The 50701-nt window shown below is 40.0% G+C and overlaps 1 long non-coding RNA gene across 1 annotated transcript; it reads right to left on the reverse strand.

Annotated features, from left to right (window-relative positions):
- Positions 1–11017: 11017 nt before the first annotated feature.
- LOC120472169 (uncharacterized) lies at positions 11018–47652 on the reverse strand. Its single transcript, XR_005620925.2, has 3 exons — positions 47504–47652; positions 41610–41709; positions 11018–11289 (listed from the first exon to the last, which is right to left on the reverse strand). It is a non-coding gene; the product is annotated as an uncharacterized LOC120472169 (long non-coding RNA).
- Positions 47653–50701: the final 3049 nt, after the last annotated feature.

The following is a 50701-nucleotide window of genomic DNA, read 5'->3' on the forward strand; positions in this document are numbered from 1 at the left end:
AATCCATGCATCTTCTCAGGGGAATTCTATCTCCCGAAAGTGGATTCATAGGTGTCGTGAGTATTTGTCTTGCTTAGATTAGGAAATGTTATGCAAAAAGTGGAGGGACTGAATCAATGCGAGTAAGTAAATCACAAGTTAACAGGTTTGTATAATCTAGGAGGTTTTATGCTGCATCACTGCTGTCATCATCTTTGGACTCTAAGAACTACTTAAATCACAATCATATTTGAATGAAATTTCACAAATGAGATCTCTTTCATATATAGACAATAGTTAGATTAGACTCCTGGTTCTTTGTAAGAAAAATATTCCAAAAATCTAGTAGTGCACATCTCTTCTGGCATTGCAGAAGGTTTTTTTTTTTAAAGTTTTGCTCAAACTTGCCAAGATACCAGAGTGAGAGTCTGCATTCAAATGTCATTAAAATATTCAATTTTCATCATTCATAATTAGCTAACTTAATATAAATGTATCATTTCACAAGGATAAATCCTTTAGATATTTTATCCAAATACACTGCACATGTCACCGCTCTATACTCTACTATGTGACAACAACACTGCCTAATTTGTAAAGAATTTAGGGGAAAAAATCTGTTGGCTTTCGAAATGAAGCAACCTCTGAGCAATAACATTTTTCTCTGGGATTGTACAATTAATGACTATATAGAGTAAAAAATACACTTGAATGCAAATTTGTTCTGAAAACCAAGATCACTATTTTCCTCTTTGAAAATGGTGTTTACCATTTCTTAGCATAGTCATTACTGCTCCAGAACAAGCTTCACAAATCAACATTGATGTCAGACAACACTGACATCAAGTTTCTGCTGTTTTAGACACCGAAAAGTCTCAAGGTTAAGAGGCCGAGAGTAGAGGCAGCCCTGCCAAGCCCCTGGGCCACTTTTGTCACAGTACCCCAGAAGGATGGACTCACAGGAACAGAAGACAATGTCATCGTCTAGAGGGTTGGCCATGAAAAAGATGCATGGCTCTGACCAATAGAGTGAGTGATTAGATCAATTAAGTCATTTAGAGAGTGCCTCGATGAAGTATGGAGGTGTGTTTCTAAGTGAGTGAGAGAGAGCGAAAAAGAGAGATTCTGGATCCTGTGGGACAAGGCCAATCAAAACCACCTCATTAGGCTACTGGACCCAGACCAAGTGCACATCCCAAAGACAAGAGGTATGTTCGACTTCATGCAGCACAGCACAGACTGATCCGCATAACATTTGAAGCAGTGAATGCCTGTTAGAATTGTTGTCTGCCTTGAGACGGAGTTGATACCACTGTGACATACACCATCAAAATAACACAAGAGCGATTCGAGAGTAGTCGGCCAAGCTTGTTCGGCACAGTTTGTCCAAAGCGGCTGCACAAGCTCTGATGACGACAAATGTTTTACGATTGGCCCGATTCACCAATGAAAACTTGTATATTCTGACGCATTTAGCTCAGCTAATGCTCGGAAATAAGTGGTTTAATCTCTTTCTCTTAGTGTTATTTTGTGTTATGGTTATCAAAATAACTGCTAAAAATAGACCATACTTTATTGGTATTTCATAGGCTTCCTGTATGTTGAACTTTATTATTGTACTGTACAAAAAGTGTTTATGTTGCTATACGGTTGAAGAGTCTGTGTATTTGACAAATATTTTATCTAATCTGCTTCTGTGATTAAGTATTTAAACATTCAGAATCACTACGGGGAAAATGTCCAACATATACCTTGATATATAAGTAAATCTGATAATAAGGTAGTTGGGTGCCAACTGGATCATGCTTACACCTGTCTGTAATTTTCAAGCACCCAAAGACCTTCAGTACTTCAGGTGTTTGGTTAGAGTTGGAAACATGCATCCCTACACGAATCCGAGGTCCTGTTGACAATAATAGTTTTATAAGCAGTCTCGGCACAAAAAAAGCCTCTATAATCTTTTAATCTGCAGCACACAGCAAGGCTACGTTTGTCACGTGACTTCTGGAGGGGGTGAGGTATTGTAAACATTGAGGGGTAAATGCGAGGACAATGAAAACAGTTCCCCAAGGCTAAAAATAATGTAGCCTAATCCGATAAATGTTAAATTGTGAACTACAATTACACTTGATTACTGGTTGGATCAGGTTCAGTAGAGAATGTCGATATTGTGTTGACTGTCAGAGATGCACACTGCAGAACACACAGCGCTTGTCAGAAAACACGTTACTAGAGGGAATCTGGGTTCTGCAGAACTTAAGACATTACACTATTTCACAAGCAACATTTTAATAGCGCCTGTATTTATGTGTGTTTGTTTGTTTATTTCTTATCTATTTATTTATTTTTACAATTACAGCTATCAAAATTCATGAAATGAAGCATTCTCAATGTTTTTTGATACCCTTAGGTGAAATGTTCTCATCAGCCAGAAAACAATGGCTTTGGCGAATAAATAAAACAGTTAGTCTATGTGTCTTCATAATTGCGTGTTTCTGCAAAAGTGGAATATTCCTTTCATTAAGCCAACAAACTGGGAATAAAGAACATAATAACTACTATGGATATTTATATTTTTGTGACAGTTGCAATTTTTACAGTTAGGAAAAAAAGTTTTTTTTTTTTTTTTTTTTTTTTGCAATATACAGTTAATAACTATTTTGACAATCCACCAATTGTGGTAGGTTTGAGGGACGATAAAGACTAAACATTCATCACTGGTCCTTAACTTTTAGTCAGAAATAAACCAGGAAAAAAATAGCTAAAAATCACACGTAAAAGGAATCAAATAACAATTCTAAAAAAAGTTAATTTTATAATAATTCAAAAAGTTAATTTTGGACACCGATTTACTGTGCTCCCTCTGAAATTCCAACAATTATTAGCTGTCAACTAATTAACATTTGAAGCGTTTTCCCAGTCCAACAAATTTGAAATGTTTTGAAAGGCCCTGTTTCCGACCAAACCGAATTCCACCTCTTAATACTTTTATTAACACCCTCTCATCAGTTGGACAGGTACACAACACTCCTGGAAGGCAGCATTGTCCCATAATAGCTAGTGTGGTTTCCTCTAAGTATTATTTGCCTGCCAACACTTGTCTTAGCGCGTGGTGACTAGAAAAGCTTCTACGATGCTGCAGAGGAAATGAGGCCTCTGGCTTATACTGATCCCACCGCTGCCACCAGAGCACCCGTCTCCAGCAGCTCTGCCACATGCCAGACTACACCGTTGATTCCCAGTTCTGACGCGAGTACATTAGATTGTGTGTTTGTGCCCGCAGGACTGACTGTGCGCCTGTGTTTAGGCCTCTCTGTCAGATGAGTCAGGCTCTGTGATTTATGGTCTCTGAAAAGGTTGCGTTACCAGCGTGCACGGCTGGCCTCGCATGGTAAATGGGGAAATTCAGAATTTATTAACATACAATGAATGATGATTAATGGATCAGCGTGGATCTCGCAGTCTCTTTCGAATGTCTCAACACACTTGATGTATGCTGCAATAAAAAGATATGTGCTAACCTCTGTAAAGGCTTTTTCCTTACAGTCTAGCCGCTAGCTTACATATAGAGAGGTGTATGATGACGGTTGGGGGAGAAAGCCGTCTCGAGTTAGTCTATGAGGACGCGTGGAGTGGACAGGTGGAGTCTTACATGCATTATTTACCATACATTACCAAGAATGTCATTTGCTTCACCAAGAACTTGATGAGAAAATGAATAGATTAAGATGGCAAAACGAGCCAAGAAATTTAGGGCAAAATCAGGATGCATTTGCCTGTCCATTCATCAAATTTTACCACAACATTTTTGTTCTGTAACCTATCTTTGACTGTTCTGTGGTGTGCCCATTTATCGCTTGGAAAAATCTTCAGTGCGCCATTTGAAGGATAACGTTCACCTCAAGCCCATTACTGGTCTGAACTCTGTGGGTAGTGTCGGTTTGCTTTTCGCAAGCACGTTTCAGGATTGTTTCCCATCTAGGCGTCCCACAAAGCCTTCAAAGTTCATGTTGGTTTGATGCTTGACAAAACAAGAAAACAAATCCAGATGCAGGATCACGTCAAACGTGGCTGTCACTTTCACTCTGATTGAGTTCATTTGTCATAGGATACTGCACCTCAATGTACTGCATTTGAACACTACACGCTAATGGATGTAAACTATGAGAACATGAGGGAACTTTTATGTGACTAAGGCCCAGTTTCATAGACAGAGCTTGATTAATCCAGGACTAGGCCTTAATTAGGACATTTAAAGGAGAACTCCGGTCAATTTTAACATTGAGCTAATTCTTTTTTTTTTTTTTTTTTTTTGTACATTTGGAGTGCTGTTAGTACAGAGAAAAATGACAAAAATCGGTGTTTCCTACACCGTGTTGTCATCTTTTTAAAATTCGCACCCTGTTGACTTCAATGGGGCAAGTTCTAAACCTTCTTCTTAGCCTCTTAACATCCTTGAATTTATCATTACGAGTGCACAGCCATGTGAGTCTTGTTATTAAGAGTGACCACAGTCAATCTGACTGCAGTAGATGTGAAAGATATGAATAAAATTGATTCAGCCAGCTCACATACCTCTATTTGCTTCCTGTTTTCGGTCGAACCCCACAGTAGTCGATTGTCGAGGTCACGCGCGTGAATATCTGTGTGGTGTTCAGAGAATATCAGCTCAAATGGATAGTTCATCCGAATCAGATGTTGAAAACACGGAGGAGGTTTGAGATGATATTCACCAATGATCGCATGCATGAGATCGACAATCGACTACAGTGGGCTTCGACCGAAAACAGGAAATAAATAGAGGTATGTGAGCTGGCTGAATTAACATTATTTTTATTAATATCTTTGTTCTCCTTTAAGTAGCTTTAAACATGCCTTAGGAAAAAAAAACATTGCTGGTTTGCATCTTGAGACAAAACAATGGCACTCACATATTTTATGTCAGTTCATGTTGCTTTCAGTTAAAACAGTTTAAACATGCATTTCGTCTAAATAATGCCTTAATGAAAATGTTAAAATGTTAAAATGTTTATCTGATGATTAGGTTATTTGAGGGATATAAAATATCAAGGGATAGAAAATATCATTCCATCTTGCTAAATATAACAGAAGTCAAAATCAAGTGTAAAAACAAACATGCATGTGTGTATTTAAATGTCCATGCTAGTTTGTGAATAAACAGTGTGTAGTTGTGTGTTCACACAAGCCGACAAATGTCCTACTGGGACAAGATGATGAGGAATGGAAAAAATCAGGAGGACATCACTGGCAATGAGCAAGAGCTACAGGGTCACTACACACACATTCACACAGCAGCCTTTCACTTCATTACCCTCATCCTCCTAATGCGAATCACACTTTGAGAAACAAGCTCACGCCCAGAGAAAAACTCTGAACAAAACAACAAGCGTCCATTAGAAGAATAACCCACAAAGCAAGCTACATCCGTTGTTAACAAAGTCACATACGACTGGTATGTTTTCCATATCTGGGTGCAATTAGCACAGCTATCCTGCCATTTTACATACACTGATGGACCAAAACATCAAAAATGTTGTTTCTTAAACTGACCGAACAGCCAGTGTCAGGGAGTAGGCCTAGACTAAACAACTAAAATGTAGAGACGACTAAATTTTTCTGTGGTGCGACATTTTTGTTTTCATAATAATGTAGCTCTTCCAGTAACAAACCACTACAAGGCCACATTTACTGGTGAATGTTACTAACTGAACATACAATTCCACATCAACCCAAACTGAGGCAATAATCAGACAACAAAACAAAGTATTTTCTCTCATCACAGCGCACAGAATAGGTTACTTCAGAATCGGATGATAAATGAACAGCATCAAAAACGATTCACTGATTCATTTGAGTCTTTTTTTTTAAATAAAAGCTGCTGTTCGTCAAAGCATGATTTTCTCTTCTTCATCTTAACTCAGTAGTTTAAATGATTATATATATTTTTTATGTCATTTCCGATTGTAGGCCTATTATTTTAATAGTGTACTTTGTGCCAGAATGGATTGTCAAATTACATAATTTTATATTTCACTATATAACTAAAGCAAAAATAAAACAAATGTACCTAGTTTATTTAGTATTAAATACCTGCTACTGTTACGTAGAGATGGTTGAAGCAAGGAGGAAGCAGAATCCAAATGCAGCGTACTTTATATAAACAACAGAAAACTAGACAAAACTCAGACTAAGCAGCATGACGAGGAAACAGAACAACCAACCTGGCATTACACTAAAACAAGAACTCACCAGAAAATGGATCCAGCAGCTGCTAGCAACCAGGCCCTAAGGAAATTCCTTTCTGCCCTGTTTAAGGATGGCCAGCCCATCGAGAGATATGTGAGGGACGTTTTGACTTGCTGTCATCTGGGATCATTAGATGACATCCATCTCATGGACCTGTTTTGGAGCGGGTTGGAGGATGACTGATGCTGGAGGATGACTGATGCTAGAGGGCTATACTGACTGGACCCTGGATGGATATGTCGACCTGGCCCTCTCCTTGAGCGGTTTGGCGTTTACTGTGGGCTTGGCTGATGAAAGACCCTGCAAGCTCACAGTACCCCCAGAGCCCTCACTGCTGGTCGCGTTCAGTCCAGAGCCCTCACTGCTGGTCCCGTTCAGTCCAGAGCCCTCACCGCTGGTCCCGTTCAGTCCAGAGCCCTCACTGCTGGTCCCGTTCAGTCCAGAGCCCTCACTGCTGGTCCCGTTCAGTCCAGAGCCCTCACTGCTGGTCCCGTTCAGTCCAGAGCCCTCACTGCTGGTCCCGTTCAGTCCAGAGCCCTCACCGCTGGTCCCGTTCAGTCCAGAGCCCTCACTGCTGGTCCCGTTCAGTCCAGAGCCCTCACTGCTGGTCCCGTTCAGTCCAGAGCCCTCACTGCTGGTCCCGTTCAGTCCAGAGCCCTCACTGCTGGTCCCGTTCAGTCCAGAGCCCTCACTGCTGGTCCCGTTCAGTCCAGAGCCCTCACTGCTGGTCCCGTTCAGTCCAGAGCCCTCACTGCTGGTCCCGTTCAGTCCAGAGCCCTCACCGCTGGTCCCGTTCAGTCCAGAGCCCTCACCGCTGGTCCCGTTCAGTCCAGAGCCCTCACTGCTGGTTCCGTCCAACCCAGGGTCTTCACAGCTTCACGTCTCGTCTGCCCGGCCAGAGACCGTTCACGTCTCGTCTACCCGGCCAGAGACCGTTCACGTCTCGTCTACCCGGCCAGAGGCCGTTCACGTCAAGTTCGCCGAGCCGGTGTCTCTGGACAAGATGGCCGTTGCCTAACCAGTATTTCCTGAGCTGGTGTCTGTTCCTTTTGTTCCTCAGCTCGTCTCTGTTCCTGAACTGGAGTCTGTTCCTGATCTGAAGACGGTTTCTGAGCCGATGTCTGTGCCGGTGTCTGTTCCTGAGCCGGTGTCTGTTCCGGAGCCAGTGCCTGCTCCAGCCTATGACCCCCAGTAGGTCCCTCAAGGGGACCATGGAGGCCGTGTCACCATGGTCTCCTGAACTGCTGGCACCACTGTGGCTGCTTGAAGGGTCTTCTCCGTCATGACCGCCTGAAGGGTCTTCTCTGCCATGACCGCCCGATGGGTCTTCACCGCCATAGCCGCCCAAAGAATCTTCACCACCATGGCCGTCTGAAGGGTCTTCACCGCTGGTCCCGTACAGCCCAGAGCCTGAACTATACCTGCCCACGTTCCATGGCCCAGGCCCACCATTGCAAGGCCCAGGTCTTATTCCCTACGCGGGCCTGGCCCTTCATCCCGGGACCGCCTGTGATGTTAGTCTATGTTCCCATGTCTTTTCATGTTTAGCAGTTCCCTGTTATGTTTATTAGTGAACAAGAGGGAACAGGACTCGGAAGCAGCACAACCAACATCAATTTAACAATGACAAGAACTCACGAGGACTGAACTAAAACACTGGGTTTAAATACAAGGGCAAACAAGCTACACAAGATAACAAGGGGGTGTGGCTAATCTGAAAGACCTGGGGACACTAATAAACATAACAGGGAACTGCTAAACATGAAAAGACAGGGGAACACAGACTGACACCACAACAGCTCCAAGTTAAGATGTATTTGCTAATCATTTATCACAGTGAACATGTATTGTAGGCTACATACAGTAATAGCAACACATTTTGTATGCTAAGTGCTTTAGTAAATAAACATGTTGAAGTCCGTCCTCATGGAGCAGCAGTGGATTGTGTCACAGAAGTGACTGTACGTTTGAGACCACCTCTTTCAAAAACCTGCCATCTAAGGTTTAAAACTCCAGAGGATTGTTGATTTATCTTTGCTCACTCGCTCGCTTTTATCCTAGCACAGAAACCTCTGAAACCTCTCATCCTTCTGCTCCGCTCTGTCTTCGTTTCTCTCTCTCTCTCTCTCTCTCTCTCTCTCTCTCTCTCTCTCTCTCTCTCTCTCTCTCTCTCTCTCTCTCTCTCTCTCTCTCTCTCTCTCTCTCTCTGCATCAAGTGTTTCTTGAATGGGGGAACACCAAAACAAGCCAGACAAGAACAGGACAAGAGGGGAAAGCCAAAGAGACATGATGCAGAAGAGTGAAAGTGAGAGTGTTAAGCCAAGCATAAAATAACTTCAATCTAACATATTCTCCCAGGACGGCAGGAGGCAAATAGCAATAAGGCATTGGGCCGGAGCCGTAGTGGAGGAATCCGCTGGATCTCAGTGACCCATGGAGGAGAGGGGCGGATGGGAGAGGTGATGCTACGCAGCAGAGACAAACTGTCTTCAATTAAAGCCCAGGCAAGCAATGCAGGACTACAGATGAGGTGTCAAGAGGTTCAGCTGTGGATACTCAGGAGCGTGTGCGCCAAAAGTGAATTTGGGAATTCAAGTGAATGTGTTTGTGTAGATAAAAGCAGAACTGAATAAATCTCCAGACTTTTCCCACAATTGGTCATGGACAACTTCAGCCTGTTAACAGAGAACAGATTAATAATACACAACTAAATGGTACCAATTGACAGCCAGTTCCCATAAGTTAATGCAGTAAATAACATTAACTAGCAATTAGCAATACATTTATTACAATATCTGCTAAGTGGATAAAAGTAAAAGCATTTCTTAGCATTTGTTATGGTTAGTTAATGAAGAGGTCCAATAAATTATATGAACTACAAACAGATACAACTTTGGATAATGTATACAGTATTTGATGTATTTTTACATTGTTAGTTCAAGTTAACTATTTAAAAGATTTACATTTAAAATCTGTCCAATAAAACAAATTTCAAAGCTGTACACACAGTAAAATAGGAGGAACAGAATCATTTATTATTAATATAATTTCTAGAGCTGTGAGATGATTCAGCATGTCATTGCTTTTGGACTTGTCTTATAGGTATTTTCAGGACATTTGCAATAAGATATAATTTTGGCCCAAATACGACAATTCAGAAGGAGCTTTTCTCTTTCTTTACGGGCACACAAAGGCAGAAGCTTTCTTACTCTCTCTCTCTCACTCTCTCTCACTCTTCTCTCTCTCAAACACACAGACACAAATGCACTGTCACACACATCCTCCTGTTTGCCTTGTAAAAAAACACAAGCTGGATTTGGCTGGTTTTCTGGTTGATATAGAGCATGTGCCAGGCACTCAATCCTTCCAGCTCAACTGATTCACTCCATGATCAGGAGGAGAACTAGAATAAATTAAATCTCAAATAGTTTACAATCACAAAATCTTAATTCACCATGTGGCCATCGCAGCTATATATGCTATAAGTGTGCATGTGTATTTTTTGAAGCCCCTTTACAATGGAGTTTAAACATTATTTGTTTACCGAAGAACAAATCATTTTATGATTTATGGTTTATGGTTTTATATTTACATTGAATAATTCTAAGTTATCGCCATAGAAGTAAAAAAAAAAATGATTGTAAAAGTTATGTTTATATATTAATATTTTAAGAGTTGCAAATATCATTCTCACGCAACAAATCAGCATGTTGCTGTTTAGTGTGTGAAATGCTTCAGCAATTAATCAACACTGGGAATTTAGAAATGCCCACTTTAAGCTGTTGTTGAACTATCAGTGTTATTTGTTTGAGGTGACTGAAGTAGTTTACTGATCCCTGGTCAGAATTCTCAATAAGCACACAACAGATTGGCTTACATTTATACATTGTAAAACTGAACCTGGAACCAATCAAATAGAACTCAGTTCCTTCATTATAATTACCACTGCTGATTGCTGTTTATAATATAAGTGAACCAAAATATTTATTATTTGTATTATAATTATTATTTATTTTACTGATCTATTTAATTAAAAAAAAGTAAAAAAAGTAAATACTTTTACATTGTTACAAAAGATTTAATTTCAAATAAATGCTTTTCTTTTGAACTTCCTATATATCAAAAAATCTGGCACAACCAACCAACCAGCAAACAAACAAACAAATAAATTACATACATTTAAATTACATAAATTAAATTACAAATAAAATAGATATTTTTAACTAATATTTCACAATAGTATTGTTTTTACTGTAGTTTTGGATAAAAAATGCAGTCTGGTCGATTGAGAATAGTAGAGACTTCTTTCAAAATAATAATAATAATAATAATAATAATAATACTAATAAAAAAAATCGAACAGACCTCAGCCAACATCATAGTAGCATCATCATTGGTAACATCATCATTTAGTATTAATAATAATAGTAAAAGAAAAAAAAAACAGTATTGTGGTTGAAAAACAGACACATCAACTAGAATATATTCTGCTACGAGTGTGATTCACACAAACTTTTAAAACTTGCACACATTCCACATATTCTTTTTTTAAAAGAAAAATCACATATTTACCCTTTTAATCGATTAGTTACATTATAGATTTTTATCTATTAACAGTCTGTTTGATTTGTTATGAACCATACCCATATACGATTCACCAACCCAGGTTTAGGCCCCTTTTTGAGAATAGCTGAGCTAAAAATGTATGCGACTGTAGGTGTGTATGTACTTGGGTCAGATTCATATATATATATATATATATATATATATATATATATATATATACGTTGTACGGACCGCTGTCTTCTCCAATTGTATAATGCTATTAATCTACAAACTCCTTTCTTTCCCCCTCCTTGCCTGACTGGATGCCAGGATGCACTTGTGAACGACAGGACGTCAGTAACCTGCACTAGAACTTCAGCAGAGGCTTATCTGGTCCACACACAGCCACACATCATCTGAAACTTCCCACTCACCCCGTTCCAGAAATGTTTCATTTCACCTCTCCCTCTCCTTCTCCTTCTCTCCAGAGCTTTGCATCTGAAATTGAACAGACACCGAACCAATTTATCATCGGCTGTCACATGTCATGTCCAAGGCCTTTAGCACAAGCACCTACAGTACGCTTTGTATTTATCCCTTTGTTGTAGCTAAGGAGCTAGACAATACAACCTGCTATTAAAAACAGACGAGCGAAGGAATGAGGAAAGGCGAACGAGAATGACAAAGCGTTCTTGCCGAATGTTGTGAATTCGTCGCTCGCCATTACAGAGGTTGTGAACCCCACCATGGCTACAGCAGCATATTTCTGGCAGGCAATCAGATGAGGGAACCTGCCAAGTGCCGGGGCTAAGAAAATGAAAAGAGGTCATGGAGAGCAGCGCTAGATCTTTCACGACATTAACATGCTAACACACTAGCTCACACTCTACGTCAAAGAGCTGCTTGCCTGTTTTAAGCTCTTGAGCATCTTGACAGTTTCCATCCACTGTCATATTGTGCAAAAGAGCAGCTCAGACATTCTTAGGATCATCTCCTTTTATGGTCCACAGAAGAAAGATATGCTTTCATTGTTGAAGATATATATATATATATATATATATATATATATATATATATATATACAGTATACACACTAAAAAATGCTGGGTTGTTTTAACCCAATTTTGGGTAAAATATGGACAAACCCAGCCATTGGGTTACATTTTTAAATTATATTTTTAACCCAATTGGCTGGGTTTGTCCATATTTTACCCAAAATTGGGTTAAAACAACCCAGCATTTTTTAGAGTGTTTACATATATTTTTTTAATTTTTTTTAAGAAGTCTCGTTCATCATGCTGTATTTGATTACAAAACTGTGAAATATCATTACAATTTTAAATCCGTTTTCTATTTTAATATATTTTAAAATGTAATTTATTCCTGTGATGACAAAGCTGCATTTTTCGCCGCATGTGATACATATTTGCCTTTTTTTTTTTTTTTTTTTTTGATAAATGGAAAGTTCAAAATAGTTTATTTATTTATCATTTATTTAGAAATATAAATCTTTACATTAACATTATGCATGTCTTACTTTTGATCAATTGAATGCCTCCTTATTGAATAAAAGCATTATTTAAAACAATATTGATCCTAAACATCCATCAGCATTTATCTACAAAAAATACATAAATAAATAACACATCTCACAGGGATATTTAAGAAGAATTACTGAATGTTTAACCAGTTTCATGTCCAAACTGATTCACTAACATGAACTAACGCAACAAGAGGACAGTTTGACTCCAGAAAGTGTTTGATTATTTCCTCAGCTGGCTCATCTGTTAAGCTGTAAATTTTCGTGATCCTGTAAAAGCTATTACACTATTTTAAAGCTCCAGAGTTACTGTCTCTGAAAACTGTAGTATAATCTCTACTTTTAGTCACTTCCCAACACCGGTTTTACACCTCATCAAGACTAAAACAAATTGAGGCAAAATATTCATTATGACATCTGAACTTTTTTGTTTAACATCCATTCCTTCATTATCAGCACTACTGTAAGAAACCATATACATTGTCATCTTCGCTTTTCAGAAAGAATGATATGGGACATCGACATTCATCGACATCTGGAAAGATTCATACCACTTTGTTCTTTTCCAGCACAGGGAAAAAAGTAGTAGCCTATAGTGTGCTATTTTCTGATATACCGGAGGCATGTTCCATCTAATTTTACAGTCGAATTAAACGCAAACATAGGCGGCTACTAGGAGCAAAATAAGGTCCAGCCAACTGGCAGCAGGCAGAGTTCGTTCTAATGGCATCTCTTTCCTTGAAATAGCAGCTCACACTCCGCTGAACTTCCAAACATCCTGCCAAACAGTGTTTCACAGCTTTGTGAATTCACAACAATCAAGTGAAGTTTTGTTCATGTATCACATGTTCAACGTTTTTCAAAATGCCAAAAATCACAAAGTTTAAAGTGTGTCAAATAAAATAAAATAACAAATGTCAGGAGTGTATTTGTACTATTTGTAAATTAATACATTTATTTATTTGTCAGTAAGATTCTGTGACTAATCTACATCAAGCAAAAGTGCATGTGAAATTCCCATTCACGTGAATTCCTAACAACGGTAAGCGTGATGCCTTCACAACTCTTCAGCCGTCTAATTTCCTTTTAGAGCATGTTATAATTTTACATGAGTGCATATTTAATACATAGCCAATAAAAAAAAATGGTTCAGAGATGGGTTTCAGGTGACACGACTTACTTAAAGGTAATTAGCGTAGCAGCTTAGCTATATAAAAAGTCACTAACAGAGTGCTGACAGCGGCCGAGCGCTGACACCACATCTCTTTAATCAGTGAAACGTAGGCCCATTTTTCCACTCCTGCCTGGTCCGGGGATTGTTCGCTGGTCAAAGCTGCCGGAGGACACAAATGAATGTCGACTGAGGCACGGACAATAGCAGGCGTAAGGTTACAGCATGTAAATGATTGCGCGGAGGCCTTTTCTAAGGAAGCTGCCATGTCCCGCAGTGCGCGTGTCATATTCGGGGGAAGGGGGGCGGAAGGCCCTGCTCCTCACAGAACAATGACACTGAGATATGGTGAGAGGAGAGTGGTTAATAGATCCAGACAAACCGTACGCATCTCCTGACGGACGAATCATCGTCTAGCACCGTTTCAATTCGGCGGGGCTTAATAAGAAGTGACTGACTTTACAATAACGCCATCATTTGCTTTGCCGAGAACCGAATGAGTGACAGACGACCCGAACTCCACCAGCTGCACGACTGTCACCTGGAATACGTTCTGTCATCTCCAGAATATTCTTGATTCAAGGATATACAACAAAACACTCCCGTGAGAATTCACACCTAGTGACATCGATGATATGAGTGAAAAGGACAGGGAGTGAGACTAAGCCGAGCGATTGCATATTTACGTGAGAGTTAATGTGAAAATGAATATTTCACCCAGATTATGAGGTGCGGTTTGGCTCTGGCTGTACCGCTAACAGACACAGGATATTGGCTTTTGCAGACCAGCATTTTGTTGTTTGACATCCCTGGCGAGGTCCGCAGGCTTCGGCAAACCAGAGAAAGCTGGGAGGTGTAAGGGTCATCGCAATGAAACAGTGCTGTCGAGCTTTTGATTCACACAACAGCTGACGCGCACTCACACAGAGTCAAGCTACGCCAGATGCAATGAAAACAGGGTGGAGAGAAAGTTATAATCATCTGCACTGTATCACAGGATTTTCATTGGAAAAATAAGTGTTTTCAAAGAATGAAAAAAAAAAATTAAACTTTATCAGTAAAAGCTTATTAAATTCAATTGAATATGTTATATATATATATATATATATATATATATATATATATATATATATATATATATAAATATTCCCTAATTCTGTACATATTAATATGCCATTTTGAAAAAAAAAACAAAAAACTAAATTCTCATCAATTATTTTAACATGGTCTTCTGACCTAATCAAACCCAGTATACATTAAAGCTTAAGTATGGATAAGATTTAGACTTCTGTTTCATTCTCACTGTAAAAAATATTTTCATGATTTGTAATCACAACATTTTTTCTTTTGTCAAATCAACTTAAATTATTTATCTGGTTCAGATCACATAATATTTTGAGTTTCTGGTGATTAAATCAATATCCTTCATTGTATTAACTCAATTTCTCCATTCCAATGAACTTAAAATTTTAAGCCAACCAGGTAACTTCATTTTTTTTTAAGTTAAACCGACAATATTTTTTACAGTGAGTGTTTCTGTTTTATGTCCATTTGAATCCAGTGGGGAAAAATATATTATAGAAAAAAATAAAATAAATAAATGTCTAGAGTGTATCTACACTATTTGTATTTACTAATGTACTATATCAAGCACAAGTATCATTTCCCATTGAGAATGTTTGCATCATGTTATTAAGTCAAAATTTTGTTTGACTCTATAAAGCTATCATTAGAGAAAAGTCTGAACATTACTTCAATGAGCTCATTGTTTCTGCCTTAAATTAATTCTGAAATACATAACTTGGACAAAGTCACCTTTGATCAAAGATCACTCTAAATTGTAAACATGAATTTTCTGTAAAGCTGAAACAATATGTATTTTAAAAAAGTGCTACACAAATAAATCTGAATTAAACACGGGGGTTAAAGTGCATTAGAGTTTTATATAAATCCCCCCCCCCCCCCCCCCCAAAAAAAAAAATCATCCTTCTGTTTCTTTTTATCCACCATCAAACTGGCCTGAAACAACCAAAAGCTCATTGCAAAATGCATCCCCCAACAAAACTCATCTGACCATGTACTGTCTGTGAACCTTCCAATCCTCGGAATGTGCCTCGCCACGAAAAAATCCAAAATAACGGCTTCCTTTTTTGTTTTAACCCAGACCAGATTGTCATTGTGCAGTTAAGCATTCATCGGCTTTACACTACAAGACCCTTGAGAGACAGAACAACCTTATAAGGCCACCCCTCGTCTTGAGGCTCGTAGACCAAAAACTTGCTTATTCAGTTGACTAATACTGTCTCCCCAACTTCCTATGACCTCCGAGAGGCTCCATTTGAGGGATCAAGAAGAATTATAGAGAAATATCTGTTTTGTTGTTATTTCTAAAGGAAGATGAACCAAAAAGGGCTGCGGATAGCAGGATCTGGCAATGCTAAGATGTGAATGTTCTTAATGGGACTCAGGTGACAATATGCTGACCATGCAGCACCACAGTCCAGAAGTTTTAAGCCAGGGTTAGAGGTGCAAGAGGGGGACAAAAGCAAGGGAGAAAAGAAAGAGGAACAGGGTAGTTACGGGACGTGTGTATGTGTTGGGAAGTACACAGGCCTTGGAAAGAAAGAACTTGGGCCGCTAAGTGATACATAATCCTTAAGTCCTTACATACACACAGAGGGATTTTGACACAAAAGCCTTTAGTCTTCTCCTGTCTGCTTTATGTCATGTCTCATGCCCCATCTGAAACATCACAAAAGACATGACGGACACAAAGCACCTTCAGAATTCAGAGATATCATAACGAAAACAAATACTGTACGTACAAACAGATTTAATTACAAGGTAGGTAAATCAAAACGTACATGTTGGCAAGATAAAACACACATACCTAAAGTTTTCAGCATTATAATTAAATGTTTGTATTTCTCACACATATTATCCCACACAAATTTCTTTTTTGGCATGCATTTTTTATGACTGAAATACACAAGTGTTTTGCTGGTACAAAATATTTTGATTAGTTTATGATTGTCAGGGTTGACATTAAATTGTGGTATTGATGTGAACATGGAAATAAGGGAATTTAAAAATGATCATGTACTGTTTATTTGTATTACCAAATTATTTTACAGATTCGAGTCAATTAAGAATGTCTGGCTAAAAATATTACAGATATTAAGGATTCCTATATTTTTTTTTATTTTTTTATTAACTTTCTTCGAAGAAAGACAGTACGGTCCTGCTTCTTAAATTCACCCATCCTACAAACAAATGCAGTGAGATTGAGTTTGGAAGAACAACGCTGCCCCCTTCTGTTCAAATATATATATATAAAAAAAACCTATTAGTCTTTGTTTAAGTGGTAAAATGACATTAAAATGTAGAAGTACAGGTGTTTCTGACAAAATTTGACCAGATGTTCCACAGGATTGATGGATTGAGGATAAATGAATGAATAAATGTATATGCATGTATACCTCAGTATTACCGAAACACTTGCATTGATGGATAAATGATAAAGAGAAATAATACACTTCAGTGTACAATAAACTTCATAAGTCATAATAAATAAGGACCCCTTTTTAATTTCAAATCACATGGCAGAACACATCCCGCATGGTTTGAGAGTCTCAGAAGAACTCAACCTCTATGTGAACATCAGTCACTGACTATCACACTGACATTTAGACGAGTTTTAAACAATCAATCAAATCAATACATCAAGTCTAGGAGCAATAAAACAGACGAACACCAAACCCAAATGCAAACACACTCACACACAGACTGGAAATAAAGTTTGTCACTGTCGAGACAACCCAATCACAGAGAATGCTGTGAAGCCACAGCTATGCGTGGTCCCCCGAAAACACACCACACCGTAAAACACAGCAATGTTTCAAATGCAAATGACAGAGGAGCATTTTCGAGAGCCACTTTAAAGTATCCAAACCCCCACCCCACCCTCTTTCAAAGCTCTGCAGCAGAATAACTCTAACTTGCTAATTTCTATGGGTCAGCTGGAGAGGGAAAGACTTGTCAATCACTCTCACATGTAGAGTTTGTCTTTATAAAAACAGGGATGGCAGTGTGTTTCCATGGCCACTAATCTCCCCCCAGCAGTTACATGCACACTCACACCCGGCCCGCCACATTCCCTAGGTCAAGCGCCCAATCACAAGCACATGAAATACTCTTTGTGAGTTGGATTTTTTTTTTCATTTTATTAATTAACTTAATTGTATTTTATTTTAATTTTTTTATTTAAATTATTTTTATTTTCCTCTTCGCGATGTGCTTTAGTGGAATTAAATGCATGGCTGAAACTTGAAATTAACTTTTTGTTGTTTCATCATCCACCTTGCTTTTTCTCTAAACTTTTGTTGACTTCTCTGAGACATTTAGATTGTTTTGAACTGAGAAATTTTTTTGACATTAGTATATAATAGATTTTAGTATTGTGCAAAATATTTATAAGACGACACACACACACACACACACACACACACACACACACACACACACACACATATATATATATATATATATATATATATATATATATATATATATATATATATGTAGTGTCTGTGTGTGTCCTATGTGTTGTGTTGCCCTTGTGTTGTTCTTTCCATTAGGGCTGCAACTTACGATTCTTTTGATAATCGATTAATCAGACGTTTTTTTGTTTTGTTTTTTCGATTAATCGGATAAAAAATTATATATATATATATATATTTTTATTATTATAACTAAATAAAACCCTAAATAAGGGTTGTGGCGAGTAGGACGAGGCCTCTGTGATCTGATAATCACTCTTTTGTGTGTTAAACAATCTACTTAATACAGACGGCTTCATTATAAAGAAAAAACAACAAATAAAAAAAATATATACATGACCATAACCTATGACAAAAATGCTATTGTAAAAGATTAGTGGATAACTCGGCAAAACTTTGCCTAGAAAAATCAAAAGTGCACAATAAGTGTACAAAATTTGAACATTTAGTGAAAAAAAAAAAAACATTCCTAAGTGGGGAACAAGTAAGAGACAAGAAGTGTAGCAGTAAATTTGGTAAAACGTTTCACATTGCTCTTTGTATTGTTGTAAAATAACAACATAAAAATTAGATGCACAGCTGTTTTAAATGTATAGCACAGCTGTTTAGTGAGGCAGCAACATATATAGGACAGAACAAGAAAGGCTATTAATAAGCTTTCATTGCGCAAAAGTATTATGACATTTCCATTCAAAAATCCTTAAAGCTAAAATTCTAAATATCCATCACACAATCCATCATCAAACATCAAATTTGATATTTAAAAGCAAAATGTAAAATACTAGACTGCTTCTAATTAAAATCAAGCATTATATAACATTGCCAGAAAGTGTTAACGCCACAGAAAAAGTAAAATAAATTATACATTTATAAATCAATAAACAGTAAAATCTCACAGACTTCTTAGTTCTGTCAGACATGACTATTTTAGATGCAGCACATGAGCATGTTCTATACCTTCTGCTTGGAAATTAAATATTCATGGCTTACCTAGCTGTCTATTGTCTTCAGGCTAGAGGGAGAGCTGTGCACGTCTAGAAATGGCGCCTCATAAATCATATATACACTATATACATATACATTAATGTACAGCGTGTCTGCATCTGTGTAAATATGCACAATAAAACAACTGCTTGGGTGTTTGACTCTATTTACCGCTTAATGTCTAATGTTGCAGACTTTGCTAAGTTGTCATGCACTTTTGATAATAACAGGCTATAAGAGAGAGAAATTGGGAGGGAGAGGGTGAAATAAAAGGGAAAAAAATGGGAATGTGTCTATGTTGCCCTGTTCTGTCATGTGAATCCTTTAACTGTGCCAGAAGTGCACTGCGGCCCCCTTCAATTAAACAGGAAAATTGATGTGTTTCATTAATTATGTCAGTAATATCATAAATCATGAGTGGACTGAGTAATTAATTATTTTCTCCTGATGTAAGGAACATGACAGGGCAGAGAGATAAGTATGAGGGGGGTGGAACAACAGAATGGGGACTCTCTCACTCACTATTTCTCCGGCCTCTGAGACGGGACACAAAGAGCTTTTACAATTTAACGTGTAGCAAGGAACCGTTAAAGACTTTCCCTACTCTCTCACAGATAAACCGGCACACTTTTGACAAAATTATACCTCATATTATATTGTTAGTTAAATTAGAGATAATTAAAGACAAGTGGTGTTTTTAATAAGCTGCAAACTAGTTGTATTGTTGGCTAATTTAGATTGACCTAATTGTATTAATGCAAATGCTAATGGTGATAATAATAATAATAATAATAATAATAGTAACATTTATTATTGCTATTATTATTACTATTAAAACAAGTTAATATCTAACTAAATATATATATATACGTTTTTATAATAGACAACTATTGCAAGTCACATTCAAGTTTTTTGTTACTTGTACTATTTTACTGTAGTAGAAAAAAAATTATAACAAAAAATTTAATTTCTTAATCTGTTGTTAATAATAATAATAATAATAATAGAAACAATTATTATTGTTTTTAATATTACTATTATTATTAAAACAAGTTAATATCAAATTATATATATATATATATATATATATATAATTTGAGTGTGTGTGTGTGTGTGTGTATAATACGTTTTTATCATAGACAACTATTGCAAATCACATTCTAAGTTTATTATATATATATACTTGTTTTATGATTTATATATATATATATATATATATATATATATATATATCATAAAATAAGTTATTATATATATAATAAACTTAGAATGTGATTTGCAATAGTTGTCTATAATAAAAACATATTATACACTATTGTGAGGACCGGTTTGAGGAGTCAGTCCTCATTTTGTGAGACCCATTTAGGCCTCTTTGTAGGTCAAGACATGCTTTTAGGGATAAGGTTATAGGTGAAGGGATATGGGTAAGGGTTAGGGTTAGACAGTACAAAAGTGTGTGTGTATGCGCACTTGTTTATGTGTGTGCACATTCTTATTTGTTTTATATAAAAAAAATATTTATTCAACATTTATTTTAACTTCTATGCAATTGAAGCACACAATAATTAAAATGTAAGTTAATTTAATAAGTTAAATAGATTTTTATTTTTTAAATGGAAAGGAGGAAAAATGAGTTAATACCCAGTAAATAAAGAATGTTTTTGTGATGTATGCAGTATAAACCGAAGCAGACACACAAGTGTTCCTCCAGAGTTCAAGCCTCTCAGAGCGCATCTTAGCTCTGCCTATCGATCCAAACCACAGAGACAGAGATCTATGTGTGTGTGTTAGGGGGAGTCAATGTAAACATTGCTTGGGACGACAAAACACTGTTCCCACTGGGACACTGGTCTGTCTGCCTCCTCACCAGCACACACACACACATACAGAAACACACACAGACACACACAGTCTTAGTGGGGACATGGACAACTAAGCCAGGCTTTAATATCAAGTGAGGACTCTAGTGTTTAATCAGGAGTGTTCCTCTTTTGTTCTCAGGCTCAGGGAGAGACCTGTAGACCAGTGGAGGAAAGGTTAATGCTAAAGGGTCAAGTGATTTCACACCCGAGACGCCAACCGCTTCGACACTGAGCTCCGCCACATCCCACAATGATGACATAGTCACTCTGATTTATGGCCTGGAGGAGGTGGATGTGCTGGGAGGGAATCACACTGTTATCTTATGATAATGATGTCACAAAAAACACAACACAAGAATACCAAATACCAATACAAGCAAATACCAAAAGACAAAAACTTGCATGTGGAAATTCATTAAATTAATAGATCATCCCAGACAATTCTGGCAACATTTATTCACCCTCATGTCGGGCTTACGTGTTACACAAAAGTAGATGTTTATCTTATCCAAGGTGCTCTTTTCCATTTTAAAGAAATGAACGTTTTCATCCAACAAGGATGCATTCAATGGGAGTACAGACATTTATGATGTTACAAAAGTTTTCTCTTTCAAATGAATCTCCTTTTGAACTTTCTATTAAAGGTGCTATATGTAACTTTTCTTCTAAAATGAATCTTTTTTTATTCCCTGTGTGTGAATGGGGTTTAATTACACATTACAATGATCCACTTGTCAGGTTTTGCTATTCCCTCTAAAGGCCAGTATTCCTATTTCTATGTGAAGTCTCCGGGTCGGATTTTCTGTGAAAACCATCAGATGTGGCTCTCCTTTTTATGCAGTCTATGTGACGGCACTGCAGACGACATGGGGTCTGATAACACCAAAAAACGACCTGCCTCCAGCACAACATACACTCCAACACAAACTCCGCATAAATATAAAAAAACAAAACAAAACAAAAATGTATCTGCTGAAGCTCGTCAGGCCAAACCAGCGCAGTCTCACCCCAAAAAGTCATATAACTGACGTTTTGGGACGTCTTTTGACCATACGTCAATATTCGCCTTTTTAGGGCCCCCTTAAACGTCGGTAGATGAGGTTATGGGATCCTAACTCTACCCCAGACCTAAACCTAACCCTAAACCTAACCCGTCACCTAACTGACGTTAAAGGTAAAGCGTCAGTTGTATGACGGCCCGGGATCGCCATCTAGTGACGTTTAAGGGGGCCCTAAAAAGGCGAATATTGACGTATGGTCAAAAGAGAATGTGTTGGCCAAACGTGAATGGGATCGACATAGGGCGAAAACACGGATCAACGTCAGAAGAGCGTTTGAATTATGGAGAGTCCTCCGCCAGTTTTATTGTGATAAATTACGTTTTCTGATATGCTGAAATAAATAAAAGTAAACTGAAATGAAATAGCAAGGTACAACATACATGAGACATGAAATGAATAAAAAAGACTGTTCCAGGATAACAAAAAGTAGATGCTTTAGGATGTAACTTTTATTTTATGTACTAGATCTATTGTCTAACATCACTCATCCCACTATTGTTTATAATACACATTTCCAGACACATTCAGAACAATAATGTTACGACTTCAATCTTACTGTTATACTTGTTCAGTCTAGTTCACTAACCGTTCTCGTTATCATACATTCACCCATGTTGACATCGCTGATTGTGGAAGATACACGAAAAGTTAGTGGAATGCCTTATGCTAGATAACACCCATAGACTGTAAAAAAGGATAACACCACATGTAGGCTAAATGTGGGCTAAATGCAATCAAAGTAACGTTATCATGGTACGAGCATGGAGCATTAGTTCAACATCAAGCTGATAAAAGTAGCCTATTATTGTAACGTTGCAGTGGGAGTTTACATGAGTTTCCAGCATGTTGTGTGATGCTTTCTCCGGTGTGTTGAAAGTCTCAGTGTGACGGTGTGTACCATGAGTGCTCGCTCTTGTGTTCAAGCACGCGTAAGAGCATGAGCGCTCTTGTAAAAATTGTTGTAATCTGAAACTTCATCGCTAGAGGCCGCTAAAAAATACATATAGCACCTTTAATTGAAGAAAACGTGTTAAGAATCACATCAGTTTCAACATTGACAATAATAAGAACTGTTTCCTCAGCACTAAATTATCATGTGACATTGAAGACAAGAGTAATGATGCTGAAAATTAAGCTTTGTCCTTTACAGGAATAAAATACTTTTTAAAATATAACATATAAAAGTGACTTCTTTCAAAAAACATAAAAATAAAAAAATATCTCACCGTTACCAAACTTTTCAATGGTAGAGTATATTTGGGAAAAATGTCATTAAAAAATGTGTCGCAATTTTTTTTTTTCTTGCTCAGCTCTGAAGATTTAATCAGATCAAATTTGTTCTTCATGAGCACAATCTCTATAAATGTGTTTTAAAATCCCAAGCCAACAATCACAAATGACTGGAAAAGTCGAACCATGGACCACAGTCATCGCGGGAAGTGGGACAGATTTAATGTAGAAGAAAATGGGAAAACGTTTGATTTTATTTGTTTCTGGATGCTGAATCATGAGATTTGGGGCCATGCTTAAAGATGCCCATGGAAAAATGAATATGGATTAATATAGTAGAGAAAGAGTCACAGTCATCACCTGCAACTCAACTTAGGTAGAATATGGAGAGCAACACACACTATGTGATTGATTCCCTCCTCACATACTGATAAAACTCCAGTAAAACATTGTAAAAAGCATCTGCCAAGAGAATAAATGTAAATGCAATCTCGGAAAACATTGTTTGTTATAGGCCTTTAAAACTAAGAAGCCGCAGAGAAGACTACTGATCAGAGGCAAAGTTAGAAGAGAGAGAGAGAGAGAGAGAGGGGAGCCTAATGAAAAACAAGATGGATGCGGTCTGAAAGGCTGATTGTGGGATTATTAATTGTTTTCAGTTCCCACCCTGTGATAATGATAGGGAGATTTCCAGTGGAAGTTGAGAGAGTGTATTCTATTGGACTGATTATTTATTGTTTGAGGTATCGATGTGCATGTGTGTTCAGAATAGTGAGGCTGAATGTAATGGCTCATCTGTGATAAGAGCACACATTAATTCCATTGTCTCCGTTTCACCCACACTCACTTTTTTATTTGTTATATTTCACAGGAAGTGCCTATGTGGTTTGTGCCACATTAATAACAAATTAAGCTTCAATTATATTGTTGTCATATTTTATGGCCATTTTATGAATACAAACTTATTTATTCTTCCTGCCCATGGCTGTCAGCTTCCATGACTGTCAAATCCCTAAAGGGCTCTTTTCTATGTTTATATATATATAAAGTTTATGTTGTTTATGTACTATTTCAAAGATGCATTTTTAACATATTGCATGAGAATGAAAGTATAATAATAACGAACAATGGTTCAAGTGTAGTGCAGAATTCATCTTGAGTGTAAAACACAAAGAAAGATGTATTTTATTTACTCAAGCTAAAGCGTACCTGCTTTGTCATTCATATCTATCAAGTCAACGACACAACAATGAATCAGTCTTATGTCAGAATGAATGCTGATGGCTGTTAACTCTTTTAATATTTTCTCTATGGCATATACACACATACTGTAACTCACTATTGTGTTGCATGATATAGGACTTGAATATTATTTACATGTGTGGATCGCCTAATGGGGTCTGAAATTGCCGAAAACTATAGACACTTTCAGTCACAGAGAAATTCACAGAAGGCTATGAATTCTACATTTGCACAATGGCATTGGTAAACAAAAACTACAGACTAAACCCATGATGCCATGATCCATCTTGTAGCAGAACTTCACTTGTGTTAGCATTTCCAGTGACTCCCATTCATTTTGCATGAGACTTCCCATTCATTTCCCGTGACTCCCATTCATTTTGCACTTTGACAGCGAATAACTTTACATCTGAGGCGTTTGAAGACCCCATTTGTCCTTTATTTATTTCAAAAGAAACACGACAATGTATAAAATGCTCCATTATCTTGTAGCTTATGCCACGTAGAAGCAGTTTTTTTTGTAAAAGTAGGCTAATGATTGCGTCATAACCAAGCGACTCTCTGTCGCAGAGTAGAGAGATTACCGTATGGACAGGAGGAGAAGCTCGCGGGCAATCAGGGAAACGTGGAGGCAAAATGACAAAATAATTAATCAGAATACCTAGCAAAAGTTTCTCCTGCTCCTAGCTCATGGACAGCCAACACTATCTCACGACCAATTCGTACGAATTCGACGCATGATTAAAAAGTGGCTAATTCGTACTAATTCGTACGACCTCACTCGTACTAATACGTACGATTTGTCTAAACCCACGTGATGGTTAGGTTTAGGGGCGGGGTAAGGGGTAGGTCATTCGTACGAATTCATACGAATTGGCCAATTCGTAAAATATGTACGATTTAGCAAAATCTTATTAATTCGTACGAGTGAGGTCGTATGAATTGTTACGAATTAGCCACTTTTTAATCATTCGTCGAATTCGTACAACTTGGTCGTGAGATCGGGTTGGGACAGCTCCTACTCACGCTCTCCGCCTCTGCAAGTTTCGGAAGGGAATGATTCAGATTTCTCATGCCACAGCCATTAGAAGTCAGACGGGTTTGCCACGTTACATCTACATCATCAAGCTCTGTTTGAGTCTGCGCATCAGGAACGGAAGTGCTAAAAAATTGCCAAAAACGGGCTTCACTTGTCTCAATGGAGTGCCAATGAGATGGCTCTGTCCACTTCTTATACTGTCTACGGTTAAAACCGACAGGAGGGTGCAGTGAATTATGACATCATTTTAAATTTTTGGATGAACTATCCCTTTAAGACTCAATTTTGACATGACTCTAGACACGAGGCCCATCCTGCCAATTGATCAAAAGAGATTTCCAAGACTGAACCATCCAATAAACACAACTTTTACGAGAAACAAGCACAACACTGTCCGACGTTCAAATCCACAAAACCGGGTTTTACGAGAACACATACATTAAACAGCATTAATAGCCTAGCCAAGTGCTTAATGGATCTATTCTTTTTGTTTGCGTAGAGCCAAGTGGAAGGAGGAGTAGCAGGAGAGGTGGAGCGGGAACGAAAGCGAGAGAGGACATTCTCCAATTATGAGATGTAAAGCGAATGTACGTGACCGTATGTGTGTCCATCATGTGCAAAAATACACATTCTTGTGTGTTCGACACTGACTGCACTTCCTGTAATCCACCCCCACCCCCTTCTGATCTCTGCCTTTAGAAGCAGCTCACTCAGACCTGGCAATGGCTTCTCATTCGCCCCGGCTCCCGCACTATTAAATTAAAGCACCGGAGCCCATTTAATAAGCAATGTAGCGGATCATTTGAATAAGGACAGTATTAGTATTCCAGCGGAGCCGCAGCTAAAAGCTGCTGACCTTTTCCTCCGCACAGGAGATCCTTGAACACATCCCGTCAAATCACAGCGCCTGGTAATAAGCCATCAACGCCAAAGAGCGTTAGCGCATAGGGGATTTTCTTTTTTTTTTTTTTTTCATGCCACCAAACAGAACAGCAAGGCCGGCGTATTGCGATCTATCAGCGGGCCGGGATCTAAGAGGTGGAGGAGGGGGCAGAAAATGGCGAGTACGGGATTTATCACGTCGCCCTGCTCTCGTCTTGTACAGTGGGAGGGCTTTTCTTGATACAGCATTGATTTATGTGCATGTCAAGGGGTGTGGGATTGATCAGCGCGCATCAGAAATCCCCACGAGTGCTCTCATAACAAATCATAGCCTGACCTTTGCTAAGACATATTTAGCCCTTGTTGCACACTTGAGAAAATGCTGTTAGGTGCCACCGGAGCAAGTGCATGTATTTGTTTATTTTGTTGTCATGCTTGACTCAGATAGAAATATTCAAATTACAGAGGACATCATGTGGATGTTAGATTGCACGGCTTGAGAAAACCATTTTACAAAACAAATACGCTTCCAATTTTAGCTTGTGTGATGCATTAGCATGCAGTGATTATGAAATTACAGTTGATTAATCTAGAAATATACCATGAGAAATACATGGATGAGGATGAGGAAATGTCTTTATCTGTTTTTTTTTTTTTTTTTTTTTTTTTGGGGGGGGGGGGTATGTTTCATAATACATTTTCTATTGGCTGGTTGATTTGTAAAATGTAGGCCTTGTTATGTGAGAATGTTAACACAATAAGGACCCGCTTACACGAAGGGAAAATGCAGATATTGAAAATGAAAAGAAAGATTCACAGAAAATGGTTATTTCTAAAAACTCTTTCTGAAAACGCTGGTTCCCTTTCGTAGTCACTTCGAGTTACGTCAGAAGTGACGGAGATTGGGGGTTTCGCATAGAAAGCCAATCCTCTTCGAGTATTTAAACACGAGCCAATGGCATGCAATGCCTTGGGGCTGCGGAAATTTGCATAGCGTACTCCGCCCTACTCCGTGAGTATAAAAGGAGGAAGTGAACGCAACCGCAGTATGTTTTCGCTTCGGAGCCAAGAGAACCTCTTCACTCCTAAAAGCTGATTCAAGACTCTTCGAGAACGAGCGTCCTCTTCAGTGTTGGTGTGACGGCGGTACCCAGCGAGATTTTGCATTGCCTGCGATCTGAGCAGTGGTCTGCCAGACTTTGCACTTCTCCCTGGCAGCTTCAGCGCTGAAAGAGTGAATTTCTCCTTTCTCATAAAAGTGAAAGTGAAAGAGCTGCACGCGGCACGTCTTTTTAAAGATGGTTCGCCCGTGCCCTTCTGGATGTGGTAGATTTCTGTCGTCATCTGATGGTCACGAACGCTGCTTTGTATGCCTGGGCATTCAGCATGCAGCAGCGGCGTTCGTGGATGACTCATGTTCCTTCTGTGGGAGCATGACCATCTCCACACTGAGGTCGAGGCTCAATGATCTCACTAGAGTGAGAGCCCCGGTCCCCCCTACTCGATCGGCTTCCTTCACGGAAGGGGGCCCGTCGACTCGGGGACCCGGCGATCTAACGGTGACGGTGTGGGATAAAGCCCCGACGATTCCTCGGGCCACACCTCCCGCCTCAGTGCGTGAGCCAGCGAGCGCTAGCGCGACTCGGTCGGTTGTCTCTTCGGCGGCACCGGCTGCTTCGAGCAGCGCTCCAGATGATGATGTGATGTCTATCACAGCATCACTAGGCGGGCTTGAGTCCTCGGGAGAGGAAGATGCGGCTGCGTTGCCCCCTTCGGGAGTGCCAGCGTTGCCCGTGTCAGATCCCGAGCTGACGGCCATGCTGTCTCGAGCCGCTGGGAGTATCGGGCTAGAATGGAAACCTCCATCCTGCCCCGATCTCTCGCGGATGGATAACTGGTATCTGGACAAAGCTGCCGCCGCAAGGCCACGGCCAACTCCAATACCTTTTTTCCCCGAGCTGCATGCGGAGTTATCGCGCTCTTGGGGGGCTCCTTTGTCCACTCGAGAGCGCGATCTCTCCCCCGCCTTTCCCCCCCTCGACGGTGGGGCCGCCCGTGGGTACACTGGGATGCCCCCGGTGGAGCGCTCTGTTGCGATGCAGCTGTGTCCACAGGGCGCCTCCACCCGTGGTCCTCCTAAGCACCCATCCAAAGCCTGTGGGTTCTCGTCTGCTATGGCGGCGCGAGCCTATAGAGCGGCGGGACAGGCGGCTTCCGCTTTGCATGCCATGAGCACTTTGCAGGTCTTCCAAGCGAAGATGCTCAGAGACATGCACGAGGGCGGGACTGACTCGACGGCATTTAAAGATCTGCGGTCCGCCACTGACCTTGCTCTCCGGGCAACGAAAGTGGCCGCTCGCGCCGTCGGTCAGGTGATGGCCACTTCGGTGGTTCAGGAGCGCCATCTCTGGCTCAACCTGGCGGACACGCGGAGCGCTGAGCGGACTCGTCTGCTCGACGCTCCGCTCTCCCAGGTTGGCCTTTTCGGCGGTGCGGTCGAGGACTTCGCCCAGCAGTTCTCCACCGCCCAGAAGCAGACGGAGGCCATTAAACACATCCTGCCCCGACGACCAGCTGCTGCCTCCACCCAGTCATCGGCGCAGGTGCCTCCCTCTGCTCGCCGCCGAGGACGCCCCCCTGCGGCTCCCCTCCCTCCCGCCCGGCCCCAGCAGCAGCCTTCACCCGGGCCCCGGCGTCGAGGAGGCCGCAGGCCGGCGTCTCAGCCCCCTCAGGCCGCTCGCCCCGCTAAACGCCAGGCCAAGCGAAGATCCTGACACGGGCCGCTCAGTGACGATCTCGAGTCTTTCTCAGGAGGCGGTAGCAGGCCCCCTCCTTCCCCCGGTGGAGGGCCGGGGGAGAATCTTTTGTTCTCAGCTCCCCGCTGCTCACCCACGGGTGGGCAGCACCCTGAACTGGTTAAAGAAAGACTTGACATCCTCACTGAGCTCACAGACTGGAGTGGGTGCGCTCGATGCCCCCGTGCGTCAGCCCACACACTCCTCTCTGTCTCTGAGGGCGCGGAAGGGTGCGTGTGTCGTCCCCGGGCTACACCAATCCCTTCCCCCTCTGTCGCCAGACCCCCGGCAGAACAGACCCCCGTGGAACGCTCCGCTTTCCCTGGTCCCTTCTGTCGGGGAGCGGGCTTCGACGCATCCGAGCGGGGTAACCCCTGCACGCGTGCCAGTCGACCCGCACCGCTGCCCCTCCGGGGGGACGTCTGTGGTTCGCATGACCCCGTTGGCTCATTTCCTGGAAGCCTGGCTAGCGCTTCCCGGGATATCCCGCTGGGTCATCAGAACGATCAGATTCGGCTACGCGATTCAGTTCGCACGGTCTCCTCCCCGCTTCAGGGGAGTTCGCTCCACGATAGTTGGTGGCAATGCCCCAGTCCTGAGAGCGGAGATTGCGACCCTGCTGGCGAAGGGGGCAATCGAGACGGTCCCTCCAGCCGAGGTGAAGTCCGGGTTTTACAGCCCCTACTTCATTGTCCCCAAGAAGACCGGTGGGTTACGACCGATCCTGGACCTGCGCATTTTGAACCGTTCTCTCCATCGACTACCGTTCAAAATGCTCACGGCCAAACGCATTTTCGAATGTGTTCGGTATCAGGATTGGTTTGCAGCGATCGACCTGAAGGACGCGTACTTCCATGTGTCCATCTTACCTCGACACAGACCGTTTCTTCGGTTTGCCTTCGAGGGCCAGGCATATCAGTACGCCGTTCTCCCATTCGGGTTAGCTCTGTCCCCTCGCGTCTTCACGAAGATCGTCGAGGCAGCCCTTGTTCCCCTTCGCGAACACGGGGTTCGCATCCTGAATTATCTCGACGACTGGCTGATACTAGCACACTCTCGAGCTCAGCTTTGCGAACACAGAGACTTGGTGCTCCGGCACCTAGCCCGTTTGGGCCTTCGGGTCAACCGGGAGAAGAGCAAACTTTGCCCCGTGCAGAGGATCTCTTTTCTCGGCATGGAGATAGACTCGGTCGCCATGTCCGCGCAGCTCACGAACGAGCGCGCGCACTCACTGCTGACTTGTCTTCGACAGTTCGAGGGCAAGAGTGCGGTTCCACTGAAACTATTTCAGAGGCTCCTGGGGCATATGGCATCCGCGGCCGCGGCAACGCCGCTCGGTTTGCTTCATATGAGACCGCTTCAGCTGTGGCTTCGCGATCGAGTCCCGAGGTGGGCATGGCATCGCGGCTCGCTCCGAGTTCCAGTAACTCCAGCGTGCCGCCGAACCTTCTTCCCGTGGTCGAACCTCAGCTTTTTACGGACCGGCGTCCCTATTCAGCGAGTTTCCAGGCATCTCGTTGTCTCCACGGATGCATCTACCACGGGTTGGGGTGCCATGTGCAATGGGCATGCAGCCGCCGGTTCCTGGACAGGAGCCCAGCGCCTCATGCACATCAATTGCCTCGAGCTGTTGGCAGTACGGCTCGCCCTTCGCCGCTTCCGAGCGTTGCTCAAGGGCCAGCATGTGCTTGTCCGCTCAGACAGCACTACGGCAGTAGCGTACATCAACCACCAGGGGGGTCTACGCTCACGCCAGTTGTCGCAGCTCGCCCGTCACCTCTTGATATGGAGTCAGAAGCACCTGAGGTCCCTTCGTGCAGTTTACATTCCTGGAGACCGGAACTGGGCAGCCGACGAGCTGTCCCGGGTCCGCCCCATCTCCGGCGAGTGGCGACTCCATCCCCAGTCGGTCCAGCTGATTTGGGACGAGTTCGGGGAGGCACAGATAGACCTGTTCGCCTCTCGGGACTCGTCCCACTGCGCCCAGTTTTATTCTCTGACCCGCGGCACTCTCGGCTCGGATGCGCTGGCGCACAGCTGGCCACGGGGCCCACGCAAGTATGCGTTTCCCCCAGTGAGCCTCCTTGCACGGGTGTTGTGCAAGATCAAGGAGGACGAGGAGCAGGTCTTGCTGGTAGCCCCCTACTGGCCCACCAAGACGTGGTTCTCCGATCTCATGCTCCTCGCGACAGCACCTCCTTGGCCTATTCCTCTGAGACCAGACCTACTCTCTCAGAGACGGGGCACTCTGTGGCACCCTCGTCCCGATCTTTGGAGGCTGCACGTGTGGCTCCTGGACGGGACGAGGCAGGTTTGAGTTCGCTGCCACCTGCGGTGGCGGCAACCATCACTTCCGCAAGAGCGTCGTCCACGAGACACCTTTATGCGTTGAAGTGGAACCTCTTCGTCAATTGGTGCTCTTCTCGCGGAGAAGACCCCCGGAGATGTTCGATCAGTGTCGTGCTTTCCTTCCTGCAAGAAGGGTTGGAGCGCAGGCTGTCGCCCTCCACCCTTAAGGTTTACGTCGCGGCCATTGCCGCTTCTCATGAAGCAGTGGAAGGTAAGTCCTTAGGGAAGCACGACCTGGTCATCAGGTTCCTGAGGGGAGCGAGGAGGCTGCATCCGCCTCGTCCTCCCCTCGTACCCTCTTGGGACCTCTCGGTAGTTTTAAGTGCTCTGCAGAGGCATCCCTTTGAGCCTTTGCAATCGGTAGAGTTAAAGTTTCTGTCCATGAAGACAGCGCTCCTGGTTGCATTGGCCTCCATCAAGAGGGTGGGGGACCTGCACGCATTCTCCGTTGACGAAGCGTGCCTGGAGTTCGGGCCGGCTTACTCTCACGTGATCCTGAGACCCCGGCCTGGATATGTGCCCAAGGTTCCCACCACTCCCTTCCGGGACCAGGTGGTGAACCTGCAAGCGCTGCCCCCGGAGGAGGCAGACCCAGCCTTGGCACTGCTCTGTCCGGTACGTGCTCTCCGCACCTATGTCGACAGAACGCAGTGTTTCAGGACCTCAGACCAGCTCTTTGTCTGTCATGGAGGGAGCCAGAAGGGAAGAGCTCTCTCAAAGCAACGGCTGTCCCACTGGATTGTGGATGCCATTGCTTTGTCTTACCAGCAGCAAGGCCTTCCGTGCCCCCTTGGTGTGACGGCCCATTCCACTCGGAGTGTGGCCTCCTCTTGGGCTTTAGCGCACGGCGCCTCGCTAACAGACATCTGCAGAGCTGCAGGCTGGGCGACACCCAACACCTTCGCCAGATTCTATAATCTGCGAATTGAGCCGGTATCCTCTCACGTACTCGTTTCGGCCAGTTCTGGATCCGCTCAGGTGTCTTCGCTTGCTCGCCACTCCACTCCCCGGACTGGATAAGTGCGATATTTCCTCAGTTCTTCCATTGAAGCCTTGAGTCCTCCAGCACCGACGATGCGGGCACCACTGCTGTGGCTCTGGATGCTGGCTAGGTGCCTCCATGCGTACGGTTCCCCCTTGGTAACCGTCTCATGTGTATTATCCACTGTAAGCCTCTCTGAGCATGTGTCTTCCCTTGGCAAGCCATCTGCCACCCCTGGAGCTGAAATTAGTAGCCACCTGCGGTTGGTGCTCCAGTGATTCCATATGTGTTCCTATGTGGCCATATGTGTATTCGTAAGTCCTCCCTTCGGTAGGCAGCTGGTAGCATGTCCCCTTCGGGATATGTTTCCCAGTGTACCTTGGTAATCCTGTGTTAAGTCGGATCCCCTAAGGAAAACAGGTAAGGCTCGGGGATTCAGACTTTCGCAGGGCACTGGAAGACAGCCTGAAGTTGGCGTGATGGCACAGACCCCCAATCTCCGTCACTTCTGACGTAACTCGAAGTGACTACGAAAGGGAACGTCTCGGTTACGTATGTAACCCTCGTTCCCTGAGTAGGGAACGGAGACGTTACGTCTCCCTGCCACTTCTGCTGTATCGCTGGGTAGATGCCGAGTTCAGTCTTGGCTCCTCAGCGAAGACATACTGCGGTTGCGTTCACTTCCTCCTTTTATACTCACGGAGTAGGGCGGAGTACGCTATGCAAATTTCCGCAGCCCCAAGGCATTGCATGCCATTGGCTCGTGTTTAAATACTCGAAGAGGATTGGCTTTCTATGCGAAACCCCCAATCTCCGTCACTTCTGACGTAACGTCTCCGTTCCCTACTCAGGGAACGAGGGTTACATACGTAACCGAGACGTTATGTGTTGTCGTGTCAACTGGGAGAAACAGGGTTTTAGGGTCTCTCTTGTCGATTCTGAGGATTCTGATTGGCTTGCATGGTTTTATCCTTCTCCCTACAATGCCGCCCATAGGTTTGGCATAGTTATGATGGCGCTCTACGAATTTTTTATAAGGGTGTGTGTATGTTATTATTGATATTGATATTATTGATTATATATAAAATGGAGGCGGGGGAAATACCTGTTTCTCTAAATACCTGGCTTTGTGTAAACGTGGCCTAAGTGATTACATTTTCGAAAATAAATAAATAAATGAAAACAGAGTGAGTTAAAGCCCAGATAGTGTAAAATGACATTGAACTGATGGAAAAGTTATGAGAAGGTCCAAATATGTTATTTCTAGGTAATCCTTATGATGGAGGAAGTGGTAGGCTTGAAGTTTATTGCAGTACATAACATAGTTTTTGACAATAATATAAGTAAATTTTAACCATGTCTCTTTATGAACTTATAAAATATTGTTGTTGTTATTGTTGACTTGTATTATCCCCATGGGGAAATTTTGTCAATGAGTTTCAACAAGCATACACACAAAAAACAAACAATGTACATAAATATGAAAATTACACATTATATATATATATATATATATAAAAAAATGACAATCGAAACAATTCACCCACACTCATTTTCACTGAGACCCGCTTAGTAAACTCAACAAAAACATGTTCATTTTGTACGGCAATGACTTGTAATATGTTTCAATTACAGGATTAATCTATTAATTATTTGGATGCCAAAAAAATTTGTTATTATTTTCTTTTTTTTAAAGTTTTTGAGCATGATAATATCAAAATTATTTTTTTGCCGCATCAGACTTAATAATAAGACAAATAAACAAATAAATAAATAAAGCTAAACTTACAATGGCACAGTCAATGCATCAAAAGCATCAAAAGGTTTAAACTCTAACACCATTAACAATGTAAGAACATCAAAATTCATATGATTAAATGAAAGAAAATAAGCTCTAAACTCATTTGTTGTATTTGGCCCCCAAAACAGTCCAATCGATGATGCTTCACAAAATGAAATGGTTACTTTTATGTATTATAATTTAGACTGCAAACAACAAATTGATCCTTAAACAACATAAATTGCTCCACGAAACACAACTACAGCATTCAAGCCCACATTGCCAGTTTACCATAATCCTGTATCCATTAAAACTGTGCATTTGTGAAACTATGCAATGAAACAAATAGTTAAAAAGAGCCAAACAGATGTTCTGCCTCACAATAACAGGGTTCAAGTGGAGCAGGGTGCCCCTAACCGGCTAATAAACGGCCCCAAATGAGCCTGCAATTAAATTTATACACTTGATTGCACTGCTGTCATGTCCACTACAGGCTTATCGAACACCTGGGATCCATTTCCTAATAAAACCTCAGGAAAAAAAAGAAGGAGAGGGAGAGGAGGTGCCTTCTAGTGTCTGTATTCTTGATTGGTTCGTCTCATGAAACAGATGAGGAATGAATAAATGTTTAACAGAAACAGATGGAATAGTATGAGATATGTAATAAGAGATTATGAAAAGGAAAAATGGAAGACATGGAAGAAAACAAAACAGGCCTACTCAAGTCACGGTATGCAGTAAATTCATTAAAACAAATTTCTTTTTGACAAATATGCTGTTTAGTGTTGGTTACAAGAATGTTAGCTTACTTTATTCATAATGCAAGCATATAAAAAGTAAAAAAAATAAAAAGATTAAAATGATTGTGGTATTGGGGAAAACTTACAAATGGCTGCAAAAACAACAGACACTGCTAGCAGCAGAGAAGTACAAACAATAACTGAAGAGTTTTTAACAGTATGAAGATGCTGCATTATGCAAGCACAGAAGGAAATATAGGCACTGACATTAAAAAGATGTTATTTGAACATATCTTTACCTCCCGCTTTCTCTCTGTTCTCAGCTTCCTCTCGATTTCCTTCCCTAATGAGGACTTCAGCTAAGAGGACAGTCTCTCTATGGCTCAAAAATAGCCACTTATAGATAGCGCTCTTTGAAAAGCTGTCAAACTGATCCACTGTAAATATAGCTTTCTCTTATCAAGACCTCTTAAGTTATAAAAACACTCTTAACCTCCAAAAAGCACCGGACTCCATTACAGCTAAGCTGATGTGTTTTGTGATGGTCCATGCTAACAAAATGTTTACTTGTGGAAGCAATTAGCAGAATTAGCCACTCAAAGGCAACACGATGAAGTTTATTTCACTATGTCTGTAAACACTGAATTAGTGCAAATCCTCTTGATCCAAAAAGAAGTGTGCTAATTAAGGAGCTGGGTGATGTGTTTTATAAAACAAAATCTAGCCACTTATAAAATTAGCCACGTTTTATAGTATGAACGTAATCAACAGACTACGAAGGGGAATCCTATTGTGTGTGGTCATTCAGGATATCTCTTGTTCTACAAATATATTGAGGAACCTGGTCATGGGCCAGCACTAATTCAGCGCAACTTTAAAAAAAATAAAGTTAGAAGAGCTTATATTGTCCAAAAATGCAGTGAATTGGGACCGATTTCACACAAAATGTACAATGAAAAAAAGAAAAATAATAAAAATCTTCTGTACACATAAATAGATTAGAAAATTCAACATTAGAACATTAGAACATTCTTCATATTTCTTAAATGAAAATGGCTGAAAACAGTATGTAAACACCTGCGTCTGAGGCAAAGGCATAAATTACAAATGTCACTTCACTTATTTGATTATGTTTGCGAATTTTGTGACCGTGTCCAACAATTACCAGGCAATATTACCTTTTTCTTGAGTTACCTGGTTCACTGAGTAAGTAATGGCAATTTAACTTGGTTAAATTAAGTATTTTTCTCAAGTCGCTGACAACCAATTGATTCAATATGTGGAAGTGTAGAAACAGCAAAGCAGAAAAAAGAAATAGTAGTAGAAAAATGATAAGGATGACTAATAACCCCACCTAATACAGTTAGTAGATCACAGAAAAATATTTAATACAGGAACAAGCCTTTTATTTGGTCTATATTCATCCGCTTCAATGACTTTTCTTCTTCAAAACTTTTTTTTTTTTTCCTCAAATGACTAACAGTCACCATTACTGCCAAATAGGTTACCTGTGAGTGTGGCCATAAATCTTATTAACATAAACTAAAAACGTCTCATTGCTTTTTTCCTCTCTGAAGCAACCTGTCTCGAGTGCGGGCCATCTGTACATAGTTATCGCTGTGCTCACACAGATGGCCGCCAAACGCTTTCAAAGTTGCTCCGTCCGCACATCTAACCTTACAAAGCAAACTAATTAGCAGTAAACGCATTGCGAGGAAGAAGTCGTTTGAACATGTTTTTTTTTTTTTTTTGGACTGGGGTCTAATGAGGAAAGAGAGCATGCAAGCTCTAGGTGCCGGAGGTTGTTTCTGGAGCTAAAGGTTTATGGTCTTCTTTAAGACACAAATAAAAACTAGAGGCTACCTTGAGCCACAGCTTCTGTCCCTGCGCATATAAGCTTTTTTATGAGAAGCATTGGAGGGCACAAGGTGGAGCAGGTAAGATCCTAAAGTGGGAGTGTTAAAGTGTGCAAGTAGGCAGGGGGAGGATAAGGCCTAAACACTGTTTTAGTAACTGCAAGGTCAATGAAAATCCCCAAAAATAGGTAAGCTGATCAGCATTGGCTACAAGCACACATCCTATTTAAAAAGGGAAATATATATATATATATATATATATATATATATATATATATATATATATATAACTTATGTTCTGGAAAGGTTCTTTCAAAAATATGAAGAAACAATCTTCCACTACATTAAACGATGATACAAAAACGTTATTTATACTTTTTTTTTTTTTCAGGGGTTTGGACATCTGTCTAAAGTTTTTTACATTTATTCATTTAGCTGACGCTAATATCCAAAGCGACTTACAATTGCTATATATGTCAGAGGTCGCATGCCTCTAGAGCAACTAGGGGTTAAGTGTCTTGCTCAGGGACACATTGGTGTCTCACAAGCCCCTTTCACACAGTGCGTTGATCCCGGGAAATTGCTGGCAAATTGCCAGAACGCCTTCTGTGTAAATGCAAACACGACCCGGGATTGATACCGGCATCAATGCCGGGTTGGGGACCTAGTAACATTGCCGGAATCAGTCCCGAAACATGCGCTGTGTGAACAAAAGCCAGGACCAATGCCGTAAGGTGTGTCATAGTGATGACGCTCGTGCCATTGTGCGACTCTGTTGCTCTAGAAGAAAGTTTGTGTTCGTCATCAACAAAGAAAGGACAAACAAATGTCTGCAAACTGGAACGAAGCACAGAGCAGGAGCTCCTCTCTATCCGTGCTGAAGCTGAGATCGTTCACCAGCTTTGTTGAACGGTATGCGCGTGTACATGTTTTAGACGCGTACGTTATACGTCTCATCCTGACGTCGTGTCTTTCCGGGATCTTTAAGGGTTGTGTGTGAACACACTCACAGATCCCGGCAAATCACTGGCAGTGTGAATTAACTGAAACCAAACAATCCCGGGACAAATGCCGGGTCACATTATCCGTGTACTTTCCGAAATCTCTGTGTGAAAGGGGCTGATTGGAACCTGGGTCTCTCACACCAAAGGCATGTGTCTTATCCACTGCGCCATCACCACCCTTATTCATTTTTTTTATTTTTATTTATTTTATTTTTTTGTTAAGGGTGCATAGCGCAAGTATCTGAGTTTTCGCAGAACTACACCCCCTCTGGTGACAAGCGAAACTGCAACCAGAGGTGTGCACGCTCATGGACCACACACACACGCACGCTTGCACGAGCTGTTCATGACCAAGGGAGCATCAGCTGCACAAATCTTGTGTTACAGTCATAATGTCTTCAGAGGTGATAAAGTTATAAATCTGCAAGTCATTTTAAATATATGAAAGGAAAGGCATTTGAGTAAATTACACACTTATGTGTGTGTGAGGGGAAAACGGGGGTAGTAGAAAACTTCGTTTTTTGTTTCCATCTATCTTCATGTTGAACTGTTTTATGTGTTTACTGTATCCACTTATGATTGTATTATATGGAAACAAATTCATGAACAATATACAGTAAGTTATTACTTTGTATAGGATCCCGTTTGAGCCCATGAGGAGACCGGAGATCTCTCCATTTATTGAAAGCCTTCCCGATGTTGACTCTCGTCTTATTCTGACTCCTGACACTAGAGAAAAGTTGTATTGTCTTTCTTACGTAAAGTTTGCGTTGGGGTTTGGGATGAACTACAAGCCGGTCTCTTTGAATCCATCTTGTACTTTTGTCGAAAGTTGACTAAAGTTGTGTCGCTCGAGTTGTCTTCTCTGATGCGGAGAATGGCGGCAAATACACAAACCTGCCAGACATAGCCAAGAGTGCGTGAATGCGCATGACGTCACGCCCAGTCTCAAATTCGAGCCCGAATCCCTCTCATTTATTATTATTATTATTATTATATTATTATTATTTATTTTACTGTACAGGATTATAGAGGCAATCGCAGTGATCAGAGAAGGGCTCATTCAGCCCATCAGGCAATTGTTTAAGCATGTTTAGAAAAACGGCTATTTTTAACATGAAATGTTTCATAATGCACCTTTAAATTTGAGTCCCATAAAACGTTTTTAAAACATTGCATGTTCAAACAACCTTTAGAAATTATTTTTTTCATACAGTAACTTAATGGTTACATTCTTAGAAGTTCTGTGATGAGTTATTATTAAGCAATGAGTACAAAATGTTTAGTGGCATTCTCATGTCCTTTACATGTATGTGACTGTTTTGTTTGCATTTGTGATGTTTTTGTCTTTCATCAGAATACCGCTTTTTTTTTCCTCAGGAACTCAATTTACAGAAAGGAGGACGACTCCTTAGAAAGCTAATTAGCTAGCGCAGTACGTGGGCTAAGAGGAAATGTGAAACAAGCCTGCTGCCAAACGTAATATTATTTTCATTATTTCCTTCATTATTTATTTATGGATGTGTTCAGACTTAAATTAATGCTAGAAATCCTGGTGCGAGACGCTGGCAGCTCTGGCGGGTCCGGTGGCGCAGTTAGTTAGCATGCACGCACACATAGTTCCCCGACACCAAATAAAATTACAGTGTGTGTTTCCTGTCCAATTCAATTCAGCTCCATCTTTATAGTTTCAGGGGCAAACGAACCTGTCAACAGCTATTGTGGTTTGAAGAAGCAATGTCGCCAATGTTTACATTAGCATGTGACGTATACAAAGCAAAAATCTTGACGTTAATGCTTATACTGGTGGTTTCTAAATGATGGCATCACATTACCCTTCACTGCAGACAAGATTCTCTTGTCTAACCCAACATGTGGCCATTTTAGCAGCTAGAAAAAGATCACCCCGGGCTTTCAGCAGAGGCACATTTCAAAAACATATTTCTTTTCCCGTTTTCAACCAGACATTTCTGATAAAAGTATCTTAGAGGCTACAGGGAGTGCTGGTTATTCTCTTGACATATTATTTTTCAGTTATTATATGAATTTCCCCCCTTTCACCACATTGAGAAAATTGAGAACGTATGCTGTGCAACTTTGTTCCTTGTTCTTTGAGGATCCATTTTGGGAGAGGGGGTGAAGGGTTGGGTGCTGTAGCAGGATAGATAAACACAGAAAAATGGTCTCAGCATGTCAATTTGGTGTTTTTACATTGACCATAAGTGAGGCGTTCCTTCCTGCTCACATCTCAAAGAGCAAGCCCCGCAGCCATGTGTAGGCAATCATGACAGATATGTTCTCTCGCCACATTTCCCTTGTCGCGCTGCGCGGGGCTTCGGCGAGGGGCACGGTAAACGCTAACACGTTGCGGAGTTGGAAATCCTCATGAGCTTGTCTCATTAGCGGCTAATTGGAACGACTTTCCTCTGTCTTTTGTTCAACGTCACATTTGTCTTTCTTCTTTTTTTTCCTCCACTGAACAGGGGGCAGATGGGGGTGGAGGATGCATATTTCTGAGCCTACAAGATTTAGCAAGGGAGCTGGGCCCGTATTACTGCAACATAAACACTGCTGTCCCGCGATTAACCTTAGAAAGCGACTGAGTGCAAAATTAAGCACTCAAAACTGCACAACCAAATTAGCTCTAGAGATGGAAGAGAGAACCTCTCCACTCTGCCATTGACTTTTCCCAACTGGGTAATACTAAAGAAAACAATAACATTGCCAAATGGCGAACCACTATTACAGTTTCCATTTGAGCTTGACTGCAGGCTGCAATGGCCCATTGAATCTGTTGCATAAATTGGCTGGGTTACCACTCAAAGAAGTCTTAAGAGACATTTCAGATTGTGTAAACCTTAAAGAAAGTCTCGGCATGGGATCGGAATCAAAAATAAGAAAGATTTACATTTTATGGTTAGTCTTCTACTTAAGTTCACATGTTGGATTTAAAACAAATTCGATATCTCTGATTGTCTTTTATGGTTACATTTAGTTTGAAAATCTTTGATTTTTCTAGGCTACTTTCACTGGCACAAGTTACACTGATCTTGATTTATGATGGAGATTTTGATGATATTTTATCATTTAATATGGCACAAGGGTAATTTGTTATTCCAAAAGACCTCTTAAGAATAAAGGTTCTTTATTGGTATGGATCGTTCCCATGAAGGACCTTTAAAATCCATGGAACCTTTTCATTGCAAAAAAAAAAAAAAAAAGTTTTGTTTAGAGTGGGAAAAGGTTATTAGATCATTAAAGGGTTCTTTACACTATTAAAAGTGTTTTTTGAAGAAATGTTCACTGAAAGGTTTTTGGGGTGAACTTTGGAAAATAATTATTCTATGGCATCTCTGCAAAAAAGAAAAATAAACAAAAAAACATAATTTTTAAGAGTGAGGAACAAATGTGGAAACATTTGTCACGCCTTGTGTTGTTTCTGTGTGTGGCTCTACATCGCAAAGAGGACATTTTCATAGAAGTCGTAAAGACACAGCAACAAAAAGTGTTTATGTAATGAAATGACACAAGTCGTGAAAAACATTAAGCTGACTGTTTGGTGTCACAAAATTAGACCTAAATCATCTCATTTGTTTTACTCAACAGTATAGGATTACAAAGTGTACTCAAATCATGTTTAGCAAGGGTGCTATACAAATGAATTAAGCAGATTTTAACGATGCCAGCAGGGCAATTATTTTTTAGCTGAAACCTGAAAACGAGGAACCATGGTTATAATTACCTGCATGCCGTGAAAACTGAGGTCAGGAACTTTGACCTCGTGGTCTTTACTGCTTTCCAACAACAGGAAAACGAGAAAACTTCAGCTCAAGAGCCTCAGGCTAAAGAAAAAGAAATAAAAACCAAAGAAAAAAAATGAAATCAAAGGACAAGAAATAAACCCTATTGCCCTCTTCTATTAAAAAGGGCCATATTTATGATACACTCAAAGCCTTTTTAAGCTGAGATTGGAAGGACTCTTGGGGGTGATGGGAATGTGGAGGTTGCACATGTCTGAAACTCTGGCCTGCTGCATCACAGGTTTTTGCTAAAGTGGTCCTGACATTGACCTCTCTAAGACCCAGTCATCGCAAGAGTCCTAAAATGTTATTAACCTGGTAATGCTTCCCTCAAAGAAGGTGCAGCTGCAAAAGCCACGTCCAAACCTCTACTACAGGGCCACAAACCATGAACATATTTACACATGTAGTCTTTACTAGAGAATCAAGCTCAAAGTGTTACTGATTGTAAAATGCCTTTCCACTTACGGTATCTGAGTCATATGGAAGCATACATGTTCATAATGTGAAGTTTATTAATAAAGCTTGCCTCAGGCCCATTCGTGTTGCGCATCTTTACTACATTAATATGACGCTAAATAACAAATCATAACGTAGAGGCACCACAAGCTTTCTTCACACAGTTCATCTGTGACAACATCAATGAAGAATAGGATATTTCATCACAGCTTGCACTGATTGTACCGTTTTGCAGAAATGCGATCTATCCATCTAGATAAAACAATGAATGTCAATATTATCATTACATCGTGATTTCATATATCCTCTACTCTGTAATAATCCATCTACACTGTGAAAAACAATGTGTAGATCAGTGTTTTCCAACTTTTTTATATACTCCACACACATAAGCCAGTCAAGCTCAAGCACCACTGACACAGACAGATAGATAGATAGATAGATAGATAGATAGATAGATAGATAGATAGATAGATAGATAGATAGATAGATAGATAGATAGATAGATAGATAGATAGATAGATAGATAGATAGATAGATAGATAGATAGATAGATAGATAGATACATAGATACATAGATACATAGATAGATTCATGAAACCAGAAAGTTTCTTTGTCAATATGAAATTATTCACAATGTTTTTTATGGTAGAACTTAATTATTAATGCTCAACAAATATATCACTAACGAACCAAAAACCCCGGAACAAATTTTAATCGCCCTGTTTGGGAATCACTGGCTTAGACAATTGTATTGTAGAAAACTTTGTTGATGAAATCAGAATATTCTTTTCACCAGCAGTGTAGACACAGCGATAGTTTAGGAGTGGTGTATGGTGTGTGTGTGTGTGTGGGTGGGAGTGTTTGTGCTGATTGTGTTGAGCGTGCACGGTGCCCATGAGGAAGCTCATCTGTTACTGTGCGTCTGCATGGCTTGTGCCACTGAGGGCGGATGACAGGGTGTCAGAGTAGCAGACAATGATGGATGCACCACATTCAGTAGGCAACTTGGGCAATTGGACACATTAACAAGAGGCACCTGCTTTCCCCTCCGTACAAATCTATTAAAAGATAACAGCAATGGCAGATCCCACTCAACTAGTAAATGATAACTTTGTCTGCACTGTGAGGAGAGGAGATCCTCGAAAAACACAGGCCTAAACTATTGCATTGCTGGTCAAACAGTGCCATCTAGTGTTTAGGGAGAACTAAACACTAGATGACCAAAAAGACTAATATTTTACACTGGGCTACTTATTTGATCACTATTTCTTATTGTGGCTAGTTGTCACACCTTTCAGATTATTGAATATTTTATTTGATTTATTTATAAATCCATTTTTACAGTATACTTATGTATGGCTATATATACACAATACAAATTGTAGTCTATTGCTGCAAAAAAATGACATAATACAAGTTGTAGTTTGTATATGTGATCTATTACATTTCACATTTTAGGCAATATATCTGACTACTTTTGATTGCTTTAGATTACTTTTGACCTAACTTGTTTATAACATTGATTTGAGTATAGTATAATCATGTTATATTGATAAAGTACCAATGATAAAAAATACAAAGAGAAAGAAAAATATTTCATTTTTTTGTTGTTAACAACGTAAAGTGCATTAAACAATAGGCTACATTATGCTAACACTGATCAATGAATTCTGAATAATTTACTGCAATTTTATAAATATTTAAGTAATCATGTCATCAATATAAAAGTAACTGTAATCATATTATGAGTGTTTTAAAACGTAATATAATCTAATTATAAGGATTTCATTTTTGGGAATCTGATTATGTAATCCAGATTAGTTATATATTACATTTATTACATTAATATATATATATATATATACACTCACCGGCCACTTTATTAGGTACCCCATGCTAGTAACGGGTTGGACCCCCTTTTGCCTTCAGAACTGCCTCAATTCTTCGTGGCATAGATTCAACAAGGTGCTGGAAGCATTCCTCAGGGAGTTTGGTCCATATTGACATGATGGCATCACACAGTTGCCGCAGATTTGTCGGCTGCACATCCATGATGCGAATCTCCCGTTCCACCACATCCCAAAGATGCTCTATTGGATTGAGATCTGGTGACTGTGGAGGCCATTTGAGTACAGCGAACTCATTGTCATGTTCAAGAAACCAGTCTGAGATGATTCCAGCTTTATGACATGGCGCATTATCCTGCTGAAAGTAGCCATCAGAAGTTGGGTACATTGTGGTCATAAAGGGATGGACATGGTCAGCAACAATACTCAGGTAGGCTGTGGCGTTGCAACGATGCTCAATTGGTACCAAGGGGCCCAAAGAGTGCCAAGAAAATATTCCCCACACCATGACACCACCACCACCAGCCTGAACCGTTGATACAAGGCAGGATGGACCCATGCTTTCATGTTGTAGACGCCAAATTCTGACCCTACCATCCGAATGTCGCAGCAGAAATCGAGACTCATCAGACCAGGCAACGTTTTTCCAATCTTCTATTGTCCAATTTCGTTGAGCTTGTGCAAATTGTAGCCTCAGTTTCCTGTTCTTAGCTGAAAGGAGTGGCACCCGGTGTGGTCTTCTGCTGCTGTAGCCCATCTGCCTCAAAGTTCGACGTACTGTGCGTTCAGAGATGCTCTTCTGCCCACCTTGGTTGTAACGGGTGGTTATTTGAGTCACTGTTGCCCTTCTATCAGCTCAAACCAGTCTGGCCATTCTCCTCTGACCTCTGGCATCAACAAGGCATTTCCGCCCACAGAACTGCCGCTCACTGGATGTTTTTTCTTTTTCGGACCATTCTCTGTAAACCCTAGAGATGGTTGTGCGTGAAAATCCCAGTAGATTAGCAGTTTCTGAAATACTCAGACCAGCCCTTCTGGCACCAACAATCATGCCACGTTCAAAGTCACTCAAATCACCTTTCTTCCCCATACTGATGCTCGGTTTGAACTGCAATTAAGTGTTAACGAGCAGTTGGACAGGTGTACCTAATGGAGTGGCCGGTGAGTGTATATATATATATATAGCACGTCTTATCTTGAGTGCCTTTTTGCAAAATATAAACTATATTTTGCCCAAGTTTAATTTACTAAACGTGACTATAAGGCATGACATGATTATACCAGTGGACAAATGTCATGTTTAAAACAAAATATTTACATATTTGAATTATGATTCTCATTAAATACAGATGTATTGGTTCTGGAAGATTAAACTGTATATAAAAACAGATATTTTAATGAAATATTATACATTTTTATTTATATTTATCACTATGAACACAAAAAATGGAGCGTCACGTCAACCACCCATATACATATATATATATATATATATATATATATATATATATATATATATATATATATATGGGTGGTTGACGTGACGCTCAATATTGTGAATACTTTCACAATATTCTCTGCTTTGAAACAGTGCATATTGTGAAATTGCTATACAAATTCGTTTTTTTTTTTTTTTTTGGCTTGACTATTGAACATTTCCACTATTGTTAGAACAAGAGGTTAGTTAATATAAACCATACCTTTAGTGACAAATGAAAATTTCATTTTGAGGGCATGGTTTACAATAGTAAAACCACTGTTAGTCAAAACTCTGTGACAACTAGCCCCAGTCTCCTCTTGACTATATGAAACCAATGTGTTGCATTTCGCAAGCTGTAAGTGTGATTGTGATCCATTTTAATAAAGTCAGACATACCTCAATCAAAATTGCTGATTATAGAGATTCAGGACAACAAACACACACACTTTCATGTGGTTTAGTGGGTAAACAATAACGTGTCAAGCAAGACTCAACCTGCCTCAAGAGACAAGTGTGAGACTGATGCGACAAAAAGCCTCAAGGCAAATTTTAATGATGGATTGAGAATCATTATCCTTCTGATGGTGATGTGAGTGGCAAAAGACATTTCTTGTGGACATGTGTGGTCTGTGCTTGATGATTGGCTTGATTTTTTTTTTTCTACTATAAGTCTGAGAAACTAGGCTAATGGGTTTCTGTAAGTGTACTCAATCCTCTGCGCTCCTGTGAATATGGGGATTCGTTTGATAGACAATCAGACGCAGTTGTTGCTCGCACTCAATGGAATGAATGAATTAGAATCGAATAATAATGACAAAAGATGTGCTACAATATAGAGCCATGTGGTGGTTTCATCTGTTAAATCTTTAGTAATTTCATAAATTAATTAATTAAAAGAATGGTGTACATAATAAATAAATTAAGTAAAGATGATCATGCTTGCAAAAGTATACACACTACAGTGTTACACTAATGAACAGCTGAACAGATTACATTTTAATTATTTAATTATCCATTAACAAAATGGATGTGAACAAAATGTACTGCATTTACTTGCTAGCAAAGGCAGCTTTATCCCATTAAGTAGAAAAGATTCACAACACGAGTGGGCCTGAGGCAAGCTTTATTAATAAACTTCACATCATGAACATGCATGATGCTTGTTAACAAAGATAACGGCAATATTTTTATTTTACAAGTAGATTTATATTAAATTGTGTGTTGTGATGATGCATTAATAAAAGTTAACAACAATAATAATAATAATAATAATAATTGTTATTAAGATCTGGAAATATTAATTAAGCCAATAATAATATAATAATAACTATTAATATTATCACTACTACTACATCTGTGACTTAGAATTTTAAAATACATTAGACTATGTGCAAGAAGATTCCATTTTCCTTTTCATTACATGACCTGAAGTATTTCATTATTTTATTATTTCTTGATCAAAAGGGAGGTTTTGATTTGTCTGCTGCTGCTTGTTGCGGATCATTCTTTATTTTGGTGATAATAAACAGAGTATAAAGTCAATGCATTAACATGCAGCAAAGCTAGTGCATCCTTTAACTGTGCAGAGTATAAACATTTAAGAGACTGTGTCAGGCATGAGGGCCAGAGCTAACTAGCATGGTACATACCTTTACGACTGGCAGTTTGTCAAGCCACTTAAGTGTCCCCTTAACAGAATTTACGGTCATTTGAAAAGTGACAATACTCAAAAACGGCTACTTTTCTCTCGCTGCTCCTGTGCAGCCCACTTAAACCCTGTCATAAATCTAGCCTCATATCCAGGCAGATGGCTCGTGTTGTCAGATATATCACACGCCAACAACGCTTTTTACCATCATTGTCTTGACAGAAATATGATGCGGAAACTGCAGTGTCACATCACTTAACGTGGTTTAGCCGAAGTCGCCTGATGCCATTTTAATCAATCAAATTTGTCATTTTTTACTGTAATGATCTTATGGTAGGGACCCAGCATTAAGTGGATGTGAAGAGACTTATCTATTGCTTGATTTACGACAATACTCACAGATTTTGCACTGGAGACTCAGTCTTCCGAGGAACGGCATTTTTATCAAATGGACCAGTACGCTATGAAGTCATCCCTCTAGGCCAAATGGAAATGCCACTCCTTACCTCCAACACAGACTCAGTTCTGTAATGAAAACTCAATGCTGTCAAGCACACACACACACACACATACAAACATCAAACCAGCCACAGTTAAAGCTGTATTATACAGTATTACTGCCATATGGACATTAAGTTGGCACACTCGTTTCTGGCTTTTAATAACATAATACTACCTGAGTGAAACATGCATTTTCTGTAAAGTTGCCTTCACTGTAAAAAAAAAAATATATATATATATATATATATATATATATATATATATACAAGATTCAACTTTTTTAATCAGTTTAATCTAATTCAAGTTGAAATGATTTAAACATTCATGTTTATTGTTTACTTGACGATTTAAGGCAGCAACTTTGTTTACTGTGTCAATACTGTATTGTGAAAATTGTTGAATTTAATTTAATTTCCTAAAGCTCTATTGTTTTTTTCTCATTCAGAAAATTCTAATGAAAAAACAAATGAGCAAGTAGACACATGAGGCAATGAAAAATCAAAGTGTCCACAAAAAAATAAAAAGGACACATTTAAAAAACAACAACAACAACAACAAAAACATTAACATCTAAAACATGCGTATCAAGCTATTATAATCTCTTAGTTGTTCTTATTGGAATCTCTATGTTGATTTTGAAAAATGTACAATTAACGTACAAAAAGTTTCAAATATTTATTTAAAAAGAAAAAAGAAAAAAACATTATTTGTATTCATAAAATGTATGAATTGTATCCCAATGCATTTTTTCATAAATTTACAGATCTGTACAAAACAACTGGTGACAACCACAAGTAAAAAGTAATAGATTTTTTGTTGTTTTGTTGTGGTTAATTCCTCTAGTTAAATGTCACAATCTGTATAATTTATTAAATCACATTATAGTAACTTTTGCCTTGTAAATCTCAGACACAAGAGTAAAAATGTTGATATGAGGTTACCCACCATCAATGTCAGCTGGGTTTTAAAAGATAGAATCTACTGTAGATCACATTCATGGAAAAGCCAATACAGAAGCACCATTGCCACAGCTCTTAATGAACTTTGCTTCTGATGCCAAGTTCATCATTATTTTTTATCACCATGTTTATTTCAAGTTGACCTTTATACTAATTAGAGTTTGACCCCGAAAAGCCGACTCATTTCTGCCTTCACACTCAGTCAAGGCTAAACAAAGGTATTATGCCTTTATTCCCAGGGAGATGAATATTGGAATTTTCTAAAAGAGCAACCCATAGAGTAACCTATTACAAAACTATACACAATCAATAGCTAATTTCTCTGCATTGATTACTGCTTGGACATTTAATGCACACCCTCTGGCAAGTCTTAGTGTGTGTGTGTGTGTGTGTGTGTCCACTCCCTATTGGCTCTGTGAGTATTACATTCATTGATTCCAAGAAGAGGACTAAAAATGCCAAACTGTTCATTTATCTTAATAAAGATTGCTTAAGATCAGATCTGTCTCTCTTTGCTCTGGGCAAGGATACAATTCATGTAGCAGAACAAATATGGATCTACTACAGATTATGACCTGTGGCTTGGTCATAACATTAACCTTTCTTCTTTCTTTTTTTTTTTTTTTTTTTAAATTTGAGGTTAGAAAGTGTAAATTGCAGGTTAACCACCACAACCAAATGTGTAAATTAAAGTGCTCGAATTTGTATATATTTAAACATTTCTGTCTTAAAATGCGTTACAATAACAGTTATTGGGGTTTCAAATTGTAGCATGTTTTTGACAGTAATTGGGTGATGACGTCAAAAGTAGCAACCCAATTGTAATTGTTTCCCAGACTGTGTGTGCGAAGGACGCCTTCAACAACACGTATGCCTTCGTCAGAACTCTGAAGGATGGAGACAGTACTACGAGTTTGCAGACAATGAGTCGTTTGTAGAGGTGTACAAACCTGACGGCAGATCCCCATCTGCTGGAGAACATTGTGAAGAAGGTCGATCTTTCCCTTCTGCAGATCATGAACCAAAGGCTGATCAAGCTGCAGTCCTGCATGGGAAACGGCTGTCGAATCCTCAAATAAGTCCAGCTCGAGCGGAGAACGCCAAGTTCAGTCATGTGAAGATGTGTCAGGGTTTTCACTTGCACAAACCTCTCCTGAATTTTTTTAATTTTGGTTGCTGAAATAGCAACCCAACAGGCAGCGTTAGTGCTATGGGACCATCAAAGATGATGGTGACATCATTGGAGAGCGTGCTCGTCTATAATTCTATATGCTGTTTTCAATTGGCTTTATGCACAGCTGCACTACTTCCTGAACTTAAGCCAGCTCCTTGTTTCCTTTCTGCCATTATTGAACAAATTGATTAATCCAGGTGTGTCTGACCTCAGTAGTCACAGCAACAATAATCAGACACACCTGAATTAATCAAGTTCGGCCAATAATTGCAGACAGGAAACAAGGAGCTGGCTTAAGTTCAGGAAGTAGTGCAGCTGTGCATAAAGCCAATTTGCACTTTGCTCACAGCTGATTAGTCCAAGTTCGGTTTGCAACCTCTTACCTGGAACATAACCTGCCCCGGATCAGGTTAGCCGTGGAGTGTAAGTTACTATGGCGATGAACACTGCTAAAAACCACTTTCATGGTACCTAAAACACAGGGTTGGCACAAACTAAACTGAAACATATCGGGCTAGCCACCTAAACCGGCTTCATGATATAGGCCCCTGGACACTAAGTGCCAATTCATTTAGAGATAAAATAGTTATTTTAAATTCTCATAATATTTCACAATATTGCTGTTTTTACAAACTTTTGAATGGAAATGTATTTATAAAATGTGAATTATTTTGATTATTATTATTACTATAAAAATACTGTGAAATTGTATTATTCAAAAAAAAAAAATTCTATTATATTTTAAAATGTCATTCCAGCGATCAAAAATCATTCTAATATGCTGATTTGGTGCACAAGAAACTTTTCTTACTATTATCAATGGTCGAAATATTATTGTGGAAATATTTTAAATATTTTAATATTTTAATATTTTTTGTGGAAACCAGGATACATTTTCTCAACATTCATTACAGGTAAAAAGTATATTAAAAAGTCAATTGTATTACTATTAATATCTTGCTG

Source organism: Pimephales promelas, chromosome 4 (genome assembly GCF_988280905.1).
Source record: "Pimephales promelas chromosome 4, fPimPro1.hap1.1, whole genome shotgun sequence".
NCBI classification, from domain to species: domain Eukaryota; kingdom Metazoa; phylum Chordata; class Actinopteri; order Cypriniformes; family Leuciscidae; genus Pimephales; species Pimephales promelas.